Here is a 72,089-nt window from a genome sequence, read left to right as displayed (position 1 = left end):
AGGGGGCCTAATAGTAGACCGACACTCTGTATGTCTCATAGGGGGCCTAATAGTAGGCCGACACTCTGTATGTCTTATAGGGGGCCTAATAGTAGGCCGACACTCTGTATGTCTTATAGGGGGCCTAATAGTAGGCCGACACTCTGTATGTCTTATAGGGGGCCTAATAGTAGGCCGACACTCTGTATGTCTTATAGGGGGCCTAATAGTAGGCCGACACTCTGTATGTCTTATAGGGGGCCTAATAAGAGACCGACAGTCTGCATGTCTCATAGGAGGCCTAATAGGAGGCAGACAGTCTTTATGTCTTTTAGGAGGCCTAATAGGAGGCCGACAGCCTGTATGTCATATACGAGGCCAATATGCCTTACATACCAAAACATCGGCATCCTATATACTGTACATACCACAATCTCAACCTTTTATAGAAAGTATCTGTTATAGGAGACCGAGAGTGCGGTCTGTACGATATATAGGAGGCTGAGAGTGCGGTCTGTACGATATTTAGAAGGCTGAGAGTGCGGTCTGTACGATATATAGGAGGCTGAGAGTGCGGTCTGTACGATATATAGGAGGCTGAGAGTGCGGTCTGTACGATATATAGGAGGCTAAGAGTGCGGTCTGTATGATATATAGCAGGCTGAGAGTGCAGTCTGTACGATATATAGGAGGCTGAGAGTGCAGTCTGTACGATATATAGGAGGCTGAGAGTGCGGTCTGTACGATATATAGGAGGCTGAGAGTGCGGTCTGTATGATATATAGGAGGCTGAGAGTGCGGTCTGTACGATATATAGAAGACTGAGAGTGTGGTCTGTACGATATATAGGAGGCTGAGAGCACGGTCTGTATGATATATAGGAAGCTGAGACTGCGGTCTGTATGATATATAGGGGTTCTCTTTTGCACACTGTACAGCTTGCTGAAAGGCACACATTTTGGTGGGAGAGGCCAAAAAATGAATACGTAATAAAACCGTTTATGGTAGCCATAGGGTGGGCCCCTAGAGTCAATTCCCCTGGTGGGCCCTAGGCACTCCAGTCCGACCCTGCATCTACCTCCACCTGAAATGGGAGTGAGACATCAGGTTGCCGTGGAACCGGAGCATAAGTGAATCTCCGCTTAAGCTCCTGAAATGCCGAGACTGCCTCTGGAGACCAATTCACCACATCAGAGCCCCTTTTGGTCAAATCAGTCAGTGGTTTAACAATACCAGAAAAATTACTTATAAATTTACAGTAGAAATTAGCAAAACCCAAAAACTTCTGGAGAGCCTTCAAAGAAGTGGGCTGAACCCAATCATAAATGGCCTGTATCTTGGCCGGGTCCATTTCAATAGCAGACGGAGACAAAATGAATCCCAAAAATTAAATCCTCTGTACAACAAAGAGACACTTCGATCCCTTAACATACAGAGAATTTTCCCTCAAAATACGGAACACAGTCCGGACATGTTCCACATGAGAATCCCAATCACTGGAAAAGATCAAAATATCATCCAGATAGATGATCAAAAACTTATCCACAAAGTCCCGGAAAATATCATTCATAAAAGATTGGAAGACAGAAGGGGCATTAGTGAGCCCAAAAGGCATCACCAGGTGCTCAAAATGTCTCTCTGGAGTATTAAACGCCGTCTTCCATTCATCCCCGTGCTTGATGCGAATAAGATTATATGCCCCCTGAGGTCAAGTTTGGTAAACCAACAGGCACTTTTAACTATGGAAAATAAATCAGAAAGCTGGGGTAACTGGTACTGATATTTAACAGTGATTTTATTAAGGGAACGATAATCAATACATGGCCTTAATGAGCCATCTTTCTTGGCCCAAAAAAAACCCCAGCACCTAAAGGTGAAGAGGATGGTCTAATATGACCCTTCTCCAACGACTCCTTGATATAAGATCGCATAGCATCATGCTCGGGTACCGATAAGTTAAAAAGCCGACCCTTGGGAAATTTACACCAGGGCATTAACTCAATTGCACAGTCATAACTCCTATGAGGAGGCAAAGACGCAGACTTACTATCACTAAATACATCAGAAAAATCAGCCAAATAGTCAGGAATATCATGAGACTGGGGAGAGGTGGAGAAAATAGGAGTGTCACTAAGAACACATTGGCAACCCCAACTCACCACAGACAGAGATTTCCAATCCAAACCAGGATTATGAGTTTGCAACCAAGGAAAACCCCGAACAATATTATCATGCAAATTATGCAACATCAAAAATTTACAATTTTCTTGGTGGTCCGGGGCGACCCGCATTATCACCTTGGTCCAAAACTGGGGTTTATTCTCCGCCAAAGGAGTAGCATCAATACCCCTCAAAGGGATAGGAGTCCGCAGGGGTATCATGGGAAAACCACAACGTTTAGCATATTCCAAATCCATCAGATTCAAAGCTGCTCCTGAATCAACAAAAGCCTTAGCGGAAAATGTAGACAAGGAACTTAGGCTGTACACTGCCCACCACAAATGTGTGAGCAAAACGCTTTTCTCATTTAGGGCAGACAGAAATAGTATGAGAGGCGTCCCCACAGAAAAAACGCAGCTTATTACGCCTTCTAAACTCCTGACGTTGCGCCCTAGACAAAACCCTATCACATTGCATGGGTTCAGAAGTTCGTTCGAAAAACGGCAACGCCTCTCGTGTAATTTTACATTCACGTAAACGCCAATCAATTTGAATGGCCAATGACATAGAATCGGCAAGACCAGAGGGAACAGGAAATCCCACCATAACATCTTTTACGGTTTCTGCCAAACCCTTCCGAAATAGAGCTGCTAGGGCATCGTCATTCAAATTAGTAAGGACCGCCCACTTTCAGAATTTTTGACAGTATAACTCTGCAGAATCCTGACCCTGGTTCCATGCCAATAAGGTTTTCACAGCTTGATCAATAGCATTAGGTTCATCATACAACAACCCCAAGGCTTGAAAAAATGCGTCCACATTAGCCAGAATAGGATCTCTGGGTGTCAAAGAAAAGGCCCAATCCTGGGGATCGCCGCGCAGCAGGGAAATTACAATCTTAACCTGATGCACAGAGCTCCCCGATGAGTTAGGTTTCAAAGCAAAAAATAGTTTAAAATTATTCTTAAAATTCAAAAATTTAGACCGATCCCCAGAAAACACATCAGGAGTAGGGATTTTTGTTCAACAGCAGATGATTGAGCGAGATAGGCAGAAATTCCCCGCAATTCAGCAGCGAGCTGCTCAACTCGATCAGACAATTGCTTAGCCTCCATTTAGCCAAAAAAAAATATCCTCCTACAGCCCCAGAAAAAAAAGAGGGAAAAATATATATATAAAAAAAATTCTGACACTTTTTTTTTTTTTTTTAATTCTTTCCTTCTTTAGAGTACCCTAGAGTCTACAGTTAGGCTGGTGATTCTGTTATGAATGGGTCACCGAGGAGGATAGCAGGCCCAGGCTAAGCCACAGAAAACCAGAGAGGTTGGTAACTAAGCGGATTGCAGACCCCTGATCCTATCCACACAACTAGCAGTAGCCGTGGAGCGTACCTACGATGATCCTAGATGCCTCGGCACAGCCGGAGAGCTAACTAAGCCTAAAGCAAGAAAGGGGAAATCTAAACTGCCCCAGAGCAGACCCCAAAGGAATAGCTAGCCCCCAAACATATATTGTCGGTGAGACAAGATGAAAACACAAACGCAGGTAGGAAAATAGACTGAGCAAATGATGGGGCCCACACTGACTTGACAGGACAGGAAAGGAAAGACACTGTCTGCAATCACGCAAAAAACCCTGCAAAAAGTCCAACACATCTGATGCACTAAAAACACTGAAGTCGCACGACTTCGCCCCCACTATATCAGCACTCTGGTATATTCTGAAAGCAAAGCAAAAAGAGACCAATATAACAGGGGACAAAACAAACTGGCACAAGCAGTAACACATGGGCGGTGATTCAGCACAGCCCCAGCCGGAGCTGGCTGACCCGCACAAAGCAGAGATAGACAAAACCAGATCAAATGCAAACAGAAAAGCAAATGAACCTTAGCTGAACCATGCAGGGACAGAGCAGAAGACATCAGACCTCTGAAGACACAGGAAGAAAATCGCCATCATGGATAGAAGGAGTCGGCTGTCTTAAATCCCAATCTGAAACCCCAGATCTCCAATCGTCATCCTCATTATCAGGTGGCAAGCCTCTGTCAATCAGATCAGCTCCACTACCTACAGTAACCACAAGAGGGAGCCCAGAAAGAGAACTCGCAACCCCTCTGTCAATCTGACCAGCTCCACTACCTTCAGTAATAACCAGAGGGAGGCCTGACAGAGAATTCACAATACACTTCTCCAACTTGGCATAGAGGGAGTTCACCCGTAGGAGATCAAAAACTTTGCAAACATCTCTCCGGTGGGAGTCAATATCTGAAGAGTAGATGAGGATATCAACCAGATAGACTACAAGTGAGGAGATGAGCATACCCCGGAAGATGTCATTCACAAAGTCTTGGAAGACGGCAGGAGCATTACAGAGCCCGAAGGGCATCACCAGGTATTCATAGTGCCCATCCCTGGTGTTAAAGGCTGTCTTCCATTAGTCCCCCTCACGGATGCGAATCAGGCTGTAAGCCCCCCGCAGATCAAGTTTAGTAAACACGCTGCTATGTTGTCTTCTCCGGCTGCCACAGGACCTGTGATGAGGTCACAGAAGGGGAGGAGTCGAGGTCACATGATCCGGGGGCTCTCTGTGTGCAGGACTCTGCCGTGCTGGTTGTCATGGTGCTGGATGAAGGTAAGTTTCTGTGTGGGGTAAGGAGAACTTTACAGGGTGGATATAGCAAAGCCGCGTGTGTATGGGGTGTACGGAGCAGAGCCGCGTGTGTACGAGGTTTGCAGAGCCATGTGTATATGAGGTGTATGGAGCGTGGCCATGTGTGTACAAGCTGTACGAAGCAGAGCCGCATGTGTACAAGGTTTACGGAGTGAAGCCATGTATGTACTGAGTGGAGCCGCGTGTGTGCGAGGTGTACGGAGCGGAGCCGCGTGTGTGCGAGGTGTACGAATCCCGTGTGACAGTCCCGTTTTGACATCCCCCTCCAGCGTCCCGCCCGGGACGCAATTTTAACCGCATTGCACTGAGCTGCCATGCCATGCCCCCCCATCCACCGACGCCATGCTCGCCGTCCCAGATAGACGCACCACAGCCTGCAATGATGTGGTTGGGCTGTGTGTGTTCTGTGCGCACAGGACCTGTGAGGGGAGGAGTCAGGGGTCACATGATCAGGGGCCTTGTCTGCCTCTGAGTCTGTCTGCAATCTGCAGGACTCTGCTGTGCTGATTGTCATGGTGCTGGATGAGGTAAAGTTTCTGTGTGGAGTCAGGAGGGTTCTCCAGTGTGGATGTAGCAGAGCCGTGTGTGTTTGAAGTGTACGAGGTGTACGGAGCGGAGCTGTGTGTGAATGAGGTGAACGGAGCAGAGCTGCGTGTGCATAAGGTGTACAGAGCGGAGCCGCGCGTGTACGAGGTGTACGAAGCAGAGCTGCGCATGTACGAGGTGTACGGAGTGGAGCCCTGTGTGTACAAGGAGTACAGAGCCATGTGTGTGCGAGGTGTACAGAGCGGAGCCGTGTGTGTACAAGGTGTATGGAGCGGAGCTGTGTGTGTACGAGGTGTACGGAGCAGAGCCGCGTGTGTACGAGGTGTACGGAGCAGAGCCGCGTGTGTACGAGGTGTACGGAGCAGAGCCGCGTGTGTACGAGGTGTACGGAGCAGAGCCGCGTGTGTACGAGGTGTACGGAGCAGAGCCGCGTGTGTGCGAGGTGCACGGAGCAGAGCCGCGTGTGTGCGAGGTGCACGGAGCAGAGCCGCGGGTGTACAGAGCAGAGCCGCGTGTGTACGGAGCAGCAGAGCCGCATATGTACGAGGTGTACGGAGCAGAGCTGTGTGTATGAGGTGTACGGAGCGGAGCCCTGTGTGTACGAGGTAGGGTTTCTTTATAGTCCACATTACAGACAGGTTGGTGCCCTTTTATACACCTATTATTCATTTTTGGCATATACTCATTCTGGCTCTATCTCCTCTATTATTCACTGTCTCCCACATGGGCTGTTGATTTCTTTGACTATGGCTACCAGTGGTTCCTACTTAGGATTATCTCCAACATATATAAATATATTTGCTCTCTACTGCTAGATATACTCAATCTCTTTAAACAGTAATTGTGATTGATATAGGACTATATTTACTTTATATACTTGGTTTAGTCCTAGTTTTGAATTTTTCCCTTACTTGCACTAATGCACTTTATGTGAACTTTGAGATAATACTGTATACCTGTGTACTTTAGGCATACAGAGAATAAAGGTACTGTCACTAGAGTTGAGCGAAACGGGTCGAAAAAATTCAAAAGTCGCCGACTTTTGGCAAAGTCGGGTTTCATGAAACGAAACCCGACCCTAGGATGAGGTCGGCCACGAGGTCGGCGACTTACGCGCCAAAGTCGCGTTTCAAAAGTTTGTTTTGCGCTCTTCAGCCAATCAGGATCCACGGACACTGTGGGCAATGTGATGACCTAGGCACGGGTCACCACCATCTTTCAGAAGGGCATGCAAGTGATTGGCTTGCTTTGGTGGGCGTCACAGGGGGTATAAAAGGGCGTGCACGCCGACCGCCATCTTACTTCTGCCGATCTTAGTATAGGGAGAGGTTGCTGCTGATTCTGTAGGGAGAGCGTTAGGCAGGGAAGAAGACAAAAAAACTGCTCCTGCTGCTAGCGATTTGGCCTGCACAACACACAAGTCACTGTGTGTGCAGTGCAAGGGGAGGCTATATAGTGGTGTATCAGTGGTGTTGGTTATTGGGCTGCCTTTTAAGGCTTCCTGACACGCTGGCATTGCTGTTTACCCACTGCTCCGCAAACTGCTTTTTTAAAAGCAATCCAATCTCCCTTATCCTCTAGTCACTTTTGTCACAGCTGTGCCATCGAGCGTGTCACATAGCGCTCAGATATCAGTGGGCCTCACACAATCCACAAGTGTCCAGTGTCCAAAAGTGTGCGCAGAGATTCAAAATTTCCATTATCCTCTCGTCACTTTGGTCACAGACAGCTGTGCCATCGAGCGTGTCACATAGCGCTCAGATATGAGTGGGCCTCACACAATCCACAAGTGTCCAGTGTCCAAAAGTGTGCGCAGAGATTCAAAATCTCCATTATCCTCTCGTCACTTTGGTCACAGGCAGCTGTGCCATCGAGCGTGTCACATAGCGCTCAGATATCAGTGGGCCTCACACAATCCACAAGTGTCCAGTGTCAAAAAGTGTGCGCAGAGATTCAAAATCTCCATTATCCTCTCGTCACTTTGGTCACAGGCAGCTGTGCCATCGAGCGTGTCACATAGCGCTCAGATATCAGTGGGCCTCACACAATCCACAAGTGTCCAGTGTCCAAAAGTGTGCGCAGAGATTCAAAATCTCCATTATCCTCTCGTCACTTTGGTCACAGGCAGCTGTGCCATCGAGCGTGTCACATAGCGCTCAGATATCAGTGGGCCTCACACAATCCACAAGTGTCCAGTGTCCAAAAGTGTGCGCAGAGATTCAAAATCTCCATTATCCTCTCGTCACTTTGGTCACAGGCAGCTGTGCCATCGAGCCTGTCACATAGCGCTCAGATATCAGTGGGCCTCACACAATCCACAAGTGTCCAGTGTCCAAAAGTGTGCGCAGAGATTCAAAATCTCCATTATCCTCTCGTCACTTTGGTCACAGGCAGCTGTGCCATCGAGCGTGTCACATAGCGCTCAGATATCAGTGGGCCTCACACAATCCACAAGTGTCCAGTGTCCAAAAGTGTGCGCAGAGATTCAAAATCTCCATTATCCTCTCGTCACTTTGGTCACAGGCAGCTGTGCCATCGAGCCTGTCACATAGCGCTCAGATATCAGTGGGCCTCACACAATCCACAAGTGTCCAGTGTCCAAAAGTGTGCGCAGAGATTCAAAATCTCCATTATCCTCTCGTCACTTTGGTCACAGGCAGCTGTGCCATCAAGCCTGTCACATAGCGCTCAGATATCAGTGGGCCTCACACAATCCACAAGTGTCCAGTGTCCAAAAGTGTGCGCAGAGATTCAAAATCTCCATTATCCTCTCGTCACTTTGGTCACAGGCAGCTGTGCCATCGAGCGTGTCACATAGCGCTCAGATATCAGTGGGCCTCACACAATACACAAGTGTCCAGTGTCCAAAAGTGTGTGCAGAGATTCAAAATCTCCATTATCCTCTCGTCACTTTGGTCACAGGCAGCTGTGCCATCGAGCGTGTCACATAGCGCTCAGATATCAGTGGGCCTCACACAATCCACAAGTGTCCAGTGTCCAAAAGTGTGCGCAGAGATTCAAAATCTCCATTATCCTCTCGTCACTTTGGTCACAGGCAGCTGTGCCATCGAGCGTGTCACATAGCGCTCAGATATCAGTGGGCCTCACACAATCCACAAGTGTCCAGTGTCCAAAAGTGTGCGCAGAGATTCAAAATCTCCATTATCCTCTCGTCACTTTGGTCACAGGCAGCTGTGCCATCGAGCCTGTCACATAGCGCTCAGATATCAGTGGGCCTCACACAATCCACAAGTGTCCAGTGTCCAAAAGTGTGCGCAGAGATTCAAAATCTCCATTATCCTCTCGTCACTTTGGTCACAGGCAGCTGTGCCATCGAGCGTGTCACATAGCGCTCAGATATCAGTGGGCCTCACACAATCCACAAGTGTCCAGTGTCCAAAAGTGTGCGCAGAGATTCAAAATCTCCATTATCCTCTCGTCACTTTGGTCACAGGCAGCTGTGCCATCGAGCCTGTCACATAGCGCTCAGATATCAGTGGGCCTCACACAATCCACAAGTGTCCAGTGTCCAAAAGTGTGCGCAGAGATTCAAAATCTCCATTATCCTCTCGTCACTTTGGTCACAGGCAGCTGTGCCATCGAGCCTGTCACATAGCGCTCAGATATCAGTGGGCCTCACACAATCCACAAGTGTCCAGTGTCCAAAAGTGTGCGCAGAGATTCAAAATCTCCATTATCCTCTCGTCACTTTGGTCACAGGCAGCTGTGCCATCGAGCGTGTCACATAGCGCTCAGATATCAGTGGGCCTCACACAATCCACAAGTGTCCAGTGTCCAAAAGTGTGCGCAGAGATTCAAAATCTCCATTATCCTCTCGTCACTTTGGTCACAGGCAGCTGTGCCATCGAGCGTGTCACATAGCGCTCAGATATCAGTGGGCCTCACACAATCCACATGTGTCCAGTGTCCAAAAGTGTGCGCAGAGATTCAAAATCTCCATTATCCTCTCGTCTCTTTGGTCACAGGCAGCTGTGCCATCGAGCGTGTCACATAGCGCTCAGATATCAGTGGGCCTCACACAATCCACAAGTGTCCAGTGTCCAAAAGTGTGCGCAGAGATTCAAAATCTCCATTATCCTCTCGTCACTTTGGTTACAGGCAGCTGTGCCATCGAGCGTGTCACATAGCGCTCAGATATCAGTGGGCCTCACACAATCCACAAGTGTCCAGTGTCCAAAAGTGTGCGCAGAGATTCAAAATCTCCATTATCCTCTCGTCACTTTGGTCACAGGCAGCTGTGCCATCGAGCCTGTCACATAGCGCTCAGATATCAGTGGGCCTCACACAATCCACAAGTGTCCAGTGTCCAAAAGTGTGCGCAGAGATTCAAAATCTCCATTATCCTCTCGTCACTTTGGTCACAGGCAGCTGTGCCATCGAGCGTGTCACATAGCGCTCAGATATCAGTGGGCCTCACACAATCCACAAGTGTCCAGTGTCCAAAAGTGTGCGCAGAGATTCAAAATCTCCATTATCCTCTCGTCACTTTGGTCACAGGCAGCTGTGCCATCGAGCGTGTCACATAGCGCTCAGATATCAGTGGGCCTCACACAATCCACAAGTGTCCAGTGTCCAAAAGTGTGCGCAGAGATTCAAAATCTCCATTATCCTCTCGTCACTTTGGTCACAGGCAGCTGTGCCATCGAGCCTGTCACATAGCGCTCAGATATCAGTGGGCCTCACACAATCCACAAGTGTCCAGTGTCCAAAAGTGTGCGCAGAGATTCAAAATCTCCATTATCCTCTCGTCACTTTGGTCACAGGCAGCTGTGCCATCGAGCGTGTCACATAGCGCTCAGATATCAGTGGGCCTCACACAATCCACAAGTGTCCAGTGTCCAAAAGTGTGCGCAGAGATTCAAAATCTCCATTATCCTCTCGTCACTTTGGTCACAGGCAGCTGTGCCATCGAGCGTGTCACATAGCGCTCAGATATCAGTGGGCCTCACACAATCCACAAGTGTCCAGTGTCCAAAAGTGTGCTCAGAGATTCAAAATCTCCATTATCCTCTCGTCACTTTGGTCACAGGCAGCTGTGCCATCGAGCGTGTCACATAGCGCTCAGATATCAGTGGGCCTCACACAATCCACAAGTGTCCAGTGTCCAAAAGTGTGCGCAGAGATTCAAAATCTCCATTATCCTCTCGTCACTTTGGTCACAGGCAGCTGTGCCATCGTGCGTGTCACATAACGCTCAGATATCAGTGGGCCTCACACAATCCACAAGTGTCCAGTGTCCAAAAGTGTGCGCAGAGATTCAAAATCTCCATTATCCTCTCGTCACTTTGGTCACAGGCAGCTGTGCCATCGAGCCTGTCACATAGCGCTCAGATATCAGTGGGCCTCACACAATCCACAAGTGTCCAGTGTCCAAAAGTGTGCGCAGAGATTCAAAATCTCCATTATCCTCTCGTCACTTTGGTCACAGGCAGCTGTGCCATCGAGCGTGTCACATAGCGCTCAGATATCAGTGGGCCTCACACAATCCAAAAGTGTCCACTGTCCACAAGTGTGTGCAGAAATTCTAAATCTCCCCTGTCCTATAGACACCTTGTACCTTGTTTTACATTACTATATAGTTTGTTGGATTTTGTCTACATTTCTACCAAAAATGAGGAAGGCTGGTGGAAGAGGCCGTGGAATTGGGCGGGGGTTGGCAGCTGGTAATGATGGTGTTGGTGGTGGATCTGATGGTAGTGGCAAGAGCAAAATAGGACCGAATGCAGGAGGTGCTGACCCTGCGTCATCGTCTGTCTACATAAGGCCTCGAACGCTTAGTTTTCTAGGAGTTGGCAAACCGCTTTTAAAGGCAGAGCATCAGGAAAAAGTTTTGTTTTACATTGCTGACTCAGCCTCCAGCTCTATCGCCTCCTCTTCTTCAGTTGTAAAAAGTAAAAGCACTGAGTCGTCATTGGAGGCTCATGTTCATGAACCACACCTTTCCTTGTGTCCATCACCCCAACCAAGATTGAAGGATGACGCAGGCCATACTACTGATTACTCCATGGAGCTGTTTTCACATACCATGCCTGGATTATCAAGTCAAATGGTGAATTACCCAGGCCAAGATGAATCTGACATGGAGTGCACTGATGCACAGCCGCTGATGGATGATTCTGCTGGTACATTCACTCAGAGCACTACATTGTCCTCGCAGTGTACAGAGCCAGATTTTGACCCTGATGAGACTCAGGTGCCCCTTCCCGCACACTATACCACCATACACGGTGACACAGAGAAAGGTGCACATGACATAGAAGAGGAGGTGATGGATGACCCAGTTGTTGACCCAGATTGGCATCCATTGGGGGAAGAGGGTGCTGCTTCCAATAGCTCAGATGAGGAGCATCCACAGCAGACATCGACATCGCAACAGCTGTTATCTGGCAGGCCCGGAGCACTCCAAAGACAGGTTCCAAACATCAAAAGAGTTGCTGGACAGCTTGTCCAGAGGGTCAAAAGATCACAGCGTGCTAGGCCGCAAAATGTCTGCCAAAGTAGGAAGAGTGCAGTGTGGCACTTTTTTGAACAAAATCCTCATGATCAGGCCAAGGTTATCTGTAAGAAGTGCGCAAAGACCTTTAGCCGAGGGAAAAATCTGAAAAATTTGAATACCAGTTGCATGCTTAGACATTTAACCAGCATGCACTTGCAAGCGTGGACACAACACCAAACCTCAAGTGCCACATGTGCAACTGATCACAACGAAGGTAGTCAGCAACGCTACATTGTTTCCCCCACTGTAAGCCCACCGGTTAGCACAGCAGCAAATGTTGAGGTGTCGTTGCAAGGCCACAGCAGTCAGGGAATCCCACTGTTATATCAACGAAAGACTGATTCTAGGCCATCAGAAAGAACACCAACTCCATCACCGTCATCAACCCTCTCTCAGTCCGCCCTGTCCACCGCTACTTCCACCATATGCAGCTCTCAAGTCCAGCTCACCCTCCCAGACAATATGAGTAGGACAAGAAAGTACTCAGTCTCTCATCCGCGTACACTGGGTTTGAACGCCCACATTGCCAAACTAATCTTGTTTGAGATAATGCCCTTTCGGTTCGTGGAAAGCACAGCTTTCCGCGAACTCATGGCCTATGCAGTACCACGCTATGAGCTACACAGTCGCCACTTCTTCTCTCGCAAAGCCATCCCAGCCCTCCACCATCATGTGAAAGACCGCATTGTCCATGCACTCAAGCAGTCAGTGAGCGGAAAGGTGCACCTCACAACTGATGCATGGTCCAGTCGGCATGGCCAGGGCCGTTACGTGTCCATCACTGTGCACTGGGTTAATGTGGTGGATGCAGGGTCCACAGGGGACAGCGGTGGTGGGACAGTGCTGCCTAGCCCACGGTATAGGAAACAGTTGGCTGTAGGCGTTCGACCCTCCTCCTCCTCCTCCAGAAGCGAAAGCTCGTCCACAGAGCGCAGTCGTACGAGCACTCCATCTGCAGCTGCCACTGTTGCACACGATGTGTCCCCCTATCGAGCAGCTAGTGGAAAGCGTCAGCAGGCTGTGTTGCAGATGATGTGTTTGGGCGACAGACACACCGCCGAGGTGCTGGCCGAGTACTTGAAGCGACAAACTGAGTCATGGCTGGGCAGTGTACATCTTGAGGCAGGCAAGGTAGTTAGTGATAACGGGCGTAATTTTGTGGCAGCCATAGCCCTTTCAAAACTCAGCCACATACCTTGCTTGGCTCACACCTTGAACCTGGTGGTGCAGTGCTTCCTCAAAAATTATCCGGAGTTAACAGCCCTGCTCCAGAAGGTGCGAAAACTGTGCGCGCACATCCGCCAGTCGCCTGTACACTCCGTTCGTATGCAGAAGCTGCAGCGATTGCTCCACCTTCCCAACCACCGCCTCATTATCGACATTGCAACAAGGTGGAACTCCACCCTGCACATGGTGAAGCGGCTGTGCGAGCAGAGGCAGGCCATAATGCATTTGTTGAAGGATACACGGCCAGGCACTTTGAGAGCAGACATGGAGTTGACAGGTGTGCAGTGGTCGAAGCTGAAAGACCTTTGTAAAGTCCTTCAGTGTTTTGAGGAATGCACACGGCTGGTAAGCGCAGACGACGCCATCCTAAGCATGAGCATCCCACTTATGCGTCTGCTCATGCAAACTTTGACGCACCTTAAGGAGCAGGCGTCTGCAGCCAATGTTGATGAGGAGGAAGAGGAGGAGGGAATCCTTGATGACATTCAGCCATTGTCTGCTCAGGGACCTCTCCTGGACGGGGTGGAGGAAGAAGAGGAGGAGGAGGAGGATGATGGGGATGATTACTTAGGGGAGGAGGATGCATCTCGTGGGGCAAGTGAAAATGTTGGCGTGGCAAGGTCTGGTACAGGGTTTGTGCGTGACTGGAGGGATGTGGATTTGCCAGAAAGTGCTCCTCCACCCAGCACTCGCAGTGCATCATTGACACCGGGAACATTGGCCCACATGTCAGATTATGCCTTGCGGATCCTAAAAAGGGACCCCCGCATTGCCAAAATGATGAACGATGACGACTACTGGTTGGCCAGCATCCTGGATCCACGCTATAAAGGCAAATTACAAAACATCATGCCACAGGAGAACCTTGACCTAATATTGGCTAATAAACAAGCAACTCTGGTAAATCGGTTGCTTGAGGCATTCCCAGCACACAGCAGCGGTGATGGCTCTCACACGAGCCGTACGGGCCGGGGGCAGCTTGGCAGAGGTGTTCGTGGTGCACACAGCAGAAGTGGCGTTGGAGACAGGGGTTTCATGACAATGTTGTGGACTGATTTTTCAAATACCGCTCACACAACTGGTAATACTGCATCGATGGAAAGTGACAGGAGACAGCAGTTGTCAACTGTGGTTACAAACTACTTTTCCTCCCATATCGATGTTCTCCCACACAGGTCATTCCCCTTTGACTATTGGGCCGCTAAACTGGACACCTGGCCTGAATTGGCCCAATATGCCTTACAGGAGCTCGCTTGCCCAGCTGCAAGTGTGCTATCGGAAAGAGTCTTCAGTGCAGCTGGATCAATACTGACAGAAAAAAGGACCCGTCTGTCAACCCAAAATGTGGATGATCTAACCTTCATTAAAATGAACCACGCATGGGTTTCCAAGGATTTTGTCCCACCTTCCCCTGATGACACATAGGGTGACAGAAAAATGGCTTGCTTTGGTCCACCTCTTCCTGGTACTTCACCTATTTCGCCTTTTGCATCAGCTGAATGTCCAACATCAACATATGCCACTTTCTAAAACTCCCTAACTGTGCTGCCTCCCCTCCCCATGGCCGGGATCACCACCTACCGCACGACACCGTGCGAGTGCCGTTGCCCTGGACAGGTGGGTAGGCCGACTCTTGGGCGCGGGCACTGGCACAGGGTCCCTCATAGTGCAATCAAGTGTCTCTGACGGTGGTGGTGCACACCCGCCGTCAGACACACCGCTGTACTATGAGGGGCCCAGTGCCAGTACCGACACCCACGAGTGGGCCCCCCTTGCTTGGGCAGGGCCCCAGCATTTGCAATCTTTACCTCTCCCTGCTCCTCCGCTGTGTAATCTGGGCCGTCAAATCCATACTGTGCCTGACACCGTCTGAGCCTGCCTCCTGAGACATATATTTTGAATGTGTACGCTATCCATACATGTTATCCGGGGACACGGTACCCTTTCTAACCTTTGTGCAATCACGTGCAATCCATACTGGGCCTAACACCATCTGAGCCTGCCTCCTGAGACATATATTTTGAATGTGTACGCTATCCATACATGTTATCCGGGGATACGGTACCCTTTGTAACCTTTGTGCAATCACGTGCAATCCATACTGGGCCTAACACCGTCTGAGCCTGCCTCCTGAGACATATATTTTGAATGTGTACGCTATCCATACATGTTATCCGGGGATACGGTACCCTTTCTAACCTTTGTGCAATCACGTGCAATCCATACTGGGCCTAACACCGTCTGAGCCTGCCTCCTGAGACATATATTTTGAATGTGTACGCTATCCATACATGTTATCCGGGGATACGGTACCCTTTCTAACCTTTGTGCAATCACGTGCAATCCATACTGGGCCTAACACCGTCTGAGCCTGCCTCCTGAGACATATATTTTGAATGTGTACGCTATCCATACATGTTATCCGGGGATACGGTACCCTTTCTAACCTTTGTGCAATCACGTGCAATCCATACTGGGCCTAACACCATCTGAGCCTGCCTCCTGAGACATATATTTTGAATGTGTACGCTATCCATACATGTTATCTGGGGATACGGTACCCTTTCTAACCTTTGTGCAATCACGTGCAATCCATACTGGGCCTAACACCGTCTGAGCCTGCCTCCTGAGACATATATTTTGAATGTGTACGCTATCCATACATGTTATCCGGGGATACGGTACCCTTTCTAACCTTTGTGCAATCACGTGCAATCCATACTGGGCCTAACACCGTCTGAGCCTGCCTCCTGAGACATATATTTTGAATGTGTACGCTATCCATACATGTTATCCGGGGATACGGTACCCTTTCTAACCTTTGTGCAATCACGTGCAATCCATACTGGGCCTAACACCGTCTGAGCCTGCCTCCTGAGACATATATTTTGAATGTGTATGCTATCCATACATGTTATCCGGGGATACGGTACCCTTTCTAACCTTTGTGCAATCACGTGCAATCCATACTGGGCCTAACACCGTCTGAGCCTGCCTCCTGAGACATATATTTTGAATGTGTACGCTATCCATACATGTTATCCGGGGATACGGTACCCTTTCTAACCTTTGTGCAATCACGTGCAATCCATACTGGGCCTAACACCGTCTGAGCCTGCCTCCTGAGACACATATTTTGAATGTGTACGCTATCCATACATGTTATCAGGGGATACGGTACCCTTTCTAACCTTTGTGCAATCACGTGCAATCCATACTGGGCCTAACACCGTCTGAGCCTGCCTCCTGAGACATATATTTTGAATGTGTACGCTATCCATACATGTTATCCGGGGATACGGTACCCTTTCTAACCTTTGTGCAATCACGTGCAATCCATACTGGGCCTAACACATTCTGAGCCTGCCTCCTGAGACATATATTTTGAATGTGTACGCTATCCATACATGTTATCCGGGGATACGGTACCCTTTCTAACCTTTGTGCAATCACGTGCAATCCATTCTGGGCCTAACACCGTCTGAGCCTGCCTCCTGAGACATATATTTTGAATGTGTACGCTATCCATACATGTTATCCGGGGATACGGTACCCTTTCTAACCTTTGTGCAATCACGTGCAATCCATACTGGGCCTAACACCGTCTGAGCCTGCCTCCTGAGACATATATTTTGAATGTGTACGCTATCCATACATGTTATCCGGGGATACGGTACCCTTTCTAACCTTTGTGCAATCACGTGCAATCCATACTGGGCCTAACACCGTCTGAGCCTGCCTCCTGAGACATATATTTTGAATGTGTACGCTATCCATACATGTTATCCGGGGATACGGTACCCTTTCTAACCTTTGTGCAATCACATGCAATCCATACTGGGCCTAACACCGTCTGAGCCTGCCTCCTGAGACATATATTTTGAATGTGTACGCTATCCATACATGTTATCTGGGGATACGGTACCCTTTCTAACCTTTGTGCAATCACGTGCAATCCATACTGGGCCTAACACCGTCTGAGCCTGCCTCCTGAGACATATATTTTGAATGTGTACGCTATCCATACATGTTATCCGGGGATACGGTACCCTTTCTAACCTTTGTGCAATCACGTGCAATCCATACTGGGCCTAACACCGTCTGAGCCTGCCTCCTGAGACATATATTTTGAATGTGTACGCTATCCATACATGTTATCCGGGGATACGGTACCCTTTCTAACCTTTGTGCAATCACGTGCAATCCATACTGGGCCTAACACCGTCTGAGCCTGCCTCCTGAGACATATATTTTGAATGTTTACGCTATCCATACATGTTATCCGGGGATACGGTACCCTTTCTAACCTTTGTGCAATCACGTGCAATCCATACTGGGCCTAACACCGTCTGAGCCTGCCTCCTGAGACATATATTTTGAATGTGTACGCTATCCATACATGTTATCCGGGGATACGGTACCCTTTCTAACCTTTGTGCAATCACGTGCAATCCATACTGGGCCTAACACCGTCTGAGCCTGCCTCCTGAGACATATATTTTGAATGTGTACGCTATCCATACATGTTATCCGGGGATACGGTACCCTTTCTAACCTTTGTGCAATCACGTGCAATCCATACTGGGCCTAACACCGTCTGAGCCTGCCTCCTGAGACATATATTTTGAATGTGTACGCTATCCATACATGTTATGCGGGGATACGGTACCGTTTCTAACCTTTGTGCAATCCATACTGTGCCTGACACCGTCTGAGCCTGCCTCCTGAGACATATATTTTGAATGTGTACGCTATCCATACATGTTATCCGGGGATACGGTACCCTTTCTAACCTTTGTGCAATCACGTGCAATCCATACTGGGCCTAACACCGTCTGAGCCTGCCTCCTGAGACATATATTTTGAATGTGTACGCTATCCATACATGTTATGCGGGGATACGGTACCGTTTCTAACCTTTGTGCAATCCATACTGGGCCTGACACCGTCTGAGCCTGCCTCCTGAGACATATATTTTGAATGTGTACGCTATCCATACATGTTATCCAGGGATACGGTACCCTTTCTAACCTTTGTGCAATCACGTGCAATCCATACTGGGTGTGAGAACGGCTGGCGAGCTGTTAAGCAAGCTACAGCACCTGTCCAGACAAGTACAGGGATTCCCTAGCGAGGAGACTTATTTGATTGTTTTCAATGTTGGGACAGCAATTTTTGGGGAGCACTATACTCTGGAGAATGATAGATGGGGCCCACCATACACTGGAACATTCCAAAGGTGGACATCAGACACTGGAGCAGCATTTACAGGGCCCATTATACACTAGAGCATTAGAAATGGGGCCCATTATGTTTGGAGCATTATTTGGGCCCATAAGACAGTGGAGCTTCATCCATGAGGACCAACATATACTGTAGCATTATGTGGAGCTCATCATATACTGTTTCAAACATTATATGGGACCAATGATTCTGTATGGAGAAATAGATGGGCCTCGTCATGAGATGTAAAAAGTGAGGTATTTTTCATTGTACTATACCGCTATTTCTCTGCCGTATCGGAGCATGATGAGTTGTGGTATGTGTTAAAGGGGCGCTCTTTCGCCCAGGGCACATGAAAACCTGCAGCCAGCCCTCCCCCCCCCACAACTTTAGCCAAATAACCCCCATTTTTCAGTGCGTAACTTATATTATGAAGTTATTTAAGGTTGACAAGCTTAAGTAAGAAGAATTGATGCTTTTGGCATTCAAATTGGCACTGCAGGTGTGTTTCCTGTCCTCCTCTCACTGCCGACTTTTATTCCCCATTGACTTACATTGGGTTTCGTGTTTCGGGACGACCCCGACTTTTCCCTATAATTGGACGATCTTGCTCGACCCGACTTTTGGAAAAGTCGGGTTTCACGAAACGAAACGCGACCCTAAAAAACCAAAAGTCGCTCAACTCTAACTGTCACACTTAGCGATGCACCAGTGATCCCGACCAGCGATATGACGCGGTCAGGATCGCTGGTGCATCACTAAGTGGTCGCTAGTGAGCTGCCACACAGGGAGATCTCACCAGCAACATCGCAGGGGTCAGGGGTCGCTACTTACCTGTCAGACGAGGCGATCCTGACGTCCTCCCGCCCGCGTCCACGTGTGGCTCGTCTCGCCACAGGAAGCTGACGACGAGAAACGGTCCAGGACGTTCTCGCGCGATCAGCGATAACCAGTGGGGGAGCGGTCGGAGGTAAGTATCAGACACAGCGATATCGCTAGCAATATCGCTAACGTCACACAAAAACCAGTGACGCTATAGTGATATTGCTAGCGATATCGCTATGTGTGACAGGTCCTTAAGCCATTTTTTGTAACCTTATATATGCCTTTGTTCAGACATTGTAATTTGCACCATTACCTACATCTGTGTGTGGTAACTGGGTGTCGCTGATTCCCTTATCTCTTATTTTATAATTATTCTCCTCTTAATTGTACTTCATTCTATTTTGTATTACAATAAAATTAAATATATATTTTTTTTAATTGCTCTTGGCTCCATTTTTCTTTTTTGGTTTACAAAAATGCAACAGGTTGCGTCCGGCGCGCCTAGGCGCACACTTCAAAAAAACATAGGGGCGCATGGATGCGCACGATGCGCTGTGCTAAAAAACGCTAATGTGAAACCAGCCTTACACATTTTCTAGACTCCATTTTGCTGAATCCAAAAAAAAAACATACAGGCCACATATTTTACAGTGTGGTGTATCTGTGACACGCCTCATCCATCCTTGTGCTCAAAATTTGGGGCATTTTAGGCCTAAATTCCATTTTTTTTGCTGTCTGTCACTCTAGTTATATACAGCACTATTTTGCATTTTTCAAAAACACAGGCCTCATATTTGTCAGTGTAGTATCTCCGCGTCAGCTCATTTATCTGTGTGCTCTAAGTTTTGGCCATTTCAGGCCGGTATTCCAATGTTTTCCTGTGTGTCACTCTAGTTATATACAGCACTATTTAGCATAAAAAAGAAAAAAATACAGGCCACATATTTGTCAGTGTGGTATCTACGTGCCAGTTCATACATCTGCGTGCTCTAAGTTTGGGCATTTTAGGCCGGTATTCCATTTTTTTGGCTGTCTGTCACTCTAGTTATATACAGCACTATATAGCATAAAAAAGTTCATACAGGCCACATTTTTGCAGTGTGGTATCTCCGTAAAAAACCTCATTTAATCTGTGCCAAAAATTTGGCCATTTTAGGCCTACATATTCTAGTGTTTAAATCCAGGAGAAAGAACTAGATCATACGGTAATTTGCATATTAAAACTATCAAAACTTTATTCCAAAAACTGCTACAGGTAACTTACATTAACAATAAAGTGTCAGTAAAACAATGCAGATGACATAAACCCAAGTATCACAGACTCCTCCCACCATGATGGAACACCTCCCAGCAGTAGCGTAGCTACCGGGGGGGCAGAGGGGGCAGAGGGGGCGGTCGCCCCGGGCCCCGTGCTCTGAGGGGGCCCACCCGGATTTACACAGTAATTACTGTATCTGCGGCAGAGAGGGAGAATCGATCATCTCCCTGCTCTGCCGCTGCTATGTTGTCTTCTCCGGCTGCCACAGGAGCTGTGATGAGGTCACAGAAGGGGAGGAGTCGAGGTCACATGATCCGGGGGCTCTCTGTGTGCAGGACTCTGCCGTGCTGGTTGTCATGGTGCTGGATGAAGGGAAGTTTCTGTGTGGGGTAAGGAGAACTTTACAGGGTGGATGTAGCAGAGCTGTGTGTGTACGAGGTGTACGGAGCAAAGCCGCGTGTGTATGGGGTGTACGGAGCAGAGCCGCGTGTGTACGAGGTTTGCAGAGCCATGTGTGTATGAGGTGTATGGAGCGTGGCCACGTGTGAACAAGCTGTATGGAGCAGAGCCGCATGTGTACAAGGTTTATGGAGTGAAGCCATGTGTGTACGGAGTGGAGCCGCGTGTGTGCGAGGTGTACGGAGTGGAGCCGCGTGTGTGCGAGGTGTATGGAGCAGAGCCACGTGTGTGTGAGGTGTACAGAGCGGAGCCGCATGTGTGCGAGGTGTACGGAGCGGAGCCGCGTGTGTGCGAGGTGTACGGAGCGGAGCCGCGTGTGTGCGAGGTGTACGGAGCAGAGCCACGTGTGTACGAGGTGTACGGAGCGGAGCCGCGTGTGTACGAGGTGTACGGAGCGGAGCCGCGTGTGTACGAGGTGTACGGAGCGGAGCCGCGTGTGTACGAGGTGTACGGAGCGGAGCCGCGTGTGTACCAGGTGTACGGAGCGGAGCCGCGTGTGTACCAGGTGTACGGAGCGGAGCCGCGTGTGTACCAGGTGTACGGAGCGGAGCCGCGTGTGTACGAGGTGTACGGAGCGGAGCCACATGTGTACGAGGTGTATGGATCAGAGTCGCGTGTGTACGAGATTTACGGAGCAGAGACATGTGTGTACAAGGTGTACAGAGCGTGGCTGCTTGTGTACAAGGTGTACGGAGCAGAGCCGCATGTGTACAAGGTTTACGGAGTGAAGCCATGTGTGTACTGAGTGGAGCCATGTGTGTGCGAGGTGTACGGAGTGGAGCCGTGTGTGTACGAGGCATAGAAAGTGGAACCATGTGTGTATGAGGTATATGGTGGGGAGCATTCATACCTCCCAACCGTCTCGATTTTGAGAGAGAGTCTGCCCCGGTCAGGAGCTTACTTTTTCCGCGGACACAGGAGTACACGGCAGAGCCCCAAGGAGCACTTTAAAATTTGCACGTGACATTCCACTTCCACCGGAAGTGACGTGCTGGAAGCTGACCGGAAATGAGGTAATTTCGGGAGTAGATTGTGATGGAACCATGGAGGCACCTCAGGGAATGCTTCAGATCCATCACCGTCTCTGACAGCGTGGACAGCGGGATCACCTTGGACTCGGTGATGTCGGGCATATGAGCGGATCATGAAATGTCCTGAACTGGGAGGCTCAGGTGGGCACTACAATGGGAGCTGGGCTGCTATAGTGTCTTTATAGAATCTTTCTTTCACTGTTTCTTTCTCTGTTCTTTCTTTCCCCTCTTCCTTTCTCTCTCTGTTCTTTCTTTCTTTTTCCTCTTTCTCTCTAATCTTTCTCTCTCTGTTCTTTCTCTCTCTCACTCTGTTCTTTATTTCCTCTCTTTCTGTTCTTTCTTTCCCCTCTTTCTTTCTCTGTAATCTTTCTTTCATTCTCTCTCTAATCTTTCTCTCTCTGTGTTCTTCCTTTCTCTCTGTTCTTTCTTTCTCTGTTCTTTCTATCCTCTCTTTCGCTCTTTCTGTTCTTTCTCTCTCTGTTCTTTCTTTCTCTATAATGTAGCCCCCTTCATATGGTATAATTCAGCCCCCCCAAAGATTATAATGTAGCACCTTCAGAATATAATGCAGCCCCCCTCATAGAGTATCATGCTGCCATCCCTTATATGGGGTATCATGCTGCCCCCCTTATACGGGGTATCATGCTGCCCCCCTCATGCGGGGTATCATACAACCCCTCTCATATGGGGTATCATGCTGCCCCCATCATACGGGGTATCATGCTGCCCCTCCTCATACGGGGTATATCATGCTGCCCCCTCATATGGGTATTATGCTGCCTCCCCCCCATAATCAAGCAACCAGGACTCAATATATAAATTTAAAAAAAAAATTATACTCACCTCTCCTCCTCGCTCCCACGCTGATTTTGGCGGCGCCTCTGCTCTGATGTCAGGAGCTGCTCTGCAGTCAGACCGGCACACAGAGGGGACACGACACATCGCACACCCGTTGTATGTCATAGGAAGAGGGTAATGATGGGAGAGGGAGCATCATGTGACGCTCCCTCTTCCATTATTGCGGCACTCACTGGGGGGCTGCGCTGACGCCGCAATAATGGAATATATATATATTATATAGATTATTTTTGGCAACAGCGCGGTCATCTGCTGAAGTTCTCTGGTTAGGGGCCCACTCAGAAGTTTCGCCCCCCCTGAACCAAAACCCTAGTTACGCCTCTGCCTCCCAGCAAGCATCCCCAATATAACTGTATATCCGAAACCTCATGTATATACAAGGTAATCAGCGTAAGAGGCTCAGGAACTGGAAATAACAATAGGGAACACACTAGCAAGGTATAGTGGCAAAACAAAGTATACAGCCATGCAGTGTCCCAAAATACCACAGGGTAGCTTACCAGGGAGAGGAGAGGGAGAGCCTGGCAGTAACACCCCGGGTAGATTCCTGCCTCTCGCCTGGTGAACTTGAAGATGAGATTCCATATAGCAATGCACAAATATTTGAGCAGCCATGGTCACAAGAGGTGGACGATGATGAGACACAATTGCCAGAAAGTCAGGAGGAGGACCAGAGTGCGGAAGTTTCGGATGAGGTGGTGGATGATATAGTAACTGACCCAACCTAGCAGGAGGACATCCAGAGTGAGGACAGCAGCACATAGGGGGAGGGAGGCATAGCACCCCTTCAGGCAGGAAGCAGTGTGGTGGCTGCAGACAGAAGGCGGGCAACCGTTCCCCGTAACACCAACATGATGGAAGTTGCCAATCCAACTGTTAGGTCTTCCCGAGTCTGGTTATTTTTTAAAAACCCCAAACAGGCCATTTGCAACACCTGTCATGTCAGCATCAGCAGGGGTAGCAAAACTACCAGCCTTACCACCACCAGCATGATGAGGCACATGGCAGCAAAGCACCAAACTTTGTGGGCCCAACCCCAGGCTCCAGGAACAGTGTCTGTTGGTGACACCACTGCTTCTTCCACTGTTGTGTGAGTAAGCCAATCCCCTGTCCACAGTGCATGCGAAGATGCCTCCTGCCCTGCACCTGCTGTTGCCCACAGTCAAATAGCACCATCATCAAGCACGTCCACGTCCTTGTCCCAGTGCAGTCTTCAATTGTCCATACCCGAGTCACTGGAACGTAAGCGGAAATACGCAGCCAACGCCCCACAGGCCACGGTACTAAATTCTCACATTTCTCATCTGCTTGTGTTGCCCTTTAGGCTGGTGGAGACGGAAGCTTTCCGCAACCTAATGGCGGCGGCGGTCCCAAGGTACTCGGTCCCCAGCCGCCACTATTTCTCCCACTGTGCCGTCCCGGCATTACACAAGCACGTGTCCCATAACATTACCCATGCCCTTAACAATGCAGTTACCAGGAAAGTACACCTAACCACGGACACGTGGACAAGTGCTTCTGGGCAGGAACAGTACATCTCACTGATGGCATACTGGGTTAACATAGTGGAAGCTGGGACTAAGTCAGACCTTGGGATAGAACATGTCTTCCCGACACCAAGGATTGCAAGCCCTACGTCAATCAGGGTTACACTCACTGTGCACAGCTCCTGCACCTCCTCCTCCTCCTCTTCAGACTCCATCTCCGAAATGAGCACATCAGTCACAAGCTGGAAGCACTGCAGCACTGCCAAAGCCAAGCAGCAACAGGCTGTGTTGAAGCTAATTTGCTTAGGTGACAAACCGCACAATGCTGAAGAGTTGTTGACAGCTTTGAAAGAGCAGGCAGAAGTGTGGCTGACACTGCTGAATCTCCAACCAGGCATGGTTGTGTACAACAATGGCAGGAACCTGGTGGCAGCTCTGAGGCAAGGTGAACTGACACACGTACCATGCATGGCCCATGTGCTTAACCTCGTTGTTCAACGTTTTCTAAAAATCTACCTGGGGCTACCGGATCTGCTGGTGAAAGTACACCGCCTGTGTGCCCATTTTAGAAAGTCAGCCACAGCTTCAGCCGCCCTTGCTGTGCTTCAGCAGCAATTGCAGATTCTGGCTCACCAACTGGTGTGTAATGTCCCCACGCATTGGAACTCTACACTGCAGATGTAGGAAAGGATATCTGAGCAGAAGAGGGCAGTTTTTGAATACCAGCATCAACAAGGCCGTCGTTATTCAGGTTTGACTCCACACATAAGACCTCAGGAGTGGACATGGATGTCAGACATATGTAACATCCTCCAAAACTCTGAGGAGTCCACCAAGATGGTGAGCGGCGATGACGCCATAATTAGCATCACCATCCCGCTCATCTGCATTCTGAAAAGCTCTCTGCTCACAATGAAAGAGGATGCATTGCAGGCGGAGCATGACGACATGAATCAAGGAACCATACAGGGTGATTACACACAGCCCAGCCTCATGTCAGCCCAACGTGGACTGGTTGACAATGAGGAAGAGGAGTAAGAGCAGGAGCTACTTTCATGCGCTATACACGGAACTACAACCACAACTGTCATACTGTCTGTTCAGCGTGGATGGCCTGAGGAAAGGGAGGAAGAGGAGGAGGAGGACACCTTGGTCAGTCGTCCTGTTGGTGAGGACACAGAAGGCTTGCCTGTTACCAGTCTGGCACGCATGGCTGACTTTATGTTGCACTGCCTTTCCCGTGACCCTCATATTGTAAAAATATTGGGTAACAGTCATTATTGGGTAGTGACACTTTTAGACCCACGCTACAAGAACTTTCAATCTCTTGTTCCAGAGGCAGACAGGTGTACTAAAATGGTGCAGTTCCAGAGGGCCATTGTTGCAGAATTATTAAAAAAATTTCCATCTCAAAACGCTGGCGGCAGACATAACAGTTTGATGGACAACCAAGGAGTACAGGCGAGAGAGACACAACTCCAATCCAGCAGAGGCAGGGGAACACTGGCAAAGTTCTGGGACAGTTTTCTCAGACCCTCCCATCACCTTGGCCCTGAGGCGTGGGGTAATGTCACAAGGAATGCAATGTTTTATAAGATGCTGAGGGAGTACCTTGCTAACCGTGCCAACGTCCTCCGTGATTCCTCTGTGCCTTTGAATTATTGGGTATCCAAGCTGGACACGTGGCATGAACTGGCTCTCTACGCCTTGGAGCTCCTGACCTGCCCTGCCGCTAGCGTTTTGACAGAGAAGGTTTTTAGTGCTGGTGGTATTATCACAGATAAGCGTATTCGCCTGTCAACAGAAAATGCAGACAGGCAGACTCTTATAAAATTGAACAAGGGATGGATTGGGCCAGACTTCTCGACACCACCAAATGATGACAGCGAAACATAACCTCCAATGTAGTGTCTTTTTGGGAGGTGTATTCCCATGCACCTCTTCACACCCACACATGGGTATACGCTTCCTGATTTTGGTTATTTGGTGTCTTCCTCCTTCTCCTCGTCCTCACCAACCACCACCTCTCGATCACCAGGGTGAACGCATTCCGTCATGCTCCAGCCGCTCTATTTTTTGGCATGGATATTATTATGCCCATCACCAAATTTAAAAAAATATGTACCCCCCCAAAAGGGAAATGTTTTTCAGCCCATACACTTAGTGATGGGCATTACAAGTCTAGGAGACCGGCTCCTTTAAATTGGGCCTATTTTTTAATCAGGCCTTCCTCCACGTCTCATCATCCACCGCCACTAGATCACCAGGGTAAGCGTGTTCCGTGCTGCTACAGCCAGTGTCGATTTCTTAACAAGGGTGGGTGGTTATGCTGGGTGTAAAATACTTGTTCTGAAAAAGGTTGAGGTGTACCCCATTGGGAAAATGTTTGCCAGCCCATACACTTAGTGTATCTGTATCTATCCATAGATATATGAAAAGATAGATATATCTATGTATTCTATCTATCTATAGATCTGTCTATCTATCTGTGGGCAGTTTTAAAAACGGATCCGTCAAAAAACGAAAGAAACGGATGAAAAAACAGATGTGACGGATCTGTTTTCTGACGGATCCAACTAAAAAACGGATCCATCGCATCAGTTTTTCACAATCTGCGATGGATTCTTCGAACCAACGGATTGTGACTGATGGCAAAAAACTGATATGTGAAAGCAGCCTAACCCAGCATATACAGCAGCAACAGCAGCTCCAACAAAATCAACAGGACCAGATCAGACAACAGCAGCAGCAGATTGATTTGCTTGCCGAGGCGGTTTGTGGGAGACCGAAAGCCCATTCCACAAGTCTTGGTGACGACACGTACGTCCAGAAGGCGGTAACCAGAGATTGGGGACAATCAATTAGGACTGACCCCCATATCCGGTCCGCCCCATGGCGCCCTTGTCATACCATGTAATTGTAGGATGACCAGACCGGTTCCCCGCGTTTCCGCACCCCTGACCTGGCTGGTGAGGACGTCTTATTTCTGTATGTCGGCTTTGTGTTTGGGAGGGATCAGATGGAGGGTGGAGATGGGTCTCTAAATTCACGAACATACCTGGTGTATTCACTGCAGGCTACAAAGGAGGGGGAATCCGGAGCACAATGCGAGGGGCTGGGTCTGACCCCACCCAGGTTCGCACACAGCTGCAGGAAAGTTTCACAGATAGAAGAACTTCAGGAAGCAACCGAGTGGGGCTGATCCTCCAAGCTGCTGACACCATGCACTACACACAGGTGGGCACACTGCTTTTAGATAGGACTGCTGGTAATCTTCTGGGTCATCCTAATGTGGGGAGTTATGGCAGAAGCCGTGTAGCCCTGAGTGACAGCTCCACTACATCTGTGGACTTGTCACGGGGTTTAACAAGAGGGAGCATTGTCCAGGTGTCCTCTGAGAATGATGTGGCCCCTATAACTCTGTGGGGCCCCTTCTCTTTTATGATTACCTTGGTGCAGGAGATTAACAGCCCTGTATTGTATTACATCGTAGAAACAGTCACAAGATTGGTCCTTTTTATAAGTGCCTCTGCAATATGGACTATCACAGCTCCGTATCCTCCTGTGCAATATGTGCTATGACATGTCTGTATCCTCCAGTACAATATGTACTATCACATCCCCGTATCCTCCTGTACAATATGTACCAATTCACCTCTACATCCACCTGCACAATATGTACTATTAAACCCCTGTATCCTCCTGTAAAATATGTACTCTCACACATCTGTGCCCTGCTGTACAATATGTAATATTACACCCCTGTATCCTCTTGTGCAATGTGTACTATGACATGTCTGTATCTTCCTGTACATCATGTACTATCACCACTCTTTATCCTCCTGTACAATATGTACTATGACATGTCTATATCCTATTGTACAATATGTACTGTTACATGACTGTATCCTCCTGTACAATATGTACTATTATGCACCTGTATGTTTCTGTACAATATGTACTAATAAACCTCTACATGCTCCTGTACAATATGTACTATTCCATATTTGTATCCTATTGTACAAGTACAATTACATATCTTTATCCTCCTGTGCAATGTGTACAATGACATGTCTGTATCCTCCTGTACAATATGTACTATGACATGTCTATATCCTCTTGTACAATATGTACTAATACACCGCTACATCCTCTTCTACAATGCGTACTATTACACCCCTGCATTCTCCTATTCTCATAAATACTCTTACACATCTGTATCCTCATTGTAGGGGTTGTACTCGCTCAGGTGCAACGGGAGTCAATCAGGAGGCACGTTCCGATTAAAGTTCATAGGGTTTATTGCGGCATAACTCATAAAGCAGCACATAACACAAGGAATAGCCTTTAGCTCAGACGAAAGAAAGCACAAATGTCCATTACTTCTGGCTCAGTCCTGGAGCCCCAGCACACACAGGAGGCTTATCCCTCCCCACATACAGCTCTCTATTTCAGGAGTAGTCTACATTATAAAGGTATAGCCACACCCACAAACCCAGCAGCTGACTAGTCATGTGATTGTGACCTCACCACCACAGGTCCTTGCAAAACATTAGAAGTATAATGCTATCCATTAGGGCTTATGTGTACTAAAGAAACATTGGGCTTATATTACAGAGACAAGCCATCTCTAAGACACATACCTCCCATCGACTATACGACCCTTAGCCACGCCACATCCTGTACAATATGTACTATGCTATGTCTATATCCTCCTTTACAATATGTACTATTACACCCCTATATCCTCCTGTACAATATGTACTATTACACCCCTATATCCTCCTGTGCAATATGTACTATTACACCCCTGTATCCTACTGTATAATATGTTCTATTACACCCCTGTATCCTCCTGTGCAATGTGTAATATGACATTGTATCTTCCTGTACAACATGTACTATCACCACTCTTTATCCTCCTGTACAATATGTGCTATGACATGTCTTTAACCTCCTGTACAATATGTACTAGTCTATTACACTCTTGTATCTTCCTGTACAATATGCATTGACCTTTATATCCTCCTGTACAATAAGTACTATTACACCAGTACAGAATGTAATATTACACCTCTGTATCTGTATCCTCCTGCACAATATTTTCTATGACACCTTTATATCCTCCTGTATAATATGTACTATGACACCTCTATATCCTCCTGTACATGATGTTCTATGACACCTCTATATCCAACTGTACAACATGTACTATGGCACCTCTGTATCTTCCTGTACATTATGTACCATGATACCTTTATTTCCTTCTGTACAATGTGTCCCGACATAGTAGTCTCCAGTACATTATGTTCTATGAAACCTCTCCAGCCTATTGTACATTGTGTACTATGACACCTCATATCCTCCTTTACATTATCTACTATAACACCTCTGTATCCTCCTGTAAAATATGTACTATGACTTGTGTAGATCCTATTGTAAAATATGTACTATTACACGACTGTATCATTGTAGGGGTGGCTGAGGATGGGTAAATTAGGAGGTGATGCTGGTGATTATAGGCGGGGGAGGTGTGCTTGTGGCGCCCCTGAGGCTCAGTCGCCACAGAGGTACTGCACCTTCTCCTAATGTGTAGTGCCCCACCATCCTGGTAAGTTGGGAGCTCCTTTCCACACTCCAACACCTGCATCCCACACACAGGATAGTTCAGCACTGATCACATTGCGGCTCATGCTTAGAGGGTAGCAGAGCACCTCTGGTGATTCCTTGCTTCGTAACACGAGATGTGCTGGGAGGCGGGTGGAGTTGAGATTCATATAAAAGAGTGGGAAAGTTTAGAATTACAGGTCAGTCTGGGGTGAGTCCCAGAGGAGTGAGAAGGACCATCAGTCAGGAGAGCCTGAGGACGGGTCCGAGGAGAGGAGTGCTGTAGCTGCCTCAGTGACCTGAGCCAGCTGGCACGGGAAAGAGAAGAGAAGGAGAAAGACGTAGAACTGCAACCTAAGCTTCCATAGAGAGAAAGACAAGTACGGAACGAAGGAGAAGGAGAATAGAGAGGAGGAGTGGGTTGGATAGGAACCCTGCCTATAGGTTCTCATCGCAAGGCCGGGGCCCAGTCCCCGAGGTTGTATGGACGCTTATGGTTCTGCAGCAGACACCGGTGGAGTATTTGGCTGTAGATGCACTGCTCCCATCCAAGACTTGGGACACAACAGCAAACTGATAGAGAGCCGGGATCCAGGAGCATCCCCGAGCAGGCTACAGCTGTCTGTCATACAAGCAGGGTTGTTAGGAACATCTGACAGGAGGAACTTCAGGAAACCACGGTACTGGAGTTCTTCACACTAAAAGGCGCAATAGAGGAGTTGTTCAGGAAAGGCACATGATGGCGGAGTGTTGGAGAGGAAAGCCCTGACTGGCCCGGGGTTGATTGAGTCTCTACCCCGGAGGACACGGCATGGAGGCAGGCACCAGTGTGCACCACGAACTGTGAGTAAGCTCTGGTGTCCTCCATTTATTCGTCACTAACACCTTCAGCACCGCTACATCTGGGTACCAGCATCCACACCGTCCTGCACCTATCCTCATCCATAGCGCCTACACTGCCCTGGGACTACAGCTCCACCTGTGGGGAGCTTCACCATCTTTGCTGCATCACACCATCAGTCCCAGTGGATCTGCAAGCAGCGTTTGCTTAATATCTTACTTGCCAAACACCACGGGTGGCGTCACAAACTTTCCATATAAACTACATTACAAACATCATCCGCCATTGATATTGGGCGCCCAGGGCCACGGACCAGGTCACCGCTGCTGTGACACATCTCCCCCTGACACCGGCCCGGTACCGAGTACCCCACAGCCCTGGGACGGAGGGCGACCCATGCTGATCCCACAGAACTGGGGGGGGTGACCCACTTCTTAGCGCAGACAGACTAGAGACTGAGACAGGAAAGCGTATTCAACAAGTTCGTGTTTTATTCATCGACTTCCTTGACAACTTCCACAAACCCTGACAGGACTTTTGGCAATTGCTTTTTAAGCAGACCCGCGTACCTTCTTTTTCTCTCTGTGTCACCGTCGTGGTGTCCCCTGCGGTTCTCCTCACTGTGGCTGCCCTAGGCACTTCCACCACAGCGCTTCACCGTTCAGAGTACACCGTTGTCATCACTCTCAGGGTGTCACCGTCTGCTGCCACCATCCTTTGGGTCACACCCCATGACCGTCTTCACTGTCAGGCTCTCTCTGAGGGCTCTCTGCTGCCTTTCTCCTAACAGCAGACCCTCCTTTCTAGTGAGTTCCCCTGGCTGACTGAAGCTTCTGGAAACTTCCCTCAGCCTTTATACTATCAGCTCAGGTAGCTCCGCCCACTATCACCTAACAGAGACCTCTGACCAATCACGGTGATCTTGACCCCTGGCAGTTATGTAACCACTCTCTCCTGAGCTCCTCACTGCCCTCTAATGGTCACTCTCAGTACGGCACCCTTTTCTCTTCTCAGTGCCTCTGTCAGGTCAACCTCCCCACATCATCCTGTACAATATGTATTAATACACCTCTACATCCTCCCATACAATATGTACTATTGAACCCCTGTATTCTCCTGTAAAATATTTACTATTACATCCCTGTGTTCTCCTGTACAATATGTACTATTACACCCATGTATCCTCCTGTACAATATGTACTATGACATGTCTGTATACTCCTGTACAATATGTACTTTGACATGTCTGTATCCTCCTGTACAATATGTACTATTGCATCCCTGTATCCTCCTGTACATTATAATCTGATATGTCTGTATCCTCCTGAACAATATGTACTATTGCACATCTGTATCCTCCTGTACAATATGTACTATGATATGTCTGTATCCTCCTGTACAATATGTACTATTACATCCCTGTATTCTCCTGTACAATATGTACTATGACATGTCTGCATCCTCCTGTACAATACCTACTATTACACCCCTGAATCCTCCTGTGCAATATGTACTCTCACACGTCTCTATCCTCCTGTATAATATGTACTATTACACACCTGTATCCTCCTGTACAATATGTACTATTACAACCCTGAATCTTTCTGTGCAATTTGTACTATCACGTGTCTGTATCCTTCTGTACAATATGTACTATTACACTATTGTATCTTCTGTACAATAAGTACTATTACACCTGTATAGTATGTAATATTACATCTCTGTGTCTGTATCCTCCTGCACAATATGTTCTATGACACCTTTATATCCTCCTGTTCAATATGTACTATGACAGCTCTATATCCTACTGTACAATATGTACTATCACGTGTCTGTATCCCACTGTATAATATGTACTATTACACCCCTATATCCTCCTGTGCAATGTGTACTATGACATGTCTGTATCTTCCTGTACAACATGTACTATCCCCGCTCTTTATCCTCCTGTTCAATATGTACTATGACATGTCTATAACCTCCTGTACAATATGTACTATTACACTCTTCTATCTTCCTGTACAATATGCATTCACCTTTATATCCTCATGTACAATAAGTACTATTACACCAGTACAGAATGTAATATTACACCTCTGTATCTGTATCCTCCTGCACAATATTTTCTATGACACCTTTATATCCTCCTGTATAATATGTACTATGACACCTCTATATCCTCCTGTACATGATGTTGTATGTCACCTCTATATCCAACTGTACATATGTACTATGGCATCTCTGTATCCTCCTGTACATTATGTACCATAACACCTTTATTGTCTTCTGTACAATATGTCCCGACATAGTAGTCTCCGGTACATTATGTTCTATGAAACCTCTCCAGCCTATTGTACATTGTGTACTATGACACCTCCTATATCCTCCTTTACATTATCTACTATAACACCTCTGTATATTCCTGTAAAATATGTACTATGACTTGTGTAGATCCTATTGTAAAATATGTACTATTGCACGACTGTATCTTCCTGTACTATATATACTAATACACCTCTACATCCGCCTAAACAATATGTATTCTCCTGTACAATATGTACTATTAAATCCCTGTGTTCTCCTGTTCAATATGTACTATTACACCCATTTATCCTCCTGTACAATATGTACTATGACATGTCTGTATCCTCCTGTACAATATGTACTATTGCACCTCTGTATCCTCCTGTACAATATGATCTGATATGTCTGTATCCTCCTGTACGATATGTACTATGACATGTCTGTATCCTCCTGTACAATAAGTACTATTACACCCCTATATTCTCCTGTACAATATGTACTCTCACACGTCTCTATCCTCCTGTACAATATGTACTATTACAACCCTGAATCTTTCTGTGCAATATGTACTATCACGTGTCTGTATCCTTCTGAACAATATGTACTATTACACTATTGTTTCTTCTGTACATTAAGTACTATTACACCTGTATAGTATGTAATATTGCACCTCTGTGTTTGTATCCTCCTGCACAATATGCTCTATGACACCTTTATATCCTCCTGTTCAATATGTACTATGACAGCCCTATATCCTCCTGTACATTTTATTCTATGACACTTCTATTTTCCTTCTGTACTGTACATCTGTCCTGACAACTGTGTAGTCTCCAGTACATTATGTACTATGACACCTCCTATATCCTCCTTTACATTATCAACAATAACTACTTTGTATCCTCCTGTACAATATGTTCGATGACCCCTCTGTAGCCTCCGGTACAATATGTACTAATACACCTTTAGATCTCTTCCTATTCCTCTGTATCATCAGTTAATGTTTTCACCACTGATTTGGCCAAGCCTTTGTGTGATATATAATAAGTCACATCGACATATTGGAAGAGACCGTGTCTTTTGAACTTCAAAGGGGACACCTAAGTCTGAGGAACTACAAGTATCAGGATAGAACATTTTTGAGACTAGAAGGGCTGAAGATTAAAGAGTCAGTTAGGTGAAGCCATAATGATCACACAGTGAGATCACCCTCGCGGGTCCTGGGGATACAAGACGCTGAGTCTGTGCACACTGGGAAGCATTAGCCAGTCCTGAACATTTAATCTACAGGCCTTAGTATTTATCTTCATGGGCTCCATAGCCTGGGGGCCTGCACAGTCTCGGATCGTGTCCCTCAGGATAACTGTTGTTGTTCTAGGCATCGGCATAGACTCAACCATGATGCAGGCAAGAAGGTGAGAAATAACAGCCTGTGGCGGTTTAATTGCAGCCAGATCCCACCTACCCATACATTCAGGTTTTAGCCTAAGAGAGGTGATCACACTAGACACGTTGGTTCCCAGCAGATCGGAGACCGCCTTGTCATGGCTGCTGGGCCCGCAGGAATCGGCCAATATGTGCTATGTACAGTTGTGGCCAAAAGTATTGACACCCCTGCAATTCTGTCAGATAATACTTATAATACCATCAATGAGTTTCTTACAATGCTCTGCGGGAATTTTAGACCATTCTTCTTTGGCAAACTGCTCCAGTTCCCTGATATTTGAAGGGTGCCTTCTCCAAACTGCCATTTTTAGATCTCTCCACAGGTGTTCTATGGGATTCAGGTCTGGACTCATTGCTGGCCACCTTAGAAGTCTCCAGTGCTTTCTCTCTAACCATTTTCTAGTGTTTTTTGAAGTGTGTTTTGGGTCTTGCTTGAAGACCCATGACCTCTGAGGGAGACCCAGCTTTCTCACACTGGGCCCTACATTATGCTGCAAAATTTGTTGGTAGTCTTCAGACTTCATAATGTCATGCACACGGTCAAGCAGTCCAGTGCCAGAGACAGCAAAGCAACCCCAAAACATCAGGGAACCTCCGCCATGTTTAACTGTAGGGACCGTGTTCTTTTCTTTGAATGCCTCTTTTTTTCTCCTGTAAACTCTATGTTGATGCCTTTGCCCAAAAAGCTCTACTTTTGTCTCATCTGACCAGAGAACATTCTTCCAAAACGTTTTAGGCTTTTTCAGGTAAGTTTTGGCAAACTCCAGCCTGGCTTTTTTATGTCTCGGGGTAAGAAGTGGGGTCTTCCTGGGTCTCCTACGATACAGTCCCTTTTCATTCAGACGCCGACGGATATTACGGGTTGACACTGTTGTACCTTCGGACTGCAGGGCAGCTTGAACTTGTTTGGATGTTAGTCGAGGTTCTTTATCCAACATCCACACAATCTTGCGCTGAAATCTCTTGTCAATTTTTCTTTTCCGTCCACATCTAGGGAGGTTAGCCACAGTGCCATGGGCTTTAAACTTCTTGATGACACTGCGCACGGTAGACACAGGAACATTCAGGTCTTTGGAGATGGACTTGTAGGCTGGAGTCATACACAACGAATAAAAAATCGGTACCATTTTAACGGTACGAAATCGCACAAAGAATTCTTGTCTAGGGATCCGTCTGTCATCCCATTTTCCGGCGATGAACCGATTTTATTCGCATCTAAGCATCAAATTGACATCCAATGTCAATGCCTGATGCTCTTTCCTGTTGACCTGGAGAAGTCTTGCGATTTAATCGCAAGTCACATGTTTGGTGCGTTTTCAATGCGATTTTTAATCACATCCATAGACTTGCATTGTCGAATCCAATCCGAAAATCGGTGACAATTGCAGCATGCTGCGATTGTCTCGGTCCGAGGAACGGATCCGATAAAAAAAGCATGATGGGAGCAGCACCATAGAATAACATTGGGACGAGTGCAATGCGATTTTTTTATCGCATTGCATTCGTCCGATTTAATCGCTAGTGTGACCCCGGCCGTAGCCTTGAGATTGCTCATGCTTCCTCACAATTTGGTTTCTCAAGTCCTCAGACAGTTCTTTGGTCTTCTTTCTTTTCTCCATGCTCAATGTGGTACACACAAGGACACAGGACAGAGGTCGAGTCAACTTTAGTCCATGTCAACTGGCTGCAAGTGTGATTTAGTTATTGCCAACACCTGTTAGGTGCCACAGGTAAGTTACAGGTGCTGTTAATTACACAAATTAGAGAAGCATCACATGATTTTTCGCACAGTGCCAATACTTTTGTCCACCCTCTTTTTTATGTTTGGTGTAGAATTATATCCAATTTGGGTTTAGGACAATTCTTTTTGTGTTTTTTCATTTAAGACAAATTAAATGAAGATAATAATAACAAAGGATTTGTGTTTGCAATCATTTTCAGGAAGAAACTGAGTATTATCTGACAAAATTGCAGGGGTGTCAATACTTTTGGCCACAACTGTATCTCCGTTCATTACCTGGAGCAGTGATGCTCGTCACATTCCCGTCTCAGCACTGCAGAGCGCAACTTTACGTATTTAACCGCTTAGTGACCGCCTATACGTCTTTTCACTGACCTGAGATATAAGAGAATGGTATCCTCATACAGGTGACAGTCCAGCAGCTATCAGCTGTACACCATAGCTGACAATTTGCTGTAAAAGCCACGATCAGTGTTGGCACCGTCTAAGTCTGTTTAACCCCTTAGATGCTGCTGTCAAAAGTATCTACATCATATAAATGGTTAACAGAGTGTGGGGGCTTCCTATTTATCCCCATCAGTAACTGAGATCATGATTGTGTAGTACTGGTGCTCGCTGTGTCAATTCATGGCAAAATAGCTGCCTTAAAGGGAACCTGGCTGCCACCTCATTTTTCAGCCACTGCTTTTTGGGGATTATCTACAGCATTCTGTAATGCTGTAGATAAGCCCCCACCCCAATGTAACCTGAAAGATAAGAAAAACAAGTTTGATTATACTCACCCATGGGCGGTCTGATCCAATGGGTGTCGCAGGACCGGGTGAGTATAATAAAACTGCCTTTCGGGGCTGTAGATAAACCCCAAGAGGCAGTGGCCACAGCTTATTGCGGGAAAAACAAGGTGACAGGTTCCCTTTAAAGTCTCCTGGCAATAGTAAAATGTTCAGAAGTTAGCAACATTTAGATGGTAAGCATACATTTCTTCATTCCTGTTATTCCACTTTGTATTAATTCCTGAAAATCACCTGAGGGGGTAAATAAACTACCTGACAGCAGTTTTCAATATATCAGGGGGTGCTGTTTTTAACATGGAATTACTTTTGGGTGTTTTTCAAAAAGTAAGACCCCCAAAGTCACTTCAACCTGGATAAGTCCCTAAAAAAATAAATTTTGTAAATTTTCCCTAAAAAATGAAAAATTGCTGCTATATTTTTAATCCTCCTAAAATGCTAACAAAATACAAAAATATTTTACAAATGGTGCTGATGTAAATCAGGCATTATTTATTAATGTTTTTATGTGGTATGAATATCTGGATTAAAGGGATAATCATTCAAGTTTGAAAATTTCAATTTTTAGCAAATTTCTGTCTTAATTTCTGATATTTTTATAAACACAAAACAAATCTGCCTAAATTTACCATTATCATAAAGTATAATGTGCCACGATAAAGAGCATCTCAAAATCACTGGGATTTGTAGAAGCATTACAGAGTTATTACCACATAAAGTGACACTGGTCAGATTTGGTCCGGTTACTAAAGGGTTAAGAAGGTGAAAAATAATATCGGGGTGTTGGAGGACATGAGAGGTGTCCACCGACTATTAGACAAGACCCCCGATATACCAAAAGGAAGGGGCCTCTCACTGACACGCAAGATCGCAGGACATGTCTACACTTCCACAAGATCTAGCTTCCTACAGAGCAGCAGCATGGTGGCTCAGTGGTTAGAATGGTACTAGATAGAAGGCAGCATGGTGACTCAGTTGTTTTCACTGTATTATATACAGGGCAGCATGATGGCTCAGTGGTTAGCGCTGTACTATATATAGGTCAGCACAGTGGCTCAGTAGGTAACACTGTACTACATACAGGACAGCACTGTGTCTCAATGGTTAGCACTGTACTATATACAGGGCATCATGGTGGCTCAGTGGTTAGCACTGTATGATATAAAGGGCAGCACAGTGGCTCTGTAGTTAGCACTGTACTATATACAGCACAGCATGGTGGTTCAGTGATTAGCACTGTACTATATATAGGGCAGCACAGTGGCTCAGTGGTTAGCACTCTACTATATACAGGGCAGCATGGTAGCACAGTGGTTAGCTTTATACTATATCCAGTCCAACACAGTGGCTCAGTGCTTATCACTATATGGTGGTTCAGTGGTTAGCACTGTACTATATTTAGGGCAGCACAGTGTCTCAGTGGTTAGTAGAGATGGGCGGATCCAGCGGGTTCGGTCGAACAGTAACAAAAATTTTGGGTACCAGAACAGTACCCTGACCTGAATCCTACCCTGGACCCCATTCACTTGAATGGGGGCTTGAACATCCAGTGATTGCCACGCTATCATGTGCATGCAGTGTGGCAAACATTGCTTCTGATCGGCGATGAAATCATCCCCGCCGGTCAGAGAGCCGCGGTTCCCACACTGTCAAAAAAAGCAAGAGTGCTCAGCTGTCATCGGAGGTATAAAGCTTACCTCCGGTCACTGGTGTCAGCTGATGGGACAACTGCTCCCATCATCAGACACTTGCTGCCGCTAATTGCAGTGAAAGCAGGAGCAGCGGATGGGAGTATTCATCAGCCGCTGCTGCGCTGTAAATAAATAATTACTGTATATACTCAAATATAAGCCGAGATTTTCAGCCCATTTTTTGGGGGCTGAAAGTCCCCCTCTCGGCTTATATTCAAGTCATAAACGCCAGGGGGTCGGTGGGGGAGGGGGAGCGGGGATGTCAGGTCATACTTATCCCTCCTATAGAAAGAACACCGTGAGCACAACTCAAGATGGTGCTAAGGTTAGGTTCCCAAACAGTTAAAGCAACAAATATGAACCTAGCACTCAACTTAAAGGTATTTGTAAGGCGGTTTATTGTAGTACACGAAAAAAGACGTTTCGGTGAATGTGACCTTCTTCAGTTACGTGTGGTATATAGATTGTGTACAGCTTATAGGCATCTATCAGAAAGGACGATGGTGCTTTAGGCATTGAGGAGAATGATCTCTCTAAGGTAATGAGCTTGCCATTATATAGGAGAGGGGCAAACCGCATCTTGAGGCATCTTGCAGCCCCCCTGCTTGTCCCACTGTCTCCCTTCCTTTCCTCAGCGGTCACATGGTACCGCTCATTAAACTCATGAATATGCATATATTCATGAGTTTAATGAGCGGTACCACGTGACCACTGAAGGCAGGAAGGGAGACAGTGGGAAAACGGAGCTGCAGAGACGGCGCCAGGACGAGTTAAGTATAGGCTATATTCACCTGTCCCCGCTCCATCGCTGCTTGCTGCTGTCTGATGTGTCCTCTGTCAGTGACATTCAGACAGCAGAGGGCGCGGTGACGTGGTTAGTGCGCGCCGTGCCCTCTGCTTCCTGAATGTCGCTGACAGATAATGTGGCAGACAGCGGTGAGCAGTGATGGACGCAGGACAGGTTAAAGTCTCAGGTACCGGGTCCTGAGTCAGCATTTTTGATAACTAGCCTTGCTGAAGCTGACAGCTGAGGGTTGCAGCCCCCAGCTGTGAGATTTTTCTGGCTGGTTAGCAAAAATAAAGGGGAACCCACACTGTTTTGTTTTTTTTAAATTATTTATTTACAGCTCAGGTGTGGCTAATGAAAACTCCCATCCGCCGCTCCTGTTCTCACTGTTATTAGCGGCACCAGGTGTCGGATGATGGGATCAGTAGTCCCATCAGTTGACATCATTAACTGGATTTAAAGTTTATACCTCTGATAACAGCTGAGCGCTCTCGCTGTCTTTGACAGCGTGGGAACCGCGGCTCTCTGACTGGTGGGGATGATTTCACTGCCGATCAGAAGCGGTGTTTGCCAGGCTGTTATGCACATGACAGCGCGACAAACACCTGGTGTTCGGGCAGCCAAACTTGAACAGTAACACGGACTTCCTGGTGAAGTCCGTGCTCAGTGTCCATGCCCAAACAGTAGGTGTTTAGTACGGACTTCAAACTTTACTGTTCAGATTCACCCATCTCTAGTGGTTAGCACTCTACTATATACAGGGCAGCATAGAGGCACAGTGGTTAGCTTTATACTATTTCCAATCCAATACAGTGGCTCAGTGCTTATCACTGTATAGTGGTGCAGTGGTTAGCTCTGTTGCTTGCAGTGCTGGAATCTTGGTTTCAAATACCACCAAGAAGAACATACGCAGTTTACAAGTTCTCCCCGTGTTTGTGTGGGGTTTTTTTCTGGATTCTCCGGTTTCCTCCCACACTGCAGAGACTGATGGGGAATGTTGATTGTGAGCCCTGATGGGGACAGTGATGTTTGTGAAGCGCTGTGTGAGTACAGGTGCTGTAATGGGGTGTCCATAAGTGGCTCTGACGCTCCATGTCTCTCTGGAGAGTTCAGTCTTCTGTCAGACCAAGGTTTCCTAGAGCTAAGGCAAATATTCAGTTTATTGCGCCTGCCCTGTAAAGAAACCCCCTGGCCAAGATAGAGGGGCTTTTTAGTGAACACCACACACATCATCCAGGACACACGACCCCATGGCTACACTGCCACTGTACCAGACCTGTGTATGAGAAGCCGCTTAGCCCACACAAACATTTTAGGTTATAGGATGAACTCAATGTACTGAGGTCTACCTTCAGCGGTAAAACTATAGTCTACAAGAACCATTTTCTGAGCACTCCTAGATATCTCAAGAATTCCTTCTACATCACGGGGTCTCATTTTTTTTTCTTGTTCTAGATAATTGAGGATATTAACAATTATCTCATTTTCATTTATATTTGTATTTTTCAGAAATACTTTCTTCTTATCAGCACTTTACAAGTCCTGAACTTTCAAGGAGCCGCCACACAACTCCTATTCCATGTCCTAGAGGAGCAAGAAGAAGACACATTGATTGGAAACTTGGGGAATAGTTTCCCATCTCCTGCACCACTGCAATATAAGCTCTTAAGCCACACAAACTATTTCCGTCTTGATTCTCAAAGTGGGAATTTATATACAACCGCTGACAGGCTTGACAGGGAATCCTTGTGCCCACTGGAGGCCGAGGACCGATGCTCAATGACGTTGGATGTCTTTATTTCATCCCAAGAACATTCCGAGTTCACCAAGGTGACACTTTTTATCCTGGATATTAATGACAACCGGCCCTATTTCTCAGAGTCGATCTACACGATCTCCGTTCCAGAAGACGCTGCTGTTGGAACCTCATTTGTCATTGATCAGTTTGCTAAAGACTTGGATATAGACCACAATGCAGACCTGTCCTACCAGCTCATCAGTCCAGATGATATCTTCACTCTTGACCAACATGTGGAATTCTTGATGTTAACCCTTCTCAGACCTCTGGATCGAGAATTGCGCAGTGAACACACAATGGGTATAATTGCCTTTGATAATGGATTTCCACCATTGTCTGGCAGCGCCACACTTGTTGTACATATCACTGATGTAAATGATAACTGTCCTGTCTTTCTTACAAACAATGTGTCTGTAACTCTTCCCAGGAACAAATCTGTGGGTGACAGAGTACTACAACTCCAAGCAGTGGATGCGGATGATGGTGAGAACAGCATCATTGAGTATTATTATAGCACACGAGTTGCAGAATCCATCAAAAACCGTTTTTCTCTAGATCGCTCCTCTGGGCTTCTGACCCTATCGGAGCCGTTACAAGATGACGTGATGCGCTACCGGCTCTCCATTATAGCCGTCGGACTTGGCTGTTTTCCTGCAGTGGCTTTAGTCACTATAAATCTGGAAAAAATCGTGAAGAAGCCGAAGATAGAAGTTCGCTTCATAGCATCACACAACGAAGGTGGTATCTCCATCCAGGAAGATGTCCCACCAGGAACAATCATTGCCATCTTGGATATTACAGATCCAGATGGAAGCATCAGCGGTCCGCTCTTCATAAATGAATCCTCTCCATTCTACATAAGGTCTTCAGATTCTTCTTCAGACACATTCCTGCTATTGACATCCAGTCCACTGGACTTTGAGTTAAAAGAGCAGTATGACATTACGATCATGGGAAATTCCACCATTAATGAATCATTCACAGTCACGGAAACTGTAAAGATACAGATTGAAGATGTAAATGATAATAACCCAACATTTCTAAACAATCTTGAAGAAATTTTCATTGAAGAAAACAATGTTCCCGGTGATCTGTCACTGACACTTTCTGCTTCTGATGAAGATAGTGGATCCAATGGAAATATAAGCTACTATTTGCTAGATGGGGACCCCAAAGTGTTCTCCATTGACAGTGTAAGTGGGACTCTCAGAGTATCAATATCTCTAGACAGAGAAATGAGATCCTCCTATATGGTACACGTCATAGCAATGGACCACGGTTCACCATCACTGAATGATTCATGTGTAATTGCTATCGAGGTCCTAGATCAAAATGACAACCCTCCAACTTTTGCTTCAAATGAGTTTACATTCTTTATCCCTGAAGATCTTCCTCATCAAGGAGAGGTCGGCTATATCAATGTGACCGATGTAGATAGTGGAGTAAATGGGGATGTTTCTGTGCACCTTATGAATACCACTTCATTGTTTTCTGTGGGTCAAGATAGAATAATAAGGTTACAGGGTCCTTTAGACTATGAAAAAGTAGTGATGTACGAACTCTGGCTGGAAGCAAGAGACAAAGGAAGTCCATCATTGACGTCACGAGTCAAAGCTCTTGTGGTTATACTGGATGTGAATGATAATGCTCCTTTCATAGTTCTTCCAGAGTCAAACTTTTCATATGTGTTGGTTCCTCCTGATACTTCGCCGGGTTCCTCTGTGACTAAAGTCCACGCCATTGATTATGATGTAGGACTGAATGGAGTTATAACATATACGGAGTATGGTGAGATTGGTCCTACTGCCAATCTTTTTAAGGTCGATGCCAACACAGGTAATATCATATTGAAAGAAAGTACCAACAGTCATCATTGCGGGCTATATCAACTCTTAGTAAAAGCCAGTGACCAAGGCTACCCGGAAGTGCTCTCGACTATCGTATGGGTCAACATTCTTCTGAATCAAAGCATAAGCAATAGGAGTTATGTGGAGTCATTAATCATGATGAGTAAAAATAGTATGACTCAGGAAAATCAGGTGATTACTCTAGAGCCATGCCTAAAAAACCCTCCAGCCATGGCACCATTCAGCTGGTCACTGACTGCCCCTGTTTGCCTAGCCATTATGTCAGTCTCCATCATATGTTGCATGGCTGGCGCCTTCTTATTTCTGTGTTCTAGAAGAAACTCAAAAAAGGAAAAACAAAGTCCAGACATCCAGCTTCCTCTGCAGTTAAATGTGGATTGTTACACAAAAGACTGGCATGAAGTGAAATCCTGTGACCCACCTGATGGTCCTGGACCCCTTTAAGGCGGTTGCAGCACACAAGGTGGCAATGTTACAGTGATTTGTTGTATAAATCACATTATTTATGTCCTACATTAGGGTATAATGACGTCTCCAGTGTCGAGTGATAGTCAGGACGGACTGGACATCAACTTCAGGGAGTTATTGACACCTCCCAATCGACTAGCAAATCGGCTAAGTAAAAGATCCTACATGGCTGAGAGACAGTTCGCTGAGCTTTCGTTTTATCATTTCTTGCAATTTTCTGCAATGGTCAGACCACATATTACCCCCACATAGTGACAGAATAATACCAAATACAATGAACAAAAACCGACCCACAATGACAAGACCACATATTACCACCACATAGTGACTGAATAATACCCCATACAAGAAACAAATATCACCACACCATGACCATACCACATATTACCACTGCACAGTGACCAAATAATACTACACTAAAGAAATTCCGTTTTACCATGAACAGACCAGATATCACCACATAGTGACCCAATAATGCCCCATATAAGAAACAAATACCACCACATCATGACCAGCCCACATATCACCATCACATAGTGACCGAATAAGAACGCATACAGGGACAAATACCGCCACATCATGATCAGACCACATAGTGCCCAAATAATACCACATAAAGGGACAAATACCGCTACATCATAACCAGACCACATATTACTCCCGCAGTGACTGAATAATACCACATACAAGGAACAAATACCACCACACAGTGACCAGACCACATATTACCATTGTATAGTGACCGAATAATGCTACAATAAAGGAATTCCATTCCACCATGACCAGACCACATATTACCCCCACATAGTGACCCAATAATACCCCATACAAGAGACAAATACTGTCACATCATGACCATCCCACATATTTCCTTCACATAGTGAACGAATAATACCACATACAGGGAGAAATCCTGCCACACCATGACTAGATCACATATTACCCCCACATATTGACCCAATAATACCACATACAAAGGACAAATACCACTACACTGTGCCCTGACCACATTTTACTACCACATAGTGACCGAATAATACCACGTTCAGGGACAAATACTGCCAAAACGGGATCAAACCATACAGTATATTACCACCACATAATGACCAAATAATACCATATACAAGGAATAAATATTGGCACACCATGACTAGATCAAATATCACCACCACACAGTGACCAAATACTACATACAAGGGACAAATACAGCTACACTGTGACCAGACCATATATTACCACCACATAGTTACCAAATAACACCATATACAAGGAACAAAAGCCACCACACCATGACCAGATCACATATTACCACAACATAGAGACCAAATAATACCGCATGCAAGGAACAAATACTGCCACACCATGACTAGATCACATATTACCACCACATAGTGACTGAATAATACCACATACAGGGGAGAAATACCGCCACACTGTGACCAGACCACATATCACCAACACATAGTGACCAAATACCACATACAAGGGAGAAATATCACCACATTATGGCAGAACACATACTAATACTAGCACCAATGACATTATTCACAGGAGTGCTATGAATAGTATAATGTATGTGGTAAATCTGGTGACTTTCTGGTTTTCCCCCAAATGAGGTCCTTTCTTTTCACTATTCTATGACTTCTTCCAGCCAGGACTCGTCTCTGCAGAAAGTAACACACAGACCTCTGTGACTGGTCACTTCTGCAGCGCCCTCCGCACCTTATCCACCATTTCTACATTGTGCCTGATGAAATAGAAATGTGCACTATTGCCGCCCCAAGGGGCTTTGCATGATAATAGTTACTCCCTTTTGTTTCCTCCATGTTACTGGTATCTCCAAAAATAAAATATATTACCATATTGATGTCTGTGTGACCTCTTTGTTTTTAAAATGATCCTCTTTGGCCCCCATGCAATACTAATATTTATCTTTATTCCCCATACAGTACTTTGTCTTTGTGCTCAAACACAACAATAATGATCCTCCCCAGTGCAGACAATGCAGTGTAGTGTACATCACTTCTGCTCCCATACAGTAATAGTATACTAGCCAGCCTTTTATGCCTCAGTACAGCTAGAACATAAAAAAATTACAGCTCCATAAACTAATGTATGGGCCATAATGAGGGATACTATCATTGTGATTGTCACCCATCCAGAAATAATATCCCCTATCCAGAAATAATGTCCCCCTCACAGTAATAATGTCCCTTACCAATAATAATATCACTTGTCCTGCAATTATATCCATCGTCCATTCGTAATATCAACTGTCCTGTAATAATGCCTCCCGTCTTGTAATAATGCCCCCCTTCTGGTAATAATGTCCCTTACCTATAATATCACTTGTCCTGCAATAATATCTATCGTCCTGCAATAATATCAACTGTCCTGTAATAATGTCCCCCATCCTGTAATAATGTCTCCTGTCCCGTAATTATATCCCCTGTCCTGTAATATCAACGGTCCTGTAATAATGTCCTCATCCTGTAATTATATCCCCCGTCCTGTAATTATATCCCATGGCCTGTAATAATATCCCTCTTGTGGTAAGAATGTCCCTTGTCCTGCAATAATATCCCGCATCCTGTAATAATATCCCCAGTCCTGTAATAATGTCCCCCTTCTGGTAATAATGTCCCTTACCTATATTACTTGCCCTGCAATAATATCCACCATCCTGTAATAATGTCCCCCGTCCTGTAATAATATCCCTTGTCCTGCAAGAATATTCCCCATCATGTAATAATATCCATCGTCCTGTAATAATGTCCCCCTTCTGGTAATAATGTCCCTTGTCCTGTAATAATATCCCCGTCCTGTAATAATATCAACTGTCCTGTAATAATATCCCCCTTCTGTTAATAATATCCCCCTTCTGGTAATTATGTCCCTTTTCCTGCCATAATATGCCCCATCCTGTAATAATATCTCCCGTTCTGTAATAATGTCTGTGCTGTTATACTGACCTCGTTCCTGTATAATGACTCCCATCCTGTAATAATATTCCCATCCCATAATATTGCCCTCTCAACTGTAGAGAGATTACAGCAAGGTAGAGGAAAAAACATCTAAAACATAACTTTTAATAACCACCTAAAAGGCTGATGGCCAATATGAATATACAAACAACCGTGCTCTATGTAAAAAAAATTGGTAAGATCTCACCAAAGTAGTATTTCCTTCCTCCTCAGTTATAGGTGCATTGTTTCACACAGGAAAAAGGAATTCTTTCCCTTTTGTAATGGCCAATAGGGAATGGAAAGAAAAAGAAGGGGGGAGTATTTCATATTTCTTTTAAAACTCTGGGTAGCTCTTAAACAGGTCCATACTAGGGTATTGCCCTTATCAGGGCAAGTGCAATGCAGGGGCATGACACAGAGTTTTAAAAGAAATAAATACTCCCCTCCTTTTTCCTTTCTATTCCCTATTGTCCAATACAAAAGGAAATAATTCTTTTTTTCCCGTGTGAAACAACACACCTATAACTGAAGAGGAAGGAAATATTACTTTCATAGAATGGTAGAGTTGGAAGGGACCTACTGGGCCATATGGTCCAACCTCCTGCTCAAAGCAGGATTCACTAAATCATCCCAGACAGATGTCTGTCCAGCCTCTGTTTGAACACTTCTATTGAAGGAGAACTCACCACCTCTCGTGGCAGCCTGTTCCACTCATTGATCATCCTGTCAAGAAGTTTTTTTCTAATATCTAATCTGTGTCTCCTCCCATTCAGTTTCATCCCATTGCTTCTAGTCTTTCCTTGTGCAAATGAGAATAACGATGATCCTTCTACACTGTGACAACCCTTCAGATATCTGTAGACAGATTTTAAGTCTCCTCTCAGTCTTCTCTTTTGCAAGCTAAACATTCCCAAATCCTGCAACTGTTCCTCATAGGACATGGTTTGCAGACCGGTCACCATTCTGGTCGCTCTTCTCTGAACTTGCTCCAGTTTGTTGACGTCTTTTTTAAAATGTGGTGCCCAAAACTGGACACAGTATTCCAGAAGGGGTCTGACCAAAGAGGAGTAGAGGGCAATAATGACTTCACGTGATCTAGACTATATGTTTCTGTTAATACATCCTAGAATTGTATTTGCATTTTTTACTGCTGCATCACACTGTTGACTCATATTCAGTCTGTGATCAATTAGTATACCCAAGTCTTTTTCACATGTGCTGTTGCTTAGCCCTATTCCTCCCATTCTGTATATGCCTTTTTCATTTTTATTGTCCAGATGTAGTACTTTGCATATTTCCCTGTTAAAAACCATTCTGTTAGTTGCTGCCCACTGCTCCAGTTTATTTATATCTTTTTGAATCCTCTCTCTTCTCTAGTATTAGCTATCCCTCCTAGCTTTGCGTGGTCAGCAAATTTAATCATTTTACTCACAATTCCTTCATCTAAATCGTTGATAAAGATGTTGAACAATACAGGGCCCAGGACAGAGCCCTGTGGTACCCCACATGAGACATTCTTCCAACTGGATGTGCAGCCATTTACGACCACTCTTTGGGTCCAATCACTAAGCCAGTTATGAATCCACCTAACAGTTGCCTTGTCCATTCCATACTATAATTTTTTTAATAAGGATTGTATGAGAGACTTTGTCAAATGCTTTGCTGAAGTCAAGATATACTATATCTACAGCATTTCCCTGATCAACCCAGTTGGTGATTCTGTCATAGAAGGAAATTAAGTTAGTCTGACATGACTTATTAGTTATAAATAACTCTGGTCTCCATTGCTGAAAATAAGGGAGAAACGAAGAGATCCCACAAGTGTACTAAAAACAATATTTATTATAGTAGTTTAAAATTCAAAACTGGAAAAAATAATAATAAAAAAGCACAATGCTGTCAAAGGGACACTGAGCCAGTCAAGTATGTAACAAACACAATGTGATATCTATAATACACTGGAGTGCTCTAATGATTATAGGGCCAATATATCTCACAAAAAAGTGCAATGCAGCATATAGACAATTCACATACAGATGAAAATCACCAGCGCTAACAGCATTCAAGTGGTATAGACCTCTCAAAAAAATGCAATACAGCATATAAACAATTCATGTACAAATAAGAATCACCAGCGCTAACAGCATTCCAGTGATGCAAGCTATATAGCCATGTGAATGATAGTAGCCGTTATAATAAGTGCCACCAGCGCTAACAGCATTCCCATGATACACACTACATACAGACTACATAGCCATGTAAATAACATGTTGCTTTAATGCCTTAACATAGTCATGGAACTAGGCCCAAGTATAGTCGCTATAATTAGCATCACTCAGTGAAAAAGAGGTAAATAATAATATAGATATGAGAGTGCAATCAGGACATATTACCTGGTCCAAGAAACATGTGGCTCAGCGTCCCCTCACCCCGACACGTGTTTCGCCACCAGCTTCTTTTGGGGGTGTGTCAGGGTGAGGGGCATCTGAATATTTATAAGGCAGACAGCTTATAAGGGAAAAGAAAGGGGTGGGACCGTATCAACTTACTGTGGCGCATGACGCATTAGCCCGCCTCCTAGATAACCAACTTTCCCTTAGCAGTGCTCAATGACACGCAAGCTGTAAGCTCTGAGTGTCAGTGTCAGAGCGCTTCAGGAAGTTATAGGAGACCGGGATAATCATGCATGCGCACTGTAAGCCCGTCCAGACTTGTACAAAAGAAGCAGAAGGAAAACAGTGGTAAGCGGTATAGATCAATACCAAAGATACAGACCAAAAAGTGCATCGTCCATACGTGACTACCATGTAAATAGGCAAAGCTAGTAGTGACCACCATGAATATTAAAGTGACAATCTTTAATACGAAAGTGCAAAATGCTAATATTGAATATACACTGAATATATACGGAAAATACATACAATTAACATATAATACAGCATTATAAAGTGCATACAATACAAGCTAGACTTGTTATATCACAGCTGGGAATGAAACCAATAAAGTGACAATGTGATTATAATATTGCACATATAGATAATACATACATAATATTCAAGTGAAGTACATTATTACATATAAAGATAAAAGTGAAATAAGACGTAAATGCCATTATGCATCACGCCAAATAGCCACAAACATAAAGAAAATTATAATAATACACCAAAAAAGAAGAAAATAAAAAATAAAGATGAATTGATACGGTCCATATCAAGCTGTCCCAACTTCTGTAGTAGCAAAGTCCAGAATCAGGGCATTTTCAGTACATGAACACGGGAAACCATCCATGATATAAAAAACTGAAAATAAATAAAATCAATTAAAATCAGAAAATGAAACATATATGTAACAACGCAACCCTAAAAAAGAAAGATACCCCCCACTAAAAAAGATGCATCCTTATAAAAAAGCCGAGTAGACCATGGTTTCATTCAGGCCTGATGGACTAATGGTACCCAGATGATAAATCTAACTACATTCTAGCTGGGCAAGAGCCCACCCCACATCACCTCCACGTGAACCCAGATCTACCTGATCAATTGCTTTAATTTTTAAGACTCTGGAATTACAATTATGAAATCTCTTAAAATGACGTGGTAATGTCTTTAACAGAGTCTCATCCTCCACAGTCCTGGCCTTCTCAATATCCAGGGCATGTTCTCTAACACGTACCTTGAGTTCCCACGTGGTAAGGCCCACGTACACCTTACCACACGGACACTCAGCATGGTGGACAACCGCCCTGGATGTGCAAGTTAAGTGTTTACGTATCTCATAAACATGAGATCCATCCCAGTTTTTAAAAACTTACCTTTAACAAGGTTAAGGCAAGCCTTGCAAAGACTGCATGGAAAAAATCCTGGAGTAGGTGGAGGACCCAAAATTTTCTTTTTGCGAGGTTCATAGTGACTAAGGACCAGCTGGTCCTTCAAATTCGCTCATCTCTTGGATACACATTGTGGAGAAGGTGGCAAGATCTTTTTAAGTATAGGGTCTGACAACAGCATTTTCCAGTGCTTATTGATGATGCCAACCAAAAGATGCCTTTGAGTATTAAATGTAGAGATGAATCTTATCTGCTTAGAATCTTGATTCTCCTTTTTACTTCCGTATAACAATTCATTTCTAGGGGTACGTAAAGCTCTGTTAAACCCTTTGCGGATCATTCTGCGACTGTAACCACTCTCTTCAAACCTCTCTTTAAGGTCACTGCATTGTTTCAGAAAAGACCCCTGGTCAGAACACATTTTCTTAATCCGAAGGAACTGGCCAATAGGAATTGCGAGGATGGTACTTCTGGGATGCGATGAATCTGCTCTAAGATAGGAATTGGTCGCTGTAGGTTTCCTGTAAACATCAGTACATATCATACCATTAGGGAAAGCCTCTATCCAAATGTCAAGGAACTCCAACTTTCTGCCTGACTTGTATGTCAAGCGAATGTTACGGTCATTATCATTTAACGTATGCATTAATACTCCCAAATCCTCATTAGAGCCCTCCCACACGAATAGGATGTCGTCTATGTATCTCATCCAGTTATGTACTTTACACATCTCCATGACGTCATCCTCCAAAAGTATTTTCCTTTCCCAGGCACCCAAAAATAAATTGGCATATGAGGGGGCACACGATACCCCCATAGCCATACCTTGTTGTCGATAGATTTTACCATCAAATATGAAGACATTATGTCTCAAAACGAAATCCAGGAGAACCAGGATGAGATCTACTAGATGACTTTCATGTTGCTGGATCTTAAAAACCAGGAGGTGGCTGCTAATCCGTCACTATGTTTAATGGAAGTATACAAAGCTTCCACATCAGCCGTGACCAGAAGCATATTTTCTTCCAATTCAAGCTGATCAATTCTTTGCAAAGGTTGGTTAGTGTCCCTAATGAATGATGGAAGAAAGGAGACAATAGGTTTTAAAAATAATCACATCCGAGACTAATTAACATAAACCCCCATTCCCCACCACAAAGGGTCTTCCAGGTGGATCAAGTGGATTCTTGTGTACCTTGGGAATGAGGTAAAAGGTGCACAGTCTCGGGTGAAAGTCACAGATTCTTTCCAAAAATGTTTTAGTGATCAATCCATCCTTAAAAGCTTTTTCCAAAATGTCAATGAGCGTCTGTTGGAAGGCAGAGAGAGAGTTATGAGTTAATCTCTGATAACAGCTTGCATTATCTAAAAGTTTGTAGGCCTGCTTCTCATACATCTGAACCAGCCAGATAACGAGGTTACCCCTCTTATCCGCCGGTTTAAATAGTACATCCTTCCAGCTTCTCATTTCCATCAGTTCCCTGTGTTGCCTATAGGACATATTATATGAATTCTTCTGACTTAAAGCCAAACTTTCCACATCCTCCGTAACCAGTCTGGTGAATATATCGACCCCAGGGCATAACCCCAAAGATGGGAAGTATTTTGATTTGGCCACTAATTCAATAGGAATCATACCTACCTTGGAGGACTCATTCTCCTGCTGCAAAGATTCAATATTTGAATAGCTTCTCTCTCTTCATCAGTCACAAAACCATCTTGTGTTTCAGGTTTAAAATGTAGCTTACGGAGGATAATTTTTCTGGAGAGCAAATTAACATCCTTTATCGTGTTGAAGGCATCTAGGTGAGAGGAAGATGAGAAAGTAAGACCCCTATTCAGGAGATCCTCCTGTACCTGAGTTAAAGTATGTTCCGATAGGTTTATTACCTTAATTTGATCCCTTTGTTTTCTCTGTTTAGAGGGTTTATTAAACATATCTGGGAACTTCCTACGTCCTCCACTCCGTAAATGGAAATCCCTCATATGTGATGTGTCTCCTGTTGACATGCCACTTTCACTGCCAGATACACTGGATGTCTCAGATCTATCCCCAGTAGTAGTGGTGGTATTCATCCCCCTCTTAGACAATTGACAATGGTAAATTTTATTGGTCTCATAGTCCTTGGAGTCCCTCAAAAACTTCTTCAACTTCCCCTGACTAACTTCATCCTCCCATTTGTCCTCCTTTTTTAATTCTTTCAGCCATACCTCCATCTGTTCAACAGTCAGATTAGCCTGCAAGGTTTTATACGTATCCTCCAAATGCACATCAATGCTTTTCAATACAGACGTATTATGATCAATGATGATCCTAATGAAATCCAGGGAACAGTTAGGGCCCCGTCACGCATAGCGATCTCGCTAGCAAGATCGCTGCTGAGTCACAACTTTTGTGACACAACAGCGATCTCACCAGCGAGATCGCTGTGTGTGACAGCCATCAGCGACCGGCCCCCCTGCCGGTATTGCTGATCGCTGTAGGAAACCGCTGGACATTTCTTTTGTCGCTGGTCTCCTGCTGGCCAGCACGCATCACTGCGTGTGACAGGCTGGAGACCAGCGATCTGCTGGTAACTAACGTACAAATCGGGTATCCAAGGGATGTGCGTCCCTTAGAAACCCGATGTGTACGTTAGTTACCAGCGCGCTGATGCAGGGAGCTGGTAACTAACGTACACATCGGGGATCTAAGGGATGCACGTCCCTTGGATACCCAATGTGTACGTTAGTTACCAGCTCCCTGCATCAGCGTGCTGGTAACTAACGAACACAGCGGCGCCGCGCGCTCGGCGTCGCTGTGCTTATCGCTGGTGAAGCTGTCTGTGTGACAGCTCACCAGCGATCACATAGCGACTCACCAGCGATCCTGACACGTTGATATCATTGTCGGGATCACTGGTGAGTCGCTATGTGTGACTCCAGCTTTAGACGCTGAATCCATCCATCTTTTAACCAAAAGTTCATCATTAAGCTCAAAAGTGGGGTATATTTGTACTCTTAAACCCCGTGGAATTATTTTCTTGCCATGATAATTTTCTAATGAAGCCCAATTCCACCATATCTTAGTCTTGTGGTGGAGGGCTTTTTTATATTTATACATTAATTCCTTATTTGAAACGGATGCATCTTGAGAAACACTGGCAGCATTATGCTTAAAAATATCACTAGCTTTAGTTTGCCAAGTCAATTCTTTGGCTTTGAGGTCCATGGTGGGACAGACAATCTGTTTATAAAAACAGCAATAACAACTAGTTATCACAAAAAAAGTCCAAATCCCATCGGGCACTTCAAAAGTAATAAACAACTCTGATCTCCATTGCTGAAAATAAGGGAGAAACGAAGAGATCCCACAAGTGTACTAAAAACAATATTTATTATAGTAGTTTAAAATACAAAACTGGAAAAAATAATAAAAAAGCACAATGCTGTCAAAGGGATACTGAGCCGCTCAAGTATTTAACAAACACACAATGTGATATCTATAATACACTGGAGTGCTCTAATGATTATTATAGGGCCAATATATCTCACAAAAAAGTGCAATGCAGCATATAGACAATTCACATAGAGATGAAAATCACCAGCGCTAACAGCATTCAAGTGGTATAGACCTCTCAAAAAAATGCAATACAGCATATAAACAATTCATGTACAAATAAGAATCACCAACGCTAACAGCATTCCAGTGATGCAAGCTATATAGCCATGTGAATGATAGTAGCCGTTATAATAAGTGCCACCAGCGCTAACAGCATTCCCATGATACACACTACATACAGACTACATAGTCATGTAAATAACATGTTGCTTTAATGCCTTAACATAGTCATGGAACTAGGCCCAAGTATAGTTGCTATAATTAGCGTCACCCAGTGAAAAAAAGGTAAATAATAATATAGATATGAGAGTGCAATCAGGACATATTACCTGGTCCAAGACACATGTGGCTCAATGTCCCCTCACCCCGACGCGCGTTTCGCCACCAGCTTCTTCCGGGGGCGTGTCAGGGTGAGGGGCATCTGAATATTTATAAGGCAGACAGCCTATGAGGGAAAAGAAAGGAAAGGGGAGGGACCGTATCAACTTACTGCGACGCATGACGCATTAGTCCGCCTCCTAGCTTTGCCTATTTACATGGTAGTCACCTATGCACGGTGCACTTTTTGGTCTGTATCTTTGGTATTGATCTATACCGCTTACCACTGTTTTCCTTCTGTTTCTTTTGTACAAGTCTAGATGGGCTTACAGTGCGCATGTGCGATTATCCCGGTCTCCCATCACTTCCTGAAGCGCTCTGACACTGACACTCAGAGCTTACAGCTTGCATGTCATTGAGCGCTGCTAAGGGGAAGTTGGTCATCTAGGGGCGGGCTAGTGCGTCATGCGCTGCAGTAAGTTGATAAGGTCCCTCCCCTTTCCTTTCTCTCATAGGCTGTCTGCCTTATAAATATTCAGATGCCCCTCACCCTGACACGCCCCCAGAAGAAGCTGGCGGCGAAACACGCGTCGGGGGTGAGGAGACGCTGAGCCACATGTGTCTTGGAACAGGTAATATGTCCTGATTACACTCTCATATCTATATCATTACTTACCTCTTTTTCACTGGGTGACGCTAATTATAGCGACTATATTTGGGCCTAGTTCCATGACTATTTTGAGGCATTAAAGCAACATGTTATTTACATGGCTATGTAGTCTGTATGTAGTGTGTATCATGGGAATGCTGTTAGTGCTGGTGGCACTTGTTATAACGGCTACTATCATTCACATGGCTATATAGTTTTCATCACTGGAATGCTGTTAGCGCTGGTGATTCTTATTTGTACATGAATTGTTTATATGCTGTATTGCATTTTTTTGAGAGGTCTATACCACTTGAATGCTGTTAGCGCTGGTGATTTTCATCTGTATGTGAATTGTCTATATGCTGCATTGCACTTTTTTGTGAGATATATTGGCCCTATAATCATTAGAGCACTCCAGTGTATTATAGATATCATATTGTGTTTGTTACATACTTGACTGGCTCAGTGTCCCTTTGACAGCATTGTACTTTTTTATTATTTTTTCCAGTTTTGTATTTTAAACTACTATCATAAATATTGTTTTTAGTACACTTGTGGGATCTCTTCGTTTCTCCCTTATTTTCAGCAATGGCGATCAGAGTTATTTATTACTTTTGAAGTGCCCGAAGAGATTTGGACATTTTTTGTGATAACTATGACTTATTAGTTACAAACCCATGCTGACTCTGGTTAATCACTTCATTCTTATCCAGGTACTTACATACATGTTGTTTAATAATTTGTTCAAAGATCTTTCCTGGTTTAGAAGTCAGACTCACCGGCCTATAGTTCGCTGGGTCCACCTTCTTTCATTTTTTGAAGATAGGAACAACATTTGCTCTTCTCCAGTCTTCTGGGACTTCCCATGTGCTCTAAGACTTTTCAAAGATTATGGAGAGTGGCTCAAAAATTTATTCTGCTATCTCCTTCAGTACTCTGGAATGTAATTCATCTGGACCTGGAGACTTGAATTCATTTAGGTTAGCTAAGTGTTTCCTTACTATCTTTCTGTTTATAGATATTCTGGATTCTTCTGTTCCCTTAATAGGACAGTGAAGATCAGTTGATGTTACATTTCCTTTCTGAGAGAAAACAGATGCAAAAGTTCGGCCTTCTCAACATTACTGTATGTCTTACCATTTCATCATTTTCATCCTGTAAAAATCCTATAGCATCTTTGACTTTTCTTTTACTTTTGACATGTTCCCAAAATCCTTTTTTATTGCTTTTGACGTCTATTACAAGCCTTAATTATTTTCAGATTTAGCTAATCGTGCCCTGCAGGTTCTGTAGACAGCATTATATTCTTCTTTAGATATGCCTCCCTCTTTCCTTTGATAAACATTTCTTTCTTCCTTTTTAGCATGTGCTTAAGTTCTGTGTTCATCCATCCTGGTTTCCTTAAATACTTCCTATTCTTCCCTCTTTTTGGAATTGTTAGCGATTGTTCTTTGAGAATCTTATTTTTCAAGATTTCCCATCCTTCCTGGACATTTTTGTCCTTAAGGACATCCAGCCATTAGATCCCTCCAATTCTCTTTCTGAGTCCCTTTAAAATCTGCCTTTCTGAAATCTAACCTTGACATCTGAGTCTTTACAGGTCTTCCTCCTCTACTTATCCAAAATTCTACAGTAGCATGGTTGCTACCTCCTAGGGTCCTAGCCACTCTTACCTCCTCAACTATTTCCTCCCTGTTTATAAGGATTAGTTCCAAAGTAGCAAGAGTCCCTTGTTTTCTCCCTTACCTTTTGGAAGATAAAGTTGTCAGCAAGAGAGGATAAGAATTTCCTTGACCTGTTAGTTTTGCCTGAGACAGATTCCAAACTCTCTCTCAACTGATATGGTGAGACCATACCAATTTTTTATCTAGAGCACGGTTGATTTTGAGCATTAGCACTTTCATGTTACTGTTTGTTTGTACAGTTGTGGCCAAAAGTATTGACACCCCTGCAATTCTGTCAGATAATACTCAATTTCTTCCTGAAAATGATTGCAAACACAAATTCTTTGGTATAATTATCTTCATTTAATTTGTCTTAAATGAAAAAACACAAAAGAGAATGAAGCAAAAAGCAAAACATTGATCATTTCACACAAAACTCCAAAAATGGGCCAGACAAAAGTATTGGCACCCTCAGCCTAATACTTGGCTGCACAACCTTTAGCCAAAATAACTGCGACCAACCGCTTCCGGTAACATCAATGAGGTTCTTACAATGCTCTTCTGGAATTTTAGACCATTCTTCTTTGGCAAACTGCTCCAGGTCTCTAATATTTGAAGGGTGCCTTCTCCAAACTCCCATTTGTAGATCTCTCCACAGGTGTTCTATGGGATTCAGGTCTGGACTCATTGCTGGCCACCTTAAAAGTCTCCAGTGCTTTCTCTCAAACCATTTTCTAGTGCTTTTTGAAGTGTGTTTTGGGTCGTTGTGCTGCTGGAAGACTCATGACCTCTGAGGGAGACCCAGCTTTCTCACACTGGGCCCTACATTATGCTACAAAATTTGTTGGTAGTCTTCAGACTTCATAATGTCATGCACACGGTCAAGCAGTCCAGTGCCAGAGGCAGCAAAGCAACCCCAAAACATCAGGGAACCTCTACCATGTTTGACTGTAGGGACCGTATTCTTTTCTTTGAATGCCTCTTTTTTTTCTCCTGTAAACTCTATGTTGATGCCTTTGCCCAAAAAGCTCTACTTTTGTCTCATCTGACCAGAGAACATTCTTCCAAAACATTTTAGGCTTTTTCAGGTAAGTTTTGGCAAACTCCAGCCTGGCTTTTTTATGTCTCGGTGTAAGAAGTGGGGTCTTCCTGGGGTCTCCTAGCATACAGTCCCTTTTCATTCAGACGCCGACGGATAGTACGGGTTGACACTGTTGTACCCTCGGACTGCAGGACAGCTTGAACTTGTTTGGATGTTAATCGAGGTTCTTTATCCAACATCCGCACAATCTTGCATTGAAATCTCTTGTCAATTTTTCTTTTCCATCCACATCTAGGGAGGTTAGCCACAGTGCCATGGGCTTTAAACTTCTTGATGACACTGCGCACGGTAGACACAGGAACATTCAGGTCTTTGGAGATGGACCTGTAGCCTTGAGATTGCTCATGCTTCCTCACAATTTGGTTTCTCAAGTCCTCAGACAGTTCTTTGGTCTTCTTTCTTTTCTCCATGCTCAATGTGGTACACACAAGGACACAGGACAGAGGTTGAGTCAACTTTAATCCATGTCAACTGGCTGCAAGTGTTTTTTTCCAACATTGCCAACACCTGTTAGGTGCCACAGGTAAGTTACAGGTGCTGTTAATTACACAAATTAGGCTAGTTTCACACTTGCTTTTTTTTGCAGCGCGTTTTTCCCGCAAAAAAACGCATTGAAAAAACGCATACATAAGCATACAACTGCTGCGTTTTTTTCAAGCATTTTTATGAGCATGCATGAAAAAAACGCAGCGTTTTTATGCTTTTGTATGCGTTTTTAGTGCGTTTTTACCGCGTTTGCGTTTTTTTCCAACATTTTTAGGTGGCCCCTCACACTACCCAAACCATGACTTTACTAACCCTAACCCTGACCCTAACCCTAACCCTGACCCTAACCCTAACCCTAACCCTGACCCTAACCCTAACCCTGACCCTAACCCTTAACCAAATCATACTTAACCCTAACCCAAACCCTAAACCCTAACTAACCCTAACCCTAACCCTAACCCTGACCCTAACCCTAACCCTAACCCTGACCCTAACCCTAACCCTGACCCTAACCCTAACCCTAACCCTGACCCTAACCCTTAACAAAACCATACTTAACCCTAACCCTGACCCTAACCCTAACCCTAACTCTAACCCTGACCCTAACCCTAACCCTAACCCTAACCCTGACCCTAACCCTAACCCTAACCCTGACCCTAACCCTTAACAAAACCATACTTAACCCTAATTCTGACCCTAACCCTGACCCTAATCCTTAACAAAACCATACTTAACCCTAACCCTAACCCTGACCCTAACCCTAACCCTAACCCTAACCCTGACCCTAACCCTTAACAAAACCATACTTAACCCTAATCCTGACCCTAACCCTGACCCTAACCCTTAACAAAACCATACTTAACCCTAACCCTGACCCTAACCCTAACCCTGACCCCAACCCTAACCCTAACCCTGACCCTAACCCTAACCCTAACCCTGACCCTAACCCTTAACAAAACCATACTTAACCCTAATCCTGACCCTAACCCTGACCCTAACCCTTAACCAAACCATACTTAACCCTAACCCTGACCCAAACCCCAACCCTAACCCTGACCCTAACCCTAACCCTAAACCCCCTTAACTAACCCTAACTCTAACCCAAACCCCTAAATTCCATGGTTAAAAAAAAAAAACGCATATGCAAAAAAACGCATACATGAGCATGCCAGTGCGCACATATGCGCATCCATAGGCTATAATGGCCATTTTTAGCACAAAACGTGCGCATATGTGCGCATGCGCTTTTTTGCAGGGCCAAAAAATGCAACATGCTGCGTCTGGAAAATACCAACGCACACCCCAAAAAAACGCAGCGCATGAAAATCGCATACATGCGCTTACAAGCGCGCAGGTATGCGCACCCATGTTAAATATAGGGGAAAAAACGCATGCGCAGGTATGCGTTTTTTTCCAGCGCTAAAAAACGCAAATGTGAAACCAGCCTTAGAGAAGCATCACATGATTTTTCGAACAGTGCCAATACTTTTGTCCACCCTCTTTTTTATGTTTGGTGTGGAATTATATCCAATTTGGGTTTAGGACAATTCTTTTTGTGTTTTTTCATTTAAGACAAATTAAATGAAGATAATAATACCAAAGAATTTGTGTTTGCAATCATTTTCAGGAAGAAACTGAGTATTATCTGACAGAATTGCAGGCGTGTCAATACTTTTGGCCACAACTGTATATGCATATTGGCCATCAGCATTTTAGGTGATTATGTTTTAGATATTTTTTGCCCTGCCTTGCTGAAATCTCTATCAATACCTTCCCAAAGGGATACAAAGTCAGTTGCATTTTCTGATGAACAGTTTGCTGATAATTCCTCCCAAGTGTAATAATGTCACCATCCCAATATAATGTAATAGGCACGCTAGCATCCGATGCCAGCCTATGACCAGCGGCTTGTACAACTATTGTGGAGCTAGGAGCTGGTGGCTCTCTGCACCACAACATATTTAAAATCAATATGAGTAGGAGGACAAATGTCCAGCTGAAAAGAGCTCTACCGCTGGGGGCCCTTCCTACATGGGGCCAGTCATAGTTGCACCCTCTGTGATCACAATCATTATGTTCCTACCTACAAGCACATGAGGAAATCATTAAATGAACATGTTGGCAGCAGACTATTCAGGATATTCTCCAAGCTTCTGGCAACAGAGCTTCTTTATTCAGGAACAATCAGGAACAATATATGATAAGCTTAATAGATCAGGGATAAATCATTTGTGTCTCGATTTGTGCAGCATCTACAGCAAACTGCTTCTCTCATACACAGACACAGGAAATACAGTCACATGCTCTCCCTGTGTGAGCCTCTGGGAGTTTTTTTTTTAAACTTTTCTGCATGCACCAGAATCTATACACCATATATGCTTTGCAGCTGGGCCTGTACTACCTGCTGGGCTTCAACACCTGCAGAAACTGCCTTTACAGCTGTTCTAACTCTTTGATGACTGTTCTGCTTTTTAAGTTGACTCATTCTTGTTTTCCAAATTCTGCAGTCTGCTTTAAGGAGACCAGGCTTTTTACAGACAAAACCTTCATGATTTTCTCTTAGATTGCTCTTATATTTAGGGAAATCTTGTGTCTTTAATGCTGTTTCTGCTCTGGATTCATTACTGCTGCTTACATGCTTCGTTTTTCTCTTGAATTCATCCACAAGTTAGCCTTTAACATACTCTAGTGTCAGCTCATCATCTGGCCGTGCAACTAATGCAGTCACGAGTGTGATATAAAACTCTGGAAGACCACTTAATAGAAGTGCAGCAACATGAAAATCTTTAATTTCTTCTCCAATAACCCTGAGACGCTCCACAATCTCTAGGGTGTTTCTTATATAGTCCTGCATATTCTATCACTTAGCTTAGACTGATACAGCTTTCTCATGAGATAAAGCTTATTGCTGAGATTTGATCTTTCATGCATTTTCTGTAAAGGCCCTGTGACACACATCAATGTCCCAGCGATCCCACCAACGATCTGACGTGGATGGGATCGCTGGGATATAGTTAGGTGATCGCTAGTGAGCTGTCACATAGACAGACCCACCAGCGATCAGGACCAGCGAGCAAGCTGGTTTCCAATATAAACAGCGGGTATCTAAGAGCCGCGTGGCTCTTGGTTACCCGCTGTTTACCTTGGAAACCAGCATGCACGCTGGTTTCTAAGGTAAATGACATGCCCCAGGGGCTGTGGGGTACTCGGTACCGGGCCTGTTGACTTCAGTGGGGGATGTCACAGTGGCTGCGACCCGGTCCGTGGCCCCAGGCGGTCAAATGAAAAATGTTTGAGTTATTATTAGAGTGTAGTAAAAATGAAAATAAAGTTTATATATGAATACGTGATGCCACCTGTGGTATTCTGGTCAGAGGTGACCAGCGCTGCTATGTTGTTCCCCTGAGACTGTTGGTGTGTCGCAGCTGAGGTGAAAATGGCTCTCCACAGGTAGAGCAATAGTCCAGGGCCGTTAAGAGTTGTTTTTAGGGGTGATGTTGTCAGGCGGAGTGGAGGATGTAGCAGAGCTGGGTGCTAGGTGCAGAAAGGAGACAAAGGACTCAGTTGAATGCAGTTCCAAGGGCTTTACTCACAGTCTGGTGCACACAGACGCCCACTTTGCTGCTGAGTCCTCCAGGCAAAGGGGTCCAATAAACTCCCAGGTAAATGGGTACAACCCTCCAACACTCCCTGTCAGTATATACCTTCCTAGGCCATCTCCTCAATGCTGCTTTAACTCCTTCCTTCCTATCAGCATCTCACAGTCAGTGTCCCAGGCTAGCTGCCGCGGATCCTGTCAGAATTCGTAACTCAGGCGATTTCTTGATCCTACATGGCAGCCTTTCTGAAGAAGGTAACTGTGGAAGTTCGCTGTGGCCCATACAGTAACCACAGCTGTCAGCTTGCTAGTTAAGTTTGATGTTCACTTCACTAGGCTAGGGGCTGAAGCCATTCTGCGACCTAATTTCTTCCTCCACCTGACGGCTATCAGCGTGGGACTCTAGAAAAATCACTCCTTCCTTCAGGGAGCCTTCCTTTCCAAGCCAATCAGTCCAGCAGCTCCTCCTGACTGGGGCTGCCCCCAACACGTCCTTCCACTTGCTCTCCCCCTGAGGGAACCCTCCAACTCACTACAAATCTCCCGCTCTTTTCCTAAGCTCCGCCCACTCATCACTGATTGGCTGTTCTAAATCACTCCACTTTCTAAGCTCCTCCCCTTCTACCTACCTTCCCCACTAACCCCCCAACACCCTTTCCTAGCCAGTCTGGGATGAGGCCATCCTCCCGAAGGGTACACCCAGACTAACTAGTGTGTGTTGGGTGCAAGAGTTAGGAGTGTGGTCAAGTGCCTCCATCTTACCCGGTCGTGAGATACCACACCTCTGGATGAGGTGCAGTACCTCTGTGGCTACTGGACCTGCAGGGGCATCACATAAACAGTGGGTAACCAAGAGCCACGCGGCTCTTAGATACCCATTGTTTACATTGGAAACCAGCTTCCAGCGTCGGTGATCGTTGCTCTCCTGCTGCCACACGCAGCGATGTGCGCTGACCAGCGGGAGACCAACGATCAAAAAATGGCCCAGGACGTTCGAGCGCGATCAGCGATACCCGGCAAGGGGGCCGGTCGCTGATACGTCACACACAGTGATATCGCTGGCGAGATCGCTGTGTCGTCACAAAATCAGTGATCTCTCTGGCGATCTCGCTGTGTGTGACGTGGCCTTAATTCAGCCCACATCCTCTTAGCAGTTTTACACTTGCATTTATGCAAAATCTGATTATCATCTACACTGAGGGAGATAGTGCTTTGTGTTTTCTGATCCTTCTCTAGCCAATCATCTGGTAATGGATAAGGCACTTGTTCCTGAGTATATTTCCACCTACCTTCTCTTATGAACAGCATCTTCACCTTGAATTTGCAGGACTGGTAGTTCTTATTAGTGAGTTCTGTCCACTTAACCTTGCCTCCTTTTCTCAAACACAGAGTACAGTCTGGAGTCTCAAGCTTTCTACCCCGCAATATAGGTGACAGCCCCGACGGTTCTGGACCCTTCACAGAGGAGACATGCCTAGTTAGTTACTTCCCCTTACATTCTCCCTCTCTTTGTGCCCGCCATTCCACGGGTGAGAGTTCTTGAAGTATGCGTTGACATTCTGATATGTTTCGAACAACTTGTTGCCAAACAAAGCTATCCTGATCAAATCGGTGAGGGGGTTTTCCTGCTGTCGAATGTTCAGAATGTCGTAAACTGGGAATATCAGTTGGTTCTACTTGAGAAATAGAATCAGGCTGAATGGGCAAAGGTGGGGGTGTGCTCAGCCCTGGAGAAACAGCCCTTGTAGGGATTTCAGGAGTCCCAGAGGTCTGAAGTTTCTGTTCTTCTTTTGGCTCTGCTCGTGGTGGTTCAGGGCATTCGTCATCTTCATCTTCACTAGTGAATGATAGAAGATTCTCAGGAGCATCGTGCTCTTCTTTATTCGCGTAGGGTCCCTAGACATGCAGGGGCGTAACATGTTTCAGTGCACAATACGAGTTGGAGCATCATCAGCCCCCTCTGGTTGAATTTCATATATAGGCCCTTCAGAATTGACTTGCCGCCGTACACGATACAGTGTATTCTCCCATCGATTATCTAACTTGTCTCGAGGACGTTTTTCTCTAACTATTACCCAGTGTCCGGCCTGTAGAGCTGTCCCCCGTAGATGAGGCGTCTCTGGGTGTTCCAACTCTTGAAACCGGGTCTGCACCAGATGATGTAGAGTCTGCAATCGATGACTGTGTTCTCGGACCCAGGTGGACACCGCTGTCCATGGGTAATCTTCCTCCGGGTCCAGCTCCAAGTTCAGTGATCACTTATCCTGGCCTGCCAAAAAGTAGAGTATAGGGCGTGTATCCTGTGGTGCGATGTACCCGATTGTTGTACACCCACACTAGTTCTGCTACAAATTCCGTCCAACGGGCCTGTCGATCTTCTTCTAAGGTCCTCAACATTTGAATAATGGTTCAATTGAAAGTTCACATGTTCCATTGCCCTGAGGGTGGTAAGGGGTCATACAAGATTTCTCAGTTCAATACAAATGGTGTAGCTACTCCATGACTCACCCTAAGAAGTATGCAACTTGGTCTGAGTGAGTTATTTCCGGGCAGCCATATACTTGAATGAATGTTTTACAGATAGCGTAAGCTGCGGATTCAGCAGTTTGGTCCCGAGTAGGGGTCAGAACAGTGAGTGAAGTGGTCCACCATGACTAACCCCTTCACTACCAAGGGTGGTTTTCACATTAACTCCCGGGCCAATTTTTACAATTCTGACCACTGTCCCTTTATGAGGTAATAACTCTGAAACGCTTCCATGGATCCCCGTGATTCTGACACTGTTTTCTTGTGACATATTGTACTTCATGGTAGTGATAAAATGGAAATTTGGCGAAAATTTTTAAAATTTCACAATTTTCCAAATTTGAATTTTTATGCTCTTAAATCACAGAGATACGGCACACAAAAAACTTAATAAGTAACATTTCCCACATGTTTACTTTACATCAGCACAATTTTGGACCCCAAATTTTTTTTTGTTAGGAAGTTATAAGGGTTAAAAGTTGACCAGCGATTTCTCATTTTTGTAACACCATTTTATTTTTACAGACCACATCACATTTGAAGCCACTTTGAGGGGTCTATATGATAGAAAATACCCAAAAGTGACACCATTCTAAAAACTACACCCCTTAAGGTGCTCAAAACCACATTCAAGAAGTTTATTAACCCTTCAGGTGCGCCACAGGAATTTTTTGGAATCTTTAAAAAAAAAAATGAACATTTAACTTTTTTTCACAAAAAAAATACTTCAGGTTCAATTTTTTTATTTTACCAAGGGTAACAGGAGAAACTGGACTGCAAAAGTTATTGTGCAGTTTGTCCTGAGTACGCTGTTACCTGATATGTGGGGGGGAACCACTGTTTCGGCGCATGGCAGAGCTCAGAAGGTAAGGAGCGCCGTTTGACTTTTTCAATACAAAATTGGCTGGAATTCAGATTGGACGCCATGTCATGTTTGTAAAGCCCCTGATGTACCTAAACAGTGGAAACCCCCCACAAGTGACCCCATTTTGGAAAATAGACCCCCCAAGGAACTTATCTAGATGTGTGGTGAGAACCTTGAACCCACAAGAGCTTCACAGAAGTTTATAACGTACAGCGGTACAATTAAAAAAGTTAATTTTTATTTTCCCAAGGGTAACAGGACCCTAAATGTTATTGTACAATTTGTCCTGAGTACGCTGGTACCTCACATGTGGGTGTAAATGACTATTTGCACATGGCAGAGCTCAGAAGGGAAGCAGCGCCATTTGACTTTTTTGGCTGGAATTGAGATCGGACACCATGTCGCGTTTGGAAAACCCCTTATGTACCAAAACAGTGGAAACCCCCCAAATGACACCATTTTGGAAACTAGACCCCCCAAGGAACTTATCTAGATGTGTGGTGAGAACTTTGAAACCCCAAGGGCTTCACAGAAGTTTATAATGTACAGCCATACAATTAAAAAATCAGATTTTTTCAACAAAAATGACCTTTTCACCTTCAATTCTTATTTTTCCAAGGATAACAGGACCCTAAAAGTTATTGTGCAATTTGTCCTGAGTACACTGATACCCCATATGTGGGGATAAACCACTATTTGGGAGCATGGCAGAGCTCGGAAGGGAAGCAGCGCCATTTGACGTTTTTGGCTGGAATTGAGATCAGACACCATGTCGAGTTTGGAAAGCCCCTGATGTACCAAAACAGTGAAAATCCCCCACAAATGACACCATTTTGGAAACTAGACCCCCCAAGGAACTTATCTAGATGTGTGGTGAGCACTTTGAACCCCCCAGTGCTTCACAGAAGTTTATTACGCCCGGGCGTGAAAATAAAAAAATCGTATTTTTTCCACAAACATGATCTTTTAGTCACCAACTTTTTATTTTCCCAAGGGTACCAGGAGAAATTGGATGCCAAAAGTTATTGTCCAATTTGTCCTGAGTATGCCGATACCCCTTATGTGGGAGAAAACTACTGTATGGGCACACGTCAGGGCTCGGAAGGGAAGTAGTGATGTTTTGGAATGCAGAATTTGATGGAATGGTCTGCGGGTGTCATGTTGCCTTTGGAGAGCCCCTGATGTACCTAAACAGTGGAAACCCCAACAAGTGAACCCAGTTTGGAAACTAGACCCCATAAGGAACTTATCTAGATGTGTGGTGAGCACTTTGAACCCCCCAGTGCTTCACAGAAATTTATAACGACCGGGCATGAAAATAGAAAAAATGTATTTTTTCCACAAACATGATCATTTAATCCCCAATTTTTTTTATTTTCGCAAGGGTAACAGGAGAAATTGGACCCCAAAAGTTGTTGTCCAATTTGTCCTGAGTATGCTGATACCCCATATGTGGGAGAAAACTACTGTATGGGCACACGTCGGGGCTCGGAAGGGAAGTAGTGACATTTTGGAATGCAGACTTTGATGGAATGGTCTGCGGGTGTCATGTTGCCTTTGGAGAGCGCCTAACAGGGGCATATCCAGGGGGGGGCAGCTGGGGCATTTGCCCCGGGCGCAGCTGACAGGGGGCGCCATCGAGCCGCCTGATGCGGCGGTCTATGGAGGAGAGTCGAGACTCCCCGTCAGCGGCATTCTGCCGCCCCCACACTCAGATGATTCTCCCATTCACTGACTGAGCCGGCTGTCAAACTGACAGCTGGCGCAGAGAAAGTGCTGTGCGTCAGTGTACTAGCGTCTTCAGATGCCAGTACATACATGCGACTGCCACTGACTCACTTGTTCTGTAAGCGCCAGCGGCGCCTCACTGCCGCCGGCACTTCCGCATCAATGAAGCACAGCAGCGTGATCAGGTCACATGACTAAGGGTACCGTTACACCTAGCGATGCACCAGCGATCACGACCAGCGATATGACGCAGTCAGGATCGATGGTGCATCGCTAGGTGGTCGCTAGTGAGCTGCCACTCAGGCAGATCTCACCAGCGACATCGCTGGGGACGGGGATCGCTACTTACCTGTCAGACGCGGCGATCCTGCGTCCTCCCGCCCGGTTCCACGCGTCGCTTGTCTCCACAGCAGGAAGCGACGCAGGAAGTGAGCGACGAGAAATGATCCAGCAGCTTCTCGCGCGATCAGCGATAACCAGCGGGGGAGCCGGTCGGAGGTAAGTATCACATGTAGCGATATCGCTAGCAATATCGCTGCAACGTCACAAAATCGGTGACTTTACAGCGATATTGCTAGCGATATCGCAGTGTGTAACGGGGGCTTAAAAGGCAGGGAGGCAGCGTTGCAGTTGGTGGTAAGTGCTCCAGACGGGTTATGGAGCTGAAGACACCACCGACTGTGCAAGAGAAGATTGGGGGATGGCTGCAGAGTCCCATGGAATGGATAGGGAAGGAACAGGGGGAATAAATTTACTGAGGACAGTGTGTGAGGACTCGGAGCAAGGCCAGGGTGCAGACATATTCATGTGGTGTGGTGGAGAAAGATGAGGAACATATGGGGGGAGGAGGGGGAAACCTGAGGACATTATGGGGGTTAATGTGGGGAAGGGGGTTAATGAGTGGGGAAGGGGGTTATTAAGTGGGGGGTTAATGAGTGGGGATGGGGGTTATTAAGTGGGGGGTTAATGAGTGGGGATGGGGGGTTAATGGGGCAAGGGGGTTAATGAGTGGAGATGGGGGTTAATTATGTGGGGGGTTAATGAGTGGGGATGGGGGTTAATTATGTGTGGGGGCTAATGAGTGGGGATAGGGGTTAATTATGTGTGGGGGGTTAATGAGTGGAGATGGGGTTAATTATGTATGGGGGGCTAATGAGTGGGGATGGGGTTAATTATGTGTGGGGGGCTAATGAGTGGGGATGGGGGTTAATTATGTGTGTGGGGGATTGGGGATGGGGGCATTTGGAGTCGGGATGGGGGAGTTTAATGTGTATGGGGGATTGGGGATGGGGGTTTTGTAGTCGGGATGGGGGATTTAATGTGTGTGGGGAGATTTGAGGACACAAAATGAAGAGTATGTATGAGGAAACAGTATGGGGTATTGGTGCAGGCACAGTATGATGGGTGCAGACAGTATGGGGAGCGAACGGGTTAATGTATGTGGACACAGTATGGGGAGAGAGGGTGATGGGATGTGTGCAGACACAGTATGGGGAGTCAGGGAAATGTGTGAGCAGACAGTATAGAGAGTGAGGGGTTAAATATATGAGGAGACAGTATGGTGAACAGAGGGGATGTTAAAGGAGACCGTATGAGGAGGGAGGGGCATAGTGTGAGGCCACAGTATATTGCAGATATTTTTATTTAGGAGCATTATAATGACACTTCTATCTTTCAGGGCATCGTGTGGAGATTTGCTGTAGAAGACCGGAGAAGATGGATGGCTACAGAGACAGCTGTGGATGAGGAAACTCATCATGGGGTCTGGACAAGAAGAAAAGGATAACGACTACAGAGATGACGTCATCTATAAGGTACCTGGATGTAAATATTATTTGTGATACTAATTTTCATGTTTTTATTTTTTAGGAGCATTAAAGGAGTTGTTCAGGTTTGTGCTGAGTCTGCAGTCATTCTATGTGACTGCAGACTTCTGAATTCTCACAGTGCTCACTGAACGCTGTTAGGATTCTCTCATGCCGGTAATTTACATACATGTGGTCACATGCTGACTAGACGTGTGTGGCCTCACTCAATGTAAATGAACAGAGCAAGGCGGGGCACGTCTAGTCGGAATGTGGCTAGAAGTATATAAATCACATACTTGTGCTGACATGACTGTACATCGGCAAGGGAGAATCCTAAATGTGTGCAGTGCATTAGTTGTGAGAATTCAGAAGCCTGCAATGTCAGGATTCAGCTCTGCAGGTTCCAGTGTCATCACATGGACACTTCACTCATATGCGATATTCATAGCTATGGTCCTGTGACAACGAGCTTCTCTTCCTGCTTTCAGTTTTTTACTGAACATTGAGAGCATTAAGGAGAGCAGCTCGTGGGTACATGGCTAAGTGTGCAAGTCGCATATGCACTTGGGGGGGGGGGCGCCGAACCAAATTCTTGCCCCGGGTGCCAGAAAGCCTAGATACGCCTCTGGCCTTTAATGTACCTAAACAGTGGAAACCCCCCACAAATGACACCATTTTGGAAACTAAACCCCCTAAGGAACTTATCTAGATGTGTGGTGAGCACTTTGAACCCCCAAGTGCTTCACAGACGTTTATAACGCCCGGGCGTGAAAATAAAAAAATCATTTTTTTCCACAAAAATGATATTTTTGCCCCCAATTTTTTATTTTCCTAAGGGTACCAGGAGAAATTGGACCCCAAAAGTTGTTTTGCAATTTGTCCTGAGTAGGCTAATACCCCATATGTGGGGGTAAACCACTGTTGGGGCGCATGGCAGAGCTTGGAAGGGAAGGAGCACCATTTGACTTTTTCAACGCAGAATTGGCTGGAATTGAGATCAGACGCCATGTTGCATTTGGAGAGCACCTGATGTGCCCAAACAGTGGAAACCCCCCAAATATAACTCCAAACCTAACCCCAACACACCCCTAACCCTAATCTCAGCCCTAACCCTAACCCTAGCCCTAACCCTAGCCCTAATGGGAAAATGGAAATAAATACATTTTCTTTTAATTTTATTATTTTTCCCTAACTAAGGGGGTGATAACGGGGGGGTTTGATTTACCATTTATGGCGGTTTTTATATTTGGCAGCTGTCACACGCTAAAAGACACTTTTTATTGTAAAAATAGTTTTTGCATCACCACATTTTGAGTGCTATAATTTTTTTATATTTTGACCCACCGAGTCATGTGAGGTCTTATTTTTTGCGGGACGAGTTGACGTTTTTATTGATACCATTTTTGGGCACGTGACATCTTTTGATCGCTTTTGATTCTGATTTTTGGGACGCAGAATGAACAAAAACCAGCGTTTCGTGAATTTCTTTTGGGGGGTGCATTTACACCGTTCTGCGTGCGGTAAAATTGATAAAGCGGTTTTATTCTTCGGGTCGGTACGGTTACAGCGATACCTCATTTGTCTTTTTTTATGTTTTGGCGCTTTTATGCAATGAAAACAATTTTATATAAAAAATAATTATTTTTGCATCGCTTTATTCTGTGAGCTATAACTTTTTTATTTTTTCGCTGATGATGCTGTATGGCAGCTCGTTTTTTGCGGGACAAGATGACGTTTTCAGCAGTTCCATGGATATTTATATGCGTCTTCTTGATCGCGCGTTATTGCACTTTTTGTTCGGCAGTATGATAATAAATCATTATTTTTTGCTTCGTTTTTTATTTTTATTTTTTAAGGGGTTCGCTAAAGGGGTTAACTAATGGGACAGTTTCATAGGGTGGGTCGTTACGGACGCGGCGATACCAAATATGTGTACTTTTATTGTTTTTTTATTATTATTTGCAAAAAATGAATTTATTTGGGAATATTTTTTTTTTTTATTTATTTAGCGATTTTTTTAAGGGGGGATATCACTGTCCTGTGACAGATCGCTGATCTGTCACATCACAGATCACTGTGACAGATCAGCGATCTGTCACAGGCATGGACGCAGACTTCCTCATGCCTGCGCTTTGCAGGCACTGAGGAAGCCAGCTCCCTGCAGGCTCCCGAAGGTAAACGTCGCCATATTGGATCCGGGGACCTGCAGGGAAAGAGACCCCCGCAGCAGCGTTGCACATTGCGCTGCTGTGGGGGGCTCAGGGAAGCACGGAGGGAGCCCCCTCCCTGCCGATGCTTCCCTTTAACCCCCGATACACCGCGATCGTGTTTGATCGCGGTGTGCAAGGGGTTAACGTGTCGGGGGCGGTCCGTAACCGCCCCTGACACATTGTGCCAGGTGTCAGCTGTGATAATCAGCTGACACCCAGCCTCAATCAGCGGCGCTCAACACGTGAGCGCCGCTGATCGCGCTAGACGTAATATTCCGTCCATGGGACTTAGGGCCCAGGTCACATGGACGGAATATTACGTCCAATGTAGGAAAGGGGCTAAACAATGTTCATACCCTTGATGGGCGGGGCCTATTGTCAGATAGTCTATCATCAACAATTCTAACAGGGCGGAGGATACGATAGTTTGTGTGGGAGCTATCTGTTCCGGAGGTTTGGACAGTTCACAGTTCCTACAGAGTTTACATACTTCTCCGTTTTTTTAAGCAGTGAATGGTACACCAATCTCTGCAACCACTGAAAGGTTTTTTCTTGACCAAAGTGGGCCCCTTTTTCATGTGCCTCTGTGGCCACTTGATGTAACAGCTTCTCAGGAATTACTACTTGCCAAGTGACAGGTCCCGCTGTAGCTGGACTTTTCTATACAGCAATCCTCTCAGGTGGAACCTCTCCCATTGCCGTAGAATTTGTTTCGTACGAGGAGACAGGTTTTCTCTCTCCTCGCGGCTAGGCAGTTGTTTGACGGCCACCCATTGCCGAAGTCGGGCGAGCTCTCCATCCTCCTGCTGAATTCGTACCCATTCTTCACGAGGCTGTCCCAGCACACCTTTCTGAGATTCTGCCTGATTTTGTTCCCCTGTAGCTGCCAATGTCCTGGCAGATCCTCGGAACTCCGGCACTTCGGCCTCCAGCTCTTCATCACTGTTAGAGCCGGGCTGCTAATATGGAACCCTGGATAACGCATCTGCATGATTGTTTTCATCCCCCCATTTGTAGGCTATTTTGTACTGGTATTTGGCCATTCTAGCGACTCAGCGTTGCTCCAGAGCCCCTAACTTTGCATTCTCCAAGTGGGCCAGTGGGTTGTGGTCTGTGCGCACCAGTATCTCAGACCCGGATAGGTATTCCGCAAACCTTTCTA

The 72,089-nt window shown here is 45.4% G+C and overlaps 1 protein-coding gene and 1 long non-coding RNA gene across 3 annotated transcripts; one reads left to right on the top strand and one right to left on the bottom strand.

Annotated features, from left to right (window-relative positions):
- The first annotated feature begins 27,217 nt into the window (after positions 1 to 27,217).
- LOC141101045 (protocadherin-20-like) lies at positions 27,218 to 45,443 on the top strand. The gene is made up of 2 exons (XM_073589840.1): positions 27,218 to 27,478; positions 40,956 to 45,443. Exons 1-2 carry the CDS (start codon positions 27,347 to 27,349, stop codon positions 43,554 to 43,556), a joined length of 2,733 nt encoding a protein of 910 aa, XP_073445941.1. The 5' UTR covers positions 27,218 to 27,346; the 3' UTR covers positions 43,557 to 45,443.
- A 4,486-nt stretch (positions 45,444 to 49,929) lies between these two features.
- Positions 49,930 to 52,674, bottom strand: LOC141101094 (uncharacterized). 2 transcript variants are annotated; one of them, XR_012234885.1, is made up of 4 exons: positions 52,015 to 52,674; positions 51,568 to 51,681; positions 51,198 to 51,441; positions 49,930 to 50,893 (listed from the first exon to the last, which is right to left on the bottom strand). It is a non-coding gene; the product is annotated as an uncharacterized lncRNA (long non-coding RNA). The 2 variants fall into 2 exon arrangements; XR_012234884.1 differs by having other exon boundaries at positions 49,930 to 51,441.
- Between the last annotated feature and the right edge of the window lie 19,415 nt (positions 52,675 to 72,089).

Source organism: Dendrobates tinctorius, unplaced genomic scaffold, assembly GCF_039654945.1.
Source record: "Dendrobates tinctorius isolate UK_male_01 unplaced genomic scaffold, ASM3965494v1 ptg000114l, whole genome shotgun sequence".
NCBI classification, from domain to species: Eukaryota; Metazoa; Chordata; class Amphibia; order Anura; family Dendrobatidae; genus Dendrobates; species Dendrobates tinctorius.
The sequence above is the reverse complement of the archived record's forward strand: the minus strand, read 5'-3'. Positions and strand labels throughout refer to the sequence as shown.

Coding starts and splice junctions, on each gene's coding strand:
- LOC141101045 (XM_073589840.1), top strand. CDS start 27,347: ATGCGAGGGGCTGGGTCTGACCCCACCCAGGTTCGCACACAGCTGCAG. Junction 27,479..40,955: donor ACACCATGCACTACACACAG/GTGGGCACACTG, acceptor TGTATTTTTCAG/AAATACTTTCTTCTTATCAG.